Raw genomic sequence first — 72089 nt, forward strand, 5'->3', positions numbered from 1 at the left:
ATTTACACTTAGAAGATGATAAAATACCATGATTTCTCTGATATGTAAAAGGGAGAGTAAAGCTCTAGTATGTATAACTTTTTTACTTCTAGACAGGGGTAATAACATTGAAGTAGTTAGTGGTGTGTGTGTTTGTGGAGCAGGAAGAGTTGTGGAAAATTTGTGAATTTCTAGAGGTATGTGAGTGATTTTTCTGTTTACCAAAACAAGAAAAATTTGTTTTAAAAAGTTTTGATAAACATCAATATCCAGGGTGTAATTACCTTACAGGGGTTAACTTGCAACTCACTGATGATTATTATCCTATTGGCCATTTATTTTATTTGAAAATACACGGGAGTCCAACTGGGCTAAGGTTCCAAGGTAAGGCATGTGAATCTCAGCCTGCCCACACAGAATAGAACTATTCATGTGTGAGCCTTTGGAAAAATTATTCAACAGACATAAAAGTGATCTGGAAGTTCTCTCCCCTCTGCTTTCCCTTATTATTCACTTCACCCCTCACCTCAGATGCCTAGCTCCCGAAACCTCCCCGCTCCAGTCAGGCAATGGGCTTGAATAAATTCTCCTAAAACTTTTCATTTCTTTCTAGTAAGCCTTAATAGGTGCTTGTGGTCATAGGACTTTGGAGGCCACATTTCTCAAATGGGAGATCAATATCTCCAGGTTTTCTACAATCTCGACATAAATCCTGTGGGAGAGTTGGTTTTCAGGGGTCCCCCCTGCCTCTGGTCATAGTGAATTTCAAGTATTAAAAGAAATCAAGGCTAACACATATGATGAAATTAGATCTTCAATATATCCATAAGATTTATTATAGATGACTTCAAACAGATTGCTTGATGAAATAGTATGTTTCCTGCTATAAATCAAGACAGTATGGGATGGTTCATTACCGAGTTTCTTCATTTTGTTTTATTTTATATTTTTTGTTTGTTTGTTGAAAACTGCTAAGAAACAGATGTTAACTTTTTCTGAACTCTGAATTATATTCAAGATCTCTTAAAAAGCTTTTGAAATTCAAAAGAACAAATCATTTTTAAAGGTAACAACGTAAGCGGCTTTTTGATAAACAGGTATGAAATTTTTTTGCAGAAAAGGCAGACATCACAATTTTGGACCCCAATTTGCCACTGCACTACCACCTTTTGCTTAATCATCAAACTTCCACCCTCCCCGAGTGTGAAATTAGTGGGAATTGATGATAACAAGTCCAGAGTCATGCACACTCCACATGCTCATGGAATTACCTTGCACTTTAAGGAAAGGCAACTGAGAGAAAAGACATCATTTTATAATTGAAGAAAGAGAGCTTCAGATTTTATACTTGGACCTGAGAACTCAGTCTCTCCTCTGATCAGTTAAATGTATCTCACTTTAAAAATCAATCCCAGGCCCTGGCTGGTTGGCTCAGCGGTAGAGCATCGGCCTGGCGTGCGGGGGACCCGGGTTCGATTCCCGGCCAGGGCACATAGGAGAAGCGCCCATTTGCTTCTCCACCCCCACCCCCTCCTTCCTCTCTGTCTCTCTCTTCCCCTCCCGCAGCCAAGGCTCCATTGGAGCAAAGATGGCCCGGGCGCTGGGGATGGCTCCTTGGCCTCTGCCCCAGGCGCTAGAGTGGCTCTGGTGGCGGCAGAGCAACGCCCCGGAGGGGCAGAGCATCGCCCCCTGGTGGGAAGAGCGTCGCCCCTGGTGAGCGTGCCGGGTGGATCCCGGTCGGGCGGATCCCGGTCGGGCGCATGCGGGGGTCTGACTGTCTCTCCCTGTTTCCAGCTTCAGAAAAATACAAAAAAAAAAAAAAATTAATTCCAAAGATTTATTCCTCCCCTTTACTGACATATATTTATATGCTGATTCATTTTCTATATGATCATTTAAAAATATCAAATTGCTGATGGGATTATTGGCATTAAACTCTGAAGTGCGTACTCACACAGGGCAATAGTGGCAGACGTAGAAGTACTTTAGACTCTCTTGATTGGGACAATAGGCGATTCCACACCCAACGAGGTATGATGAATACCAAACAGCCTACAAATCCATAAGGTAATATATAAAGAATACAGAAAGAAAAGGGGAAATATTGAAGAACAAATATCAAAGAAAGTCTTGAAAAAATGTTACTACTATAGTTTGTAGACATATATCAATATTTTATGAAAATACTTAAATTATTGAAACAAAGTCACAAACTATAAACATATTAAATTTTTACATACATTCACTATTTTATTCATTTATAATGTTGGAAAAGAGACCAAATGCACTTCCTAACCAAGAATTTTACAGCCCATGAAATAAAAATGACAGCTCTAGGTGAAGTACTAGCCCGTGCCAGGACTGTATTGTACCTAGTCAGGCTCTCTCCCCTAAATGAAACACTGGACTTGGTCGCAATTTGGAGATGCTTTCTCTAATAAAGTTATGTGAAGAAGTATTTTCACTTGTTCCCTTTACCTGGGTATAATGTCCAACCACTGCACTGGAAGTCTTTGGTCCTACACCATAGATAAAATTATGTCTCTCATTATACCAGCTTTCGATTGCATCTGACCATGCAGTAGGGTCACTTGACATGTAGAGATTCTCACCACATCTTGTACCTATGAAGGATTAGAGCACGAAGAAAGCTAAAAAACTGCAATGGCAAAAGGAATCAACTAGACAAACACCAGGTTCTTGCCTTTCACGGTGCCTATACTTGCTAACTGTTGATTAGCACATAAAGAAGGTGGTTCCATTCCTTATCAACTTGAAAGCTATAGAGAAGAGAGGTCTGCCTAGCACAGTGAGGCTGGCCTGCCTAGCACAGTGAGGCTGGCCTCAACAGGTAAAGCTTGAATAAGCTGAGAAGACCTTATTCTTTAAAATTCTTCCTCCTTCTGCATTGACAAAGATGGATTCTTTTTCATGCTAAATTCTTCTTGTGTGTAATGTCTCGTGTTCTCTCAACTTCATACTGTAAGGTTGCAAGGGGTGTTGATCAACTTTTATTCATGTCTCTCCTATTCTTGCCCACCTTACCAGATATATTTCAAATGTAGGATTTATGTGAAATGTTTATGAATATGCTTTTCTGTAAACTTTTGAGAAAGAAAAAAAGAAAGCATTATAGGTAGTCTTAAAAGCCCAAACAAGAAACAAGAAGAATGACAATTTTCAAAACTTCGATCTTCCTTTAATAAATCAGGTTGTCACAAGGCCAAGTCCTCCCCAGAGACTAAGGCAAGAAGGACCTAGACGGGAGTGACAACAGCAAGATGGTGGAGTAGGAAGCCTGGACTTTCCTGCCCTCAACAAACCCACTGATCCAACAACAGTTCTTGAACAGATTGCCCCTGTGAGAAGTCTGAAAACTAACTGAAAGGCTCTTATATCCTGGCAGAATATGAAACCAGGCTCATTGGAGCCTGTGGGGGATTGAAACACTTGCTGGGAGCCCTACTCTCGGCATAGTGCCATGTGATCAGCAAGAGGCCCTCCCACCCTCCAGTTTCTCCCACAGGAGGCAATGATTTGGTTCGGGTGTCCAGCATCCCAAGTTTTCCAAAGAGGCTCTCCAGAGGGCTGATTTCTGTTTTTCTGGTCTAGCAGCTCTGAGTGTTAGGCCAGCTACCTGAATGGGAATGGATATGAGGGATTGGGCAGTAGAAACTGCTACTGTGTCCCCTTGGTTCAGCACAGAGCAAGAAAATGAAAAATCTCAGCTCTCAGCTTCCCCTTTGGGTATACGGTTACCAAGAGTTGATCAATGCATTTAGTGTTCCACTTTTGCCAGGGTTACCCAAAGAACTGGCCTCTTTCTTGTCAGTTTTGGAGCTGTGATAAGTTTGGCATAGTCTTGCCCTCCGGCGAAGAAGAGGGAAGACAGTTTGGTTTGGTAGATTCCACAGATCTGCTTCCTAGTTTAGCAGAGATCAAGCAGACAAAAATCACAGCTGCTTGTTTCGTTCTGGGGAGGAAGAAAGGTGTTCTGGGCGTCCAATGCCTCAAATTTCCAGAGGCTGCCCAAAGATTGACTTCTGATTTGCCTGTTTGAGAAGCTAACACGACTTATCACTAGACCTGAAGCTAATGAAAACAGAGACAAGGATTTCGACTGGCAGTTGCCACTGTTTCCCTTTTTGGTCCAGGACAAAGTGAGCCAACAACAACAAACAAAACAAAACAAAACAAAAAAAACAAAAAAACTTAGCTCTTAGCCTCTCCCTGGGGAGGGAAAAAATAGTCCAAAGATTTCAATATTTCTGGGTGCTGCTTAAGAAACTAAGGGTCTTTTCTGACTATCATGGACTAGAATAGACATTTCCTCAAAGATGATATAAAAATGGCCAAACAGGGATATGGAAAGGTGCTCAGCACCACTAATCATCAGGGAAATGCAAATCAAACCACAATGAGATATTGCCTTACATCTACCAGAATGTGTTATTGAAATAAAAAAGTAACTGTGAGGTTGTAGAGAAAGTGAAATTCTTTTCCACTATTAGAATGCAAAATGGTGTAGCTACCATGGAAAATAGTATGGAGGCTCCTCAAAATATTAAAAGTAGAGCTACTAAATGATCCAGCAATTCTGCTTCTGAATAGTTATCCAAAGGAATTGAAAGAAGGATCTTAAAGAGACATTAGCACTCTGATGTTCATTATAATACTATTTACAACAGTCAAGATGTGGAAGCAACTAAATGTCTGTGGATAGATGAATGGAAAAGAAAATGTGGTTTTTATGTATACACAATGGACTACTATTCATCCTTTAAAAAAGAAGACATTTGACAACATGGGACAACATGGATGAACCTTGAGGACATTTTGCTAAGTTAAATAAGCCAGTCATAGAAAGATGGCTACTGAATGTCTCCACTTAAATGAAGTGTTTAAAATACTCAAATTTACAGACTCAAAGAGTGAAAAGGTGGTTTCCAGGACTGGTAGAAAGGGAAAATGGGGAGTTCTAAGTAATGGGCATAAAGTTTGAAATGCATGATGAGCAAGTTCTAGAGGTCTTCTGTACAACATCGTACCTGCAGTCAATAACAGTGTACTACTTAGAACTTTTTAAGCGGGTGGATCACACATTAATTGTTCTTAAATAATACAAATAATTTAAACAAAAGTACCTTGTAACCTATAAAAGTACCCCTACTTTTTTAAGCTCTCACTTAATATTTACATTTTGGTGGTTTAGAGTATAAAGTATTTAGGATATCCCCTTTAATAAGAAAGGAAAGAAATTAAGACTATAATAGTAGACTTGGAACTTTAAAATTATTTGTTTCAATCTTCTACTGAGTGGTCATCTCTCTTCATAATTGCATTATAATATGAGTATCAACAGTATAAACAATAATAGTCCTACTGAAATGACAGGTAAATTATTCATTAGGTTCAAACTGGTCCTGCCTATATGTATATCATGCTTGATAATGTATATAAATATTGTATTTAAAGTTTATGCATACAAATGTTTTTCTTTTCATAGTTTTTTGATCCTTGATAAAATATGTCCCGTATGTTTTTTTAATTTAATATTATTCTATGGATTATAGGGCACACAGTACATACAATATACTTGACTGTTATCAAGCATTCCTTAAATGATTCTACATACCCAAAATATTCATCCTGACTAAAAATAGTTTAGTATTTTTAAAGAAAAGAATCAGAAACAATTCCACATATTTAAATATATTTTATGAACACAAAATAAATAGATTTCAAAACAGCAATACAACACAATATCACAAAAAGGCAGTGGATTAGAAACCAGAAAGCCTGATTATATACATATATTTCAATATACGACAGTACTTTAGGTGTGTTCTTGGGTAAGTCATTCCTTCCACATCCTAGTTTCCAAATCTTTAAAATTTAGAAAACGGTGATACCTGACCTTTACTCATGAGCTGATTGAGAGAAATAAATTAAATACTGCTTGAGAAATAATTTGCATAACATATACAATCAACAAGCACAAAATGGTACTTGTCATACTTATCTCTGTATATTTGATTTCAAAAAGACAAGTGTAAGCAACATTAAGTCACAATCTTGATGCGACAGCCTAGAATGGTCCATTCTATTTGATTTGTCTACTGTTGTTTTATTTCTTTATTTACTCAACAAATATTTACTAATTTACATACTGGTCTTTCGGTCCTCTGCATTACTATGTTCTAGAGTGCACTTGTTTGCCCATTTTTGGGCATTTTCCATGGCCTCTTTGCTCCATTCCTAAATGTCATAAAAGAAAAAATACTCTTAAAAGTTCAACTCTAACAAGGCATATGCATTATAATCTGATTGATAGATTAATCTGCACTACCTCAAAACTTCTGTAGATATATTATCTATTTTTCACTGGTCTTATAAAAATCTTTTGAAACTGCTGGATAGATCAGTTGGTTGGAGCATCGTTCCAAAACACCAAGGTTGTAGGCTCAGTCCCCAGTTAGGACACATACAAGAGTCAACCAGCGAAGGCATGGGTAAGTGGAAAAATAGGTTAATGTTTTTCTTTCTCTCTCTTTCTCTTTCTCCCTTCCTCTCTTTCTAAAATCAATACATAATTTTTTTAAAAAAAGTCTTCTATCTTTTGTTTGGTGTGTCATTACATGCTACAGTGCTGGTTTTCCAAAAAAAACAGTTCACATGTGATGTGTCTATGGAGAAAAATGTCTAATACAACAATATCTGACTAGTTATGATCACACAGCAGCTACACCTGAGATTTTCAGTAATTTGGTGCTATTCTAAATACTGATCAACATGTGACATATCTTAACTATATTTCAATAGTAAAAAGCTAGCCTAGATTATTCCCAATTCTATTTTATTAGCCCATTGTGTTCATGTGGAGATATCTAGCTTTCAGGAACTATGCCCTGGACAGTGGGCTATTTACCCAAAATGGCACTCAACCTGAAAGAAAAGAAATTTATTTTAGACTAGGAAAGTTAGTGAAGAAAAAAATGTAACAACTTTACATGTGATGTCTGAAGATTTGAACTCTGATTATGCCTTCCCAACTTTATAGCCCTATAATCATTTTTTTTTTTTTTTGTATTTTTCTGAAGCTGGAAACGGGGAGGCAGTCAGACAGACTCCCGCATATGCCTGACTGGGATCCACCTGTCATGCCCACCAGGGGGCAATGCTCTGCCCATCTGGGGCATTGCTCTGTTGCAACCAGAGCCATTCTAGTGCCTGAGGCAGAGGCCATCGAGCCATCCTGAGCACCTGGGCCAACTTTGCTCCAATGGAGCCTTGGCTGCGGGAGGGGAAGAGAGAGACAGAGAGGAAGGAGAGGGGGAGGGGTGGAGAAGCAGATGGGTGCTTCTCCTGTGTGTCCTGGCTGGGAATCAAACCCGGGACTCCTGCACGCCAGGCTGATGCTCTACCACTGAGCCAACCAGCCAGGGCGGTAGCTCTATAATCTTGACAAGCTATTTAACCGTTATAAAGTAAAATCCAGAATTTCTTTTTTGCCCATAACACAGCTCAAATGAAACAACAAAACGGAGGCAGAACGTTATAAGCCACAAAGTTCTTAATGGATTCCAGTTACTGACTGCCTGCTCTCCCCACCGCTTGGTCCCACCACTTTCCTTATATTACTTCCTCTTACCATCTTTAGCATGTTACTGGCAGGTGGAGAGACTGATTTCCTTAGTTCATTGTGTTTATTTACAATATCATTTTGGACTTTTGTTTGAGGGGTTAACAAAGCAGTAAAGGCTGGATCCTAAAGAGAAATAGAATTAGAAATTTTGTGGTTTTTTTTCTTTTAACATTTTTTAATTTCTTTTTTAACATATAAAAGTGACTAAGTTTATTCAAGGAAGGAAAGATAACTTTAAAGAGTGTTTAGTTCAAGCCAATATTAGTTGTTAAGCATCGCCGAGGAAACTCAGCCAAAGCTATGACAAACTGGAAAGAAGTCATTTGAAGCTTTGAGAATGAAAACATAGTATATGGTATGACAAATTTAAAAAAATCATTTAAGGCCACAAATACTTATTTCTAGCTTCCAGGCAACTCTTAATCTGGCATGTGAATGATACTATCTTCTAACCACAAAGGTGCACAATAGGAACATTAAGACATAATCACTCACATTTGATCATGCTGCAGCAGGGGGAATAGGGTGGGGGGGGGGTTCAAGGTTCATCCTAGACTTTGAGAAAACTGACCAGTCATGGTACAATGTCTGTGTTTACAGACAGAATGTATTCAGAACATAACAGGGAAAAGGTGTTTAGGCTTAGTCAAAGGGCATTCAAAATTCTAGAAAATTCATTCTACCTATTGTGGTTATGAAGTCACTCAAAAGACAATTTATTTGCAGTATTAAACAAATCGCCAAGGTAGTTTGGAAGGAGCAAAGCCATGCAATTAATGGACTATTGTCGACTTTTCCTTTAATAACAGAAATATAATCAAGGTAGCAAAGCAGATGCTGATATTTTTGGTTTATCTTTGTGTGTGGGAGTGTTAGGGTCTAAGTCTGATTGTAGTGTAAGGTGTGTGAATTGTTTCATAAAGCTACACAATTTAATGGCCTAAATTTACAATGATCTAAAATATTATACATATTTCATTATGTATTCAATATAAAAAACCATTAACGCAACATTTCCCTTTATTTTATTGTACTCAGTCTTTGAAAGCTGGTATGTATTTTATACTTAAAATTCATCTTATTTTGGACCAGCCATATTTCAAGTATTTAGTGGCCACATGTGACTAGTGGCTACTATACTGGACAGCGCAGCCTTAGACTGTCATCTAGATAATTGCGTCAGGTGCCCTGAGGGATCAGTTAGTACTCTGTGATGTACCAGACACTCTTGACCTTTCCACTGCCACATAGTTGCCTGGCTAGCTCTGGAAGGATCCTCCCGTCTACCATTACCTTTCCTTCTGCAGGTAAAGGTGACAACAGCACAGCAGCCAGAAACAGCACCACTGGGAGTAAAGCCATCACTGGGGAGGAAGCCAAAGAAAGCAAAGGTCTGCACTGAAACATGTGGTACGTGAGGTAGGAGGAGAAAACCACTGTAATGACCACAGTCATCCCAAAGCAAGTGTGACTCCCAAACCCATAATGTGAGAAGACAAGACTGTCATACAGTGCCAGTAGAATCAGAGTGGAACCAACTTTGTCTCTGATAGGGACAATAAAATATAAAAACTACAGAGCCTGGCTGATGCCCTTGAAGTAGATATAATGCATATAAATTGCCATACTTTCACATTTTTCTATGAAATATAGTTCTAGTTCCATTGCTTCAAAGTCCTAAGCATGGAAATTATTTATTTAGAACACATTTAGAATGAAATGTAAAGAATCTATTCAAGTTTCAGTTTGATATAGTGGGTAAAATTTATTGGATATCAATCTTTCAATAAACATTTAACCATAAAGTTTTGAAGATCACGGATGAATTAGATATATCATTTTACCATGGGAAAAATAAAAGTGATTTTAAAATGTTCACATTAAAATAAATGAGTGATCACTTACTGTTGGTTCTCACAGCAGGATAAAGTATCTGCTTTACCTGCCAGATAAAGAAGGTTACAGCACAACAAATATTACATCTGTTTCTACTGTAGTAAATTCTGATTGTGCAACTGAATCTAAGTCAATAAATTTCTGAAACAAAAATTTTTTTACACCAATAGCTTCAAATTTTATTGCCAGTTTTCTGACATTGGTTACCACATAGCTTTTAATCTGAGTAAAGCACACCCTTCCACCCTAACAGTCTTTTCTTAGACACACTAAAATTCGGACACTGCCTTTTTGGCCCAGTATTTTTATAATAATAATTCTGGACATTTTAATCATTGCAAAAGTAACCAGGATTCTACCTTATAGCTGAATTTCTATGGCTCAGCTTTCTGTAACATTTACTTCTTAGTTAACAACTTTCTATAGCTTATTGGCTAAAAACATAGTTTTTAAGAACATCAGTGCTGGGAAACCTTCTTGGAGATTCAGTTTCCTCTTCTGTAAAATGTAGATTATCTTATCTTAGGTTTGCCCTGGAGACTGAAAGGAATAATATACATAAAACACCTAATACAGTGCCTGGCAGAGAATACTCAGTCAATAGAAATTACTTACAATGTGTTGTAGTTTTTTCAGCTTATGTGCGGTAGTTTTTGAGCTTATAAGATCTATAAATACGTGTTGTTTGACTAAAATGTTAATTTTAGAAGTGTCTATAAGAGCTTTATTTATAACTTCAGGCGTCGTAGAAAAAAATCAATATATTCAAAGGTTCTAATGTATAAGGCTAGTTGTAACGGAGCCCTCTTAGTTAACTGCCTAACTTTGGGAAAATGATCATACACCTGGCTGCCTTGTCCTCATCAGCTCATTGACTGACATACACATGAGCCTGAAGATTTTTTTTAACTTAATCATTCAACAGGTTTGCATTAGAAGCCCTTGATGTCATAATTCAATAGATCAGAATGCCACATACCCCTCCTGACACTCTCCCGCACTCAAGTCACCCTACTTATAATCATCTTTGTTGCATCAGTGAAAGCAATAACATTTTCAGTGAAAGGGCATTTACAAAAAAAAAAAAAAAAAAGAGTTGTATTTAATTTCTTTAAACCCACACTCATACATAGTTGAAATGTTGGCTGCCATATTTCCCCCTCATTACTTACTTAGTAATTGAAAAGTACTGTCCCCTTGGTTGCAGATGTTTTAAAACCAGGATGGCATGGTTTTGCTGGGGTGTCTACAGGAAGAACCTGGTGTGGGGTTCCATAATGCTGGAATAGGGAAAAAGAAGATATTTAAAATAAAGATGTGAAGAATAGATAGGTAGAATCAATAATCTCTGTAACAAACTCAAAACTTGACACAACTGTTTAGTATTGTTCTCTAGTATTTTATTAATCTAGTCTCACCATTTCATTCAAATACCATCAAAGAATTGGGTTAGTTGACTTCCTTGGAATATCACATGTTTTAAAGACTCGTAACTCTTTAAGTAGGCCTCTAACCTATTTGGTCTTTAGAAAATAAATTCTGGAAGTAGTCACCTACAGAGTAAGCATTAACAACATAGACTTGGGTTGCACCTGAATTTCTCTTTTTAACATGTCCTGAAAGCCAGTAGATGACATAAAGTCCAGAAGATTCAACAGCCACAACTCTAATTGTTTGCAATAACAGACAGTTTCAAACAACTGCATTCAAAACATAAGAAGCTAACGTTCTCAATTTGACCTCATGAAAGGTCAGATGTAGAAACGACTTCAGGGTTCTGCTATGACTCAGAGCTTTTCGTGTGAACAGAACGATTTCTCTTTTAAGATAAGTGAAAAGTTTCAATAGGGTAAACAGAGGCGCGCTGGAAGTCGTTGGTAGGTGAGCAGTTAGCAACACAGGGTAACAGTCTACCCAGCGCGGACAATGAAAGTTGCACACCAGCGCACCACCAGGAACACGTAGGCTCAGAAGACCCCTCACCTCACCGCTCTTTCTCTCCCCTCTTAACCCCGCCTCCCCAGCCCTGGTCATTTCCAGTTTCCCAGCCTGCTCTACTTCTTACCCTGCTTCCCGAGCCCCGTCTTCCTGCTTCGGGGCTGGAGCTAGAGACCAACTGAAGCTGGCCCCTCCTACAACACTCAGAAACCCCTAGCCAGCCACGTGCACGTGATGTCATGGCCCTTTGTGACGTCAGCAACGTCTACAGCTAACCTTCTCCCCTCAGCTTCCCCAGCCCCCTCTAGGGCCGCATGGGAGTAAATCCTAGCCTTGTCCTTTGTGAGAATAAGGGCTGCTTTTCTCTCCTTACCATCACTTTTTGAGGACAGTCGATGTCTGCTCACACTCCTGACCAGTACGAGGAGGATGGAGCTATATCAGCCTGTGAAATGCCCAGGAGGTGGCTGAAATGGTGGTGTCCCTTCACAGACAATATCTCCTAGTAAACGCGGGTCAGAATTTAAAGAGCACATTGGAAAGGTAGAGAGAAACTGAAATTTTCAGCGCAATACCAGCGTAGTGCAAACGGTGAGCTCAGGATTTCCCACATAAAGTTGGCATTTCGCAGGTTTGCTCTTAAGCACTTCGTACCCTTGTCTCTCTTTGTTCTTTTCCACAACCGGTTTGTGGTCCGGAAATTCTAGGAGAATAACAGGAACCATTTTCTTAGGAAAAAAGCCCAGAATTCCTGATCCATGGCTGCTGGCTTCAAGTTCAGCACATGTATCCGGTGTTAGTTGAAGGCGCGTTACCTCTCTTCACGGAGAGAAGATGAATAATGGATGTATTTTATTCTCTGCTCAGTTCTTTTCAAGATCTAAAGGAATGAGTTCATTTATTACTTAGTGCATGGGTTGGGTCCAAAGATGTTAAAGCAACGATTAACATGTGTCACACTCTAGTTCTCTGTACCCAGTGAAAAGAGGCTTGACATTTCTTTTCAACCCTTTGAAACTAACAAAGCACAACTGTAACCATCACTGCCTTGTTTCCACTGTGTTATGGCCATTTTCCCTTTGCAAGGTTAAAATTCCAAGTGACAGATGCACAGACATTTTACTTAGCCTCTACTATTTCAATTCAGTTACAACTGACCAAAAAAGACCTTGGGTTTATTAGTTTATTCGTTTATTTTAAAAATGAGAGGCAAGGAGGCAGAGAAATAGACTCCTGCATGCCCCAGGGGTGAGAGGATTTACCTGGCAACACCGTCTGGGGCTGATGCTCTTCCTACCTGGGCCACTGCTACATTGCCCAGCAACCGAGCTATTTTAGCACTTGAGGTGAGTCCAGGGAGCCATCTTCAGTGCTGGGGCCAACTTGCTGAAACCATTTCAGGCATAGCTGCAGAAAGGGGGAAAGAAAGAGGAGGGGGAGACGTGAAGAAGCAGATGGTCGCTTTTCCTGTGTGCCCGGAGTGGGAATCAAACTCATGACTTCCACATGCCTGGCTAATGCTCTACCGCTGAGCCAACTGGCCAGGGACGACCTTGGAATTTAGAAGTCATCTTATATTGCTTTACTCTTTTGGTTACGTTAAATCGAAGTTCACTCCTGACAGTTGGCTTTTCTAAATGTTTATAACACAAAATAACACAAAAATAAACTGCATCTCCAGATCTCTTTCTCACTTCTGTATTTCTGTTTTCACCGTGTCTTGCTTAGATTATTATTTTAACATTTCAAATACTTATATCCACAAAGTTGCTCACCTTTCAGGCATAAAATTGTATGGTACATTTGTTCTCTTCCTAGAACCAAACAATTGGTTGTTAGCCTTTAATTTTCTCTAGTTGACTGTGGATATCCTATCTTTCATTCTTGGAGGCACCATACCTCCAAGATTATTACTTATTCCAATGGACAATGTCAGAGTGAGAGTAACTTGCGTATTTTAGTGATAGATATTATCAATGAACATGCACAGGAGTGGACAAAAGTAACCCTACAGTTCTTTGTATGGAAAATAATACAATGATTAATAAATAATAACACACAAAATAAACTGTTTTTGCATAGTCACAGATGTAAATATACTTTCGCTCACCCTCCTTACTTGAGACTATTGTTATCGTTCCAAAGTTTAGCACAGTCCTAGTTTTATAGGTAGCAGTTTGTAAACATTAGTTCAGTGAATAAATATTGGTCTGGCTTAAATTCTTAGGGCATGCAGAGAAAAGAGCATGTCATCTCTTTCTTATAAAATGAACAGTCCAGTGGGAAAGATAAATATATACATATGAACATTACCAGGTAGTGCAGTTTAGTGCTAAATAGTTGAAACAGGAAATATACACAGATATTTATAGATGTGGGAAGTTTTGTGAGTTGTTATCTGGATAAAAGTGCAACGGTAGGATGATATTTGAATCTCTTTTTAAAAGTGTATATGATTTGATCAGAAAGGGAAAGAAACATTTTGTATACTTGGTTGGAAGAGCTGGAACAAATCAGTGTATTCGTAAAAAGGTAGTTAAGTCAGAATGACAGGCTGTAGAAAATATGGGAGAAACATGGCATGGAAGCCTAAGGAAATTTGCTTCCTTGTATGACATGGGGAAGTAATTTCACTAATGTTTAGGGAAATCACAGAACAGGTACTTGATAGCACTGTGCAGGGTGATTTGCCAAGCTGAGAAATTGGTGACGAGAAAAATAAGACTGTGGTGACAATTTCTTATATTAATCTTAAGAGTAGTAGAAAATGGACAAAAGGTAGGGATGTGAAGAGATTACAAAACAAAACCAAAAGAAGAAGCAGTGTTGATTAATTTGGTATGAAGGGCTAAACCAGAATAAAGGAAAGCTCGTAGTTTTAGCATTTACAAGTGTTGGAAAGCACATGGAAAGCATATCTTCATTATTGGCAGGAATGGGGCCAGTACCTCTAAATACACATGCAAAATCTGAGGTTGGCGGTGTGCTGAACTTAAAAGAGCAGTGTTCTTGATGCTTGAGAGTTGGAAGAACTGGGTTCTTGTGTGGATTCTGATGAGAAGTCCACTGTAGTTCTTGTCCTTTTGCTATATTTGTAAGATGCTCCACATTCTGCCATGTAATCTTATGACCCTGTTAAACTTGCATATTAGTTCTAGTATATTTTTTATAGATTCATTTCAATTTTCTACAAGACAGGTGATTTTGGCCCTGGCCGGTTGTCTCAGTGATAGAGCAGCCACCTGGTGTGTGGGAGTCCTAGGTTCGATTCCTGGTCAGGGCACACAGGAGAAGCAATCATCTGCTTATCCACTCTCCATCCTCCCTCCTCCTGCTCCTCCCACAGCCATAGCTCAAATGGTTCTGGGCGCTGAGAATGGCTCCATGGCCTTGCCTCAGGCGCTAAAATAGTTTGGTTGCTGAACAGTAGAGCAGCAGCCCAGAGGGGCATAGCATCACCTGGTAGGGGGTTTGCTGAGTGGATCCTGGTGAGGGCGCATGCAGGAGTCTGTCTCTGCCTCCCTGTCTCTCACTTAATAATAATAATAAAAAGACAGGTGATTTTAATCTGCAAGTAAAGACAGTTTCTGTCTTGTTAATCTATATGCCTTTAATTTATTTTTCTTTATTTTATTGCTGTAAACTTAAATTGTGAACAAAGTACTACAAATTGACATCCTCTCTGTATTCTTGATAGTGTCATCTAGATTGAAAAAATACTACATTGATATAGTCACCGATAAGTATTATAAAGAGAGCATTCAATCAACCACTAACTGTAATGTTAGCTGGGGGATTTTGTTAGATGTTCCTTATTGTTATGAGGAAGTTACCTTCTATTTCTAGTTCTGAAAATTGTTTTCATGAAAGGTGCTACATTTTTGTCAAGTGAATTTATTGCATATTTTTTCTCATCTGTGCCTTGACCATAGGGCTACAACAGATCTAGTAACCTCTTGCTCAAGCCAGCGATCTTGGGTCCAAGCTGGTGAGCTTTGCTCAAACCATTTGAGACCGTGCTCAAGCTGGCGACCTCGGGGTCTCAAACCTGGGTCCTCCACACCCCAGTCTGATTCTCTATCCATTGCGCCACCGCTTGGTCAGATTTTTTGCATTTTTTTATTATTGTGTCTTTATTTTATTAATATGGTATATCACATAAATTAAATTTGAATGTTGAAACAACCTTTGATTTCAGAAAAAAACATTATTTTGTCATGGTGTATAATGTTTTCTATATGTTGCATCTATATTCATGAGGAATAATAGCCTGTAGTTTTCTTTTTTGTGATGTCTTTGGTTTTGACATAAGGTAATACTAGCCTGAGTTGGGAAATAGTTATTTTCTTTTTTTTTCATGATATAAAGAAAAGGATCTTGGAATTAATTATAGGCTATACTTTATATATATCTAAATGTATATACACACATTTGTAATCTAGCGTAGCTTAACTTAATCTCTCTTTTAGTCAAGAGTCTCTTAACTAACTTTTTTGCTTTGTTTTGACCACTTATAAATTATATCTTGTTTCTTATTTATAATAATGTCACAATTTTTTACTTGCCCTAGAGGACACCATGTGAATAGGTTTCTGCCTAAGTCTGTGACCATTTTTTTAAATAATTATTTTTGTGTGTGTGACAGAGGCAGAGAGAATGATAGATAGGGACAGACAGATAGGAAGGGAGAGAGATGAAAAGCATCAGTTCTTCATTGCAGCACCTTAGTTGTTCATTGATTGCTTTCTCACATGTGCCTTGACCAGGGGGCTACAACAGACCAAGTGACCCCTTACTCAAGCCAACAATCTTGGCAACCTTGGCCTTAAACTGGTCAGCCTTGCTCAAACCAGATGAGCCCATGCTCAAGCCGGCGACCTCGGGATTTCGAACCTGGTTTCTTCGTGTCCCAGTTCGATACTCTATCCACTGCGCCACTGCCTGGTCAGGCTTAAATAATCTTTGCCTTGCTTAGTGTACCCCAGCCATTCTGGGCTTCTTGTCTTTGTTTTTCTTTTCTTTCTTTTCTCTTTTCTTTTCTTCTTTCTTTCTTTCTTTCTTTCTTTCTTTCTTTCTTTCTTTCTTTCTTTCTTTCTTTCGAGAGACAGACAGACAGGAAGGGAGAGAAATGAGAAGCATTACCTCGTAGCTGCTTCACTTTAGTTGTTCATTGATTACTCTCATATGTGTCTTGACTGGGAGGGCTCAAGCTGAGCAGTGAATTTTTGCTCAAGCCAGTGACCTTAGGCTTCAAGCCAGTGACTTTTGGGCTCAGGTTGATGATCCCGTGCTCAATCGAGCCGGAGACCTCAGGGTTTCAAACCAGGAACCTCAGTGTTCAGGTTGATGTTCTATCCACTGTGCCACCACCAGTCAGGCACTTCTCACCTTTCCTTAACTATACCAAGTTTATTCTTACCTAAACAATTTTGTATTAACTATTCTCTTTGCCTAAAATTTTCTTGATTATTCATTGTTATTAGTTGTTTTCTCACTTCTATTGTGTCTCTAATTTAACGTCATAACCTCAGAGAGCACTTACCTAGCTTATTTATACTAACTTTTTCCCCAACCAGCCCATTCTCATCCTCCATTCTCTTGCTCATTTTTGTTTACAGAACTTATCACTTTCTATATTATGATTTATTTGCAAATATATAGTTTTCTTTCTCTGACCTAATGGTATATGAACTTCTGAAATTTAGAACTTGGTCAGTTGTTAATCACTATTTTCACTATTTTAATCACTATTTTCAAAGGACCTAAAAACCCTTCTATAGAAGACTGGTTAAAGAAGATGTGGCACATATACACTATGGAATACTACTCAGCCATAAGAAAAGATGACATCGGATCATTTACAACAAAATGGTGAGATCTTGATAACATTATTTGGAGTGAAATAAGTAAATCAGAAAAAACCAAGAACTACATGATTCCATACATTGGTGGGACATAAGAACGAGATGAAGAGACATGGACAAGAGTATGGTGGTTACTGGGGGTAGGGGGAGAGGGAGGGCATGGGAGGGAAGAAGGGAGAGGGGAAGGGGAGGGGGAGGGGCACAAAGAAAACTAGATAGAGGGTGACGGAGGACAATCTAACTTTGGGTGATGGGTATGCAACATAATTGAATGACAAGATAACCTGAACATGTTTTTTTTTTGAATATATGTACCTTGATTTATTGATGTCACCCCATTAACATTAATAAAAAATTAAAAAAAATAAAAGTAAATAAAATAAAAAAGGGACCTAATTAAATACCTGAGCCATAATTGTTTCAAATAAACATATATTGAATGAAGGGGTGAATTATTACACATTGTGATGATTATTATGAAAAGAAGTATACGGAGCTATAAGAGAGAATGGTGAGGAGATGTTCTTCAGATTATTTAGACAAAGTAGTATCTTGGACAAAATGACATTTAATGTGAAGGAGCTAATGTAGCAAAGAATTAAGTGATGACTCTTCCAGACAGAACTAATAGCAAACACAAATGCTCTGAGTTAAGAAAAATCTCAAGAAACTTGTGAGAGAATGTGATAAGATCATTGAATTAAAAGGATAAGAAATAAGGGAGAGTGCAATGAAGTGAGATCAGATAAGAAATTATAGAAAAGATGATTTAGTTTCCCTATCAGTTTGAGTGTAAATATTATCCTCAGACTTGAGAGGTCTATGGAAAAGTTTTGAAAGTAGACTAATTAGGAAATCTGTCACTTTAGAGATTAAGAAAGATGCTGCAAAATACGGAGCTGCATTGGTAGACTTGGACCTGTCCCTGCTTTGCTTTGGCCTCATGACTCATATCCTTGAAATGCTTAGTGACACTTGACACTGGCTAAGCATGTGAGTTTTATTTGATAATACAAACATTGGTATCATATGAAAGCTCCTGAAAAAGACAAAATCAACCATTTAGCAGTGGAATAGAGGAATTCACACTTGAGAAGCAGGACAGTCTGAGAAAGAATAACCGGATAATCTAAAGAACAAGTATAAGAGTCATGGATCCACCCACTACCCCAAAAAATAGATTTACTTGTTGTTTTTTTTTAATGCATTTTTTATTTTGTAGTCCTTAGATTTACAGAATGTTACTAAGATAGTACAGAGAATTTCCATATGCTTTGTATCTAGTTTCTGTGTCCTATGATGTTATCATCTGATATTACCCTGGTACATTTAGACAGACTAAGAAATCAACATTACTATTAAAAACACCATAGACTCTATTTAGATGTCACCCATTTTCCCATTAATGACCTTTTTCTGTTCCAGGATCTAACCCAAAATATCACATTGTTTTTAGTTCTAGTGTTTTTTTAGTCTCCTCTGGTCTGTAATAGTTTTTCCAGATGTCCTTATTGCTCATGATTTTAACAGTTTAGAGGAATGTTGGTCAGGGTATTTTGTAGAATATCCATCAATTTAAATTTGGCTAATTTTTTATCTCAGACAGGACAAGATCTGGGTTATAAGTTTTTAGAAAGAATATCCTCAAAGAGAAATGCCCTTCTAATCACATCAAATGAACACATGAACAGGTACATGAGTCCCCATGACTTAGTACAGGTGATGGTAACTTTGATCACTTGGTTAAGAAGTCATTTGCCAGATTCCTCTACTGTGAATTTAATACTGTTCCTTTTCCATACTTTACTCTTTAGAAATGAGTCACTAAGCTCAGCTAAGATTCAAAAGAGAGGGGACTAGGTTCTACCTCCTGGAGGAAAAAGTATTCATGAATATAATTTTTTTTTCCCCCTAAGGAAGATTTGTCTAAAAGAGAAGAGGTTTAAGAAGTAAAGTATGGTCACATTCTACAGTACAATTTATGCAGATGAAGAATTTTGGCAAAATGAAGGTTGAGATTACCTTAGGAATACAGTTCTTAATTTAATTATAAGGGTGGAAGCTGGATGAGTGAGAAGAAAGGTGAATGGCACTGGCGGAATTAGAGACCACATATGTGAACACTTCTTTGGATAAAAGTGATTTCTGTAAGTAAAAAGCAGATCCCAGAGAAAAAGAATCAAATTTTTGCTATCTGGAATCAAATTTATAGCTAGCATGTCTACGACCTCCTTGCTAATTAATGTCAAATGTAGGTAGTAGATGTGGTTCTCCTCCAGTCTGCCATGTTCAATCTATATTGGGCATTTAATAAATTTTGCCTGAACAATTGCAGGAAGCCTTGCAACTGTTCTTGATGAGGGACTCTTCACAGCCGAATTTGTCCTTCAAATCTTTACAGTTACTATACATATCTTCATAGTCGCAAGAATTGGCTGGAATAAAAACAAATACATTGGTCACTTCATTATCATTCTCCACAGCAATAACACAAACAATACATTTCATGAGCATGAGCAGGAAGGAATAGAGCCAACAACTCAGCATCATTTATTACACTCTGATGGCCATTTCCTATCTTGAGGAACACATAAGTTTCCTTAGTTAAATTCATAAATTAAGGCATCATTTCTTTTAAAATTTTAGTTTTTCCAAATGTTTCTAAAATAATTGACTGACTTCCCTCCCTCAGAAAACAGGGTAAAACGAATTTAAATGACTCTGTGCTATTCAAAACCATAGCCACTAGCCATGAGGTTGTTTAAATTTAAACTTAAATTAATTAAATAACTGAAATTTCAGCTCCTCAATGATACTAGTTACAATTCAAATCTAAGGGCTACTTTACAGAAGAACAGTGTAAATATCAAAGATTTCTGTCATTGCAGAAAGTTATATTGTACACTTTTGCCACAAAACCCTAATGCCACCAGACTTTCTTTCAGGAAGAAGAAGTCATTATGCGAAGATGTGAATGTAATATGTAAAAACAGAAAGGAATTTCAATATTATTATTAGACATTTCCACTTGTATGTCCCTCAGTGGCCACAAACTCAACAAATCTCAAACTAAATTCATCATCCTACTATAAGGTTGACATTTATTTGACATTCCTCCTCAACTCCCAACTTTATTCACCCCATCACCAAGGAGTGGCACTCCCCACTACCAAATAATTCAAACCAGGAACTAAGAAAGAACCCGAACTCATTCCCTTCAACTTTTTATCAGCTCTTCACAAACACAGGTAGTAAACACTGGCTATTCCACTTTCTCCTCGTCTCTCATAAACTGTCTGTTTCTCTTCATTCATTTCACCCTAATACAGTAAAGAAATCCATCTGTTTTTGAATCCATGTTTTTCAGTAGCCTCTTAGCTGGCTTCTGTTCAATTGTTTCTTCATATACTGCTAGGAGCTCTTTATAAAACACAGTCCTGATCTCATCACTCTTCTGTCTAAAACCTTTCAGTTGGCTACTCATTGTTAATAGGATAAACTCCAAACTCCTTAACAGATAGTATTCAGCAGAGGTATGGCTATTTTCTTCTTTAGTTAATTTATAGCTTTTATATCACCAATATCTTAAGTTACAGCTATATAGTTCACTTAGAAAAAATGCTACAATTCAGTCAAGTGAATGCATTTGAGAGGTAAAAATTTCAGTTAATGGGTCAACTGTATTGCCCACAATAATCCTAATAACATATCCTAACTAAAAAAAAAAAAAAAAAAACCAACCCTTTGTACCTCAATCCCTAACACTAAAAATGAGATATTATGTGACATGAATTTTACTCGTTTTTGCTAAAATAGTTTTACAGCTTTTTTTTTAGCTCATAATACCATATGCAGATTTAACAAACATTTTAAAAGTCCATAAAAGTTACTAGCAAGTGAAATGCAAATGATTGTTAAATTAAACTTGATGGCTCTAACTACACCATGAACACAGTGAGGAATTTAGTATGATGAACTCATTGGCATGTAAAGCAGTAGTCCCCACCCTTTTTTGGGCCACGCACCGGTTTAATGTCAGAAACTATTTTCACGGACTGGCCTTTTGAGTGGGATGGATAAATGTATCACGTGACCAAGACAAGCATCAAGAGTGAGTCTTAGATGGATGTAACAGAGGGAATCTGGTCATTTTTTAAAAATAAAATATCGTTCAGACTTAAATATAAATAAAACGGAAATAATATAAGTTATTTATTCTTTCTCTGAGGACCAGTACCAAGTGGCCCATGGACCAGTACTAGTTCACGGCCTAGGGGTTGGGGACCACTGATGTAAAGGATTGTATTTGATGAGCCTGTGAAAAGTGAGCCATACTATGTGGCTTCACACCTTTTAATGTACATATTTTCTAATTAATGTGCCACCTTTTCTATAATAGTATAACTTTGATGAAGAGAAAAATACATATTTAATTACAATAAATTATTTTTATAGAAACATTTTCATACATGCCAACATGCAGTGGATTCAAGATAGTTACAAATAAACATTGATGGTAGATGTTTCTTTAAGTTCCATATGGTAACAGGCTTTCATCACAAATAATATTTATACATATATACTGAATGGTTCAAGATTCTAGCTTAAACACAGCTCTGTTGAGTAATTTTATTGTTCTTTTTTGCATGATGGCATTGCTTCAGTTGGCTCTATTCAGAAGATTTTCTAATTTTTCCAAGAAATATCAGGTCATTTGATTATACTAGTAAATGACTTACTGCACAGTCCATTGTCACAGTGATCAGGGCAGCTGGCACAAGGTGTTCCGTGTAGGTAGGGGATAGACAGACTGCTTCTAAGATTACCACTGAAATTTGAAATACAACATGTCAAAAATTTTATTTTTTAGTTTAGTTTATGCTCCAAACGTAGCTTCCAACACCATTTATATCTGATTATTTAGTCAATGTTTTTAATCACGTCAACTGGAAAGCTAGCATTTCCAATGAGTACTCAGATAACATTGCAATGTAAGATAATAATTCACACAGACACTCACTTCCTTGACCATAATCTTGCAATCTGAGCAACTAAAATGGAAGAAATAGGGTCTAAAGTTTTGAGAGTATATTTTAATGTGGCAAAACTCTCTATCCCTCCGTAGACTTGGTCAAATTGCTAAGTCGGTGCCTTCTAGGTGTTGGCTAGGGTTCAATCATATCCCACAGAGAGAAAAGCCAGGGGGACAGAAGATTGAGATGGAAAATACTTAAGGTTAAAAGTAAATTTATATTTTGAAAGAAAACAATGATACAAGCTGGATAAAATAAAGCTCTGACAGAATTTTTGGCCTCTAAATACAAAGTGGTCATATTTTCAAGTACTTTTTGGGAGGTATGTATATCAAGAAAGATTTTGAATGTCTAGAGGTTTGTGTGTGTATATTTTTATAGTTACCCAAAAAAGGAATGTTAGAAAAAAAGGTTTCATGAACACTAATCTCCAGAGTGTAGTGGTCTTACAATGACTACCCTGTACTTCATGGATGATTATTATCTTATTGGCTATCATTTCCTGGAAATACAATAGAATCTATATTTCAAAAGAACTAAGTGGTTCAAAGACCCAAGGTAATGTATCTGACTGTCAGTCTCCCCGCAAAGAATACAGTGATATGTCTGTGAGCCCTTGGAAAAATTGTGAAATAGATATAAAAGTACTTTAAAAGTTCTCTCACTCCTGTTCTTCTTATTATTCATTCCAGCTCTTACGACAGATACCTGATTACAGATGCCTCCCTGTTCATATCAGGCGGTGAGTTTGGGTGCATTCTCTTAAGATCCTTCAATTATTTCTACTGAACCTTTAGTGGTACTGACAAGAAAATGACTTGAACAATCATACTTCTCAAACTGGAACCCAACTTCCAGTTGGCTTATCTACAGTGTCAAAATAAAGCATGTAGGAAGCTTGTTTGGGGGAAAAACTGTCTCTCTGGTAGCAAGGAATTTCTAGCATTAAAATTTGCCTATGTATTGTAAATATATTATCAATATATGCATAGAAATTTTTGTGGATAATTCAAGCATATTACTTGATGAAGAGGTCTATTACCTGCTATAAATTCAGATTTTATTGGATGGTTCCTTCAAAGATTTTTGTGTTAAATTTTAAGTAGCAGAGACTTATGATGTTACCCTTTATTTATTTATTTTTTTACACAGCATAAATTTTAATGTCTCCCCTTTGGGAGAGGGAGGTTAAAATACCCACTTTTGGAGACACCCCAAAGGTGGTCTGAAATATTGGTACAGAAAGGATTCAGACCAATCTCTTGCTGACTTAGGATGCCAAAAGGCACATAAAGTTGGTTCAGCTACTCTGGGCTGTGGAAGAAGGTGACAGGGAGATGGTCTAGAACAGATGGGCAGAGCACAAGGGTGGGCTCAAGTTCTTGTGGACAGAGGTAGTTGGTCCTATATCAGAGATTTCCTGAAAGCCCTTTGAGGCCCAAGATTTAATCAATTCTTAATGGAATCACTAACATTTCATTACCATTTGCTACCTCACCCTCACCTTTTTCCTTACCATCAAGCTTTCACTTTCTAGAATGTAAATTTAATAAAAACTCACAGTACCAAATCTAGAGAACCACATACAACATATACCCACAGAGTAATCCTGAGCCTCAGGAAAAGCAACTGAGGGAGAAGACAAGTCATTTTAACTACGAAGGAAGACAGACAGCATCAGAATAGTATTATAGTTGAAACTGTGAAGTTAGTTTTCTTTTTGAGAAGCTGATTGTGTCTCACATTCAGAAAACCTGTTTGAAGCTTTATCTCTCCCCTTCACTGAACTATGCTTTTTCAGTCTGGGTTGTCTATTACGTGATCATTTCAAAATATTCAACTCCCGATGGCATCACTGACAACAAATTTGAAAGTATGTACTTACGCAGGGCAATACTGGCAAACATAGAAGTAGTTTAGAGTTTCATGATTGGGACAATGGGCAACTCCACATCCAACTTCGAAAGACGAGTACCAAACAACCTACATGCCCAGAAGATATGAGATACAAGATTACATGAAAGAAAGAAACATCAAAAAATAAATAACAGATAATAAAAAGCTCAAAAGAGTGTTCCTATGTGTTATGATATCCTATGTCTTATGGAAATATTCAAATTATTGAATTAAAATAAAAATCTTTAAAAATATGACATTTTCATGTCTATTCACTACTTTATCCATTATTCAACATATACAGAGTATGTTTCCCTACCAAGAGCTTGCAGGCTTTTGACAAATGACAGCTCACAGATGAAATACTCACAAGATGGCAAGACTCTTCCTTTCCTTCTTGAGATCTTCCCCCAGACAGAACATTGAAATCAGTCAAAATTTGGAGAAGTTTTTTTTTTTGTTTTGTTTAGGACATTTATGGCAAAAGGATTATTTTTCATTTGTTTCCCTTACCTGGGTATAATGTCCAGTCATTGAATTAGCACGTTTTGGTCCTACACCATAGACAAAATCCTCAGTCTCATCGTACCACTTTTGGATTGCATATGACCATTCAACAGGATCACTTGACTCAAAGAGGTTCTCGCCACAACTCCTTTCACCTAAGAAAAAATAGAGCATTCATGAAGAAAGCAATAAAGCATGGAAATGGTTGAGATATATATATATATATATATATATATATATATATATATATATATGCTCTCTCTCTCAATATATATATCGAGCTATATGTGTGTATATCATATATATACATATATACACACATATACCTCGATATATATATTGAGAGAGAGAGTGTGATAGAGATGTCCATCCATCCATCCATCCATCCATCCATCCATCCATCCATCTTGAGTCCTTGTTCTTCAAACACTGTGCCTATAGTTGCCGAATGCTGATTAATACCTACAGATTTCCTTACCAGCTATAGGTTGAACAGAAACCAGATATGCCAAACACATTGAGGCTGGTCTCAACATTCAACATTTTGAGTAACTGAAGTCCTCTTTCTTTAATATCTACTCCCCCTAGAGCCATTCATTTACCTATTAAATTCTTCATGCGTGTATGTTTCATGTGCTCTCAGCTGTGTACTGATAGCTTGCTAAAAGCAGAAAGCAACTCACACTAGCTCTCCTACTGTCATCCACACTCACTAGAAAATTTTTTTTTCAGGGAAGATAGTGAGACAGACTCCCACATATGCCCCCACTAGGATCCACCCAGCAACCTCTGTCTGGGATTTACTCTCAGACCAACTGAGCTATGCCCAGCACCCAGGGGCAATATTTGAAACAATTAAACCACACAAAGAGAAGGGGCAGAGGGAGAGGAGAGAAGCAGATGGTGTCTTCTCATGTGTGCCCTGACTGCAGGTGGAACCCAGGGTGTCTGCATGTTCTACCCTATCCACTGAACCAGCCAGTCAGGGCTGTCCTCTATTCTTTAAAATAGAGAAAAAAGACAATATATGACCTTTTTTACTCATGAGATGCTTAATATGTACCAATGTGATATTGTATGAGAGTTTTTGTAAAAGATCAAACAATAAGCCCAAAGTGATGCTTCTCAGAGTTTTCGCTCACATAGAGGTACTGTACTTTAACTTGAAAGAGGCAGCAACAGAAGTGATATTTATTCACAAAGCTTTCTAAAGCAACATAAAAATAATGGCCCCATATTATCTTACTTGTTTATCTACTCAATAAATATTAATTCGCATACCAATTGTTCGTTCCTGTTTATCACTGTGAGAGTAAGTGCACTTGTCTGCCCACTTTTGGGCATTTTCTGCTGCCTTGCTGTCCCATTTCTGAAACAAAGAAGGAAAAAAAGATAAGCACTTAATAATTCAAACCACAAAGGAGCAAAGCTTTATAATGAGATTGGTAGGTTGATTCACATTATTCTAAATTTTCTGTACATACATATTGGTTATCCTTATAATCAAACACATATTTTTTTTATTTATTGATTTAGAGAGGAAGGAAGAGAGAAACATCGATATGTTGTTACATTTATTTATATATTCATTAGTTGATTCTTTTATTTATTGATTGATTGGATACATAGAGAAAGAAACATTGATTTATTGCTGTACTTATTTATGCATTCATTGGTTTATTCTTTTATTGCCCTGAACCGGTGATTAAACCTTCAACCTTAGCATATCCGGGATGATGCTCTTGCCACATGAGCCAACCAGCCAAGGTCAAAGCATACTTTTTGATGTGCCTTTTCCTGCTCCATAAGAAATGTAGATAATATGGCTTCCCTAAGTAACTGTTAAATCTAAGATAGTTAATAGTCGTATGTATGATAGCACAGCAGGAACACCTGAAGACTTTTAACAGTAGTCCTACTCTAAATATTGACAAACATGTGATGTATTGAAAGTATATCTTCTCATAGTACCGAGCTGGCATACTTCATTCTTAGTTTCTTTATTTTTTTCCCCACTGAATGCATTTGGGAGATATGTGGCTTTTAGTATTGGGCCCAGAATGGTCTGTTATTTACCCTAAAGGGAAAAGGCCTTCTTGATTCTAGATTAGGAGAGATAATGATCAGAAAAACATATAAACCCCTCATGGCAGAGGTCAGGAAACTTTTTGGCTGAAAGAGCCATGAATGCCACAGATTTTAAAATGTAATTCTTGAAAACCATGCAAAGACCCATGTACGTTACGCATTATCCAATAAAAATTTGGTGTTGTCCCGGAGGACAGCTGTGATTGGCTCCAACTACCCGCAACCATGAACATGAGCGGTAGGAAGTGAATGGATTGTAATACATGAGAATGTTTTATATTTTTTAAGTTATTATTATTTTTTTATTAAAGATTTGTCTGCGAGCTAGATGCAGCCAACCAAAGAGCCACATCTGGCTCGTGAGCCATAGGTTCCCGAACCCTACCTTAAGGGATGTCCAAAGATTTGGTTTTAATTCTGCTGCCACCACTTAAATAGCCTTGTAAAATGGACAAGTTACTTAGCATTATAAAGCATAATTAAGAATTTCTTCCTTGTCCCATGAACCTAACAAAGCTTAAGTTTTGGGCCCTTCACTTGCATAAGCCCTTCCAAGATTGTGCTAGGAGATCTCAGAGTATGCATGGTCATTTTTTTTTTTTAATTTGCAGTGGAAAGATAGTTTCATACTCTCTTCCTTAAAGAGGGTTCCTTTAAGTTTCAAGACAGAAAAACTTGAGTTTCCCTTATTAACAACTTATCCCCAAGGGAAGGTCCAGGGTGTAAGGTGAGACCCACACGGAGTGGACATTAACAGTAAAGATGAAGTTGGTGATAATATTGTAGGTCATCTGACTGCATGGAGAAGGACTGGTCAGAAGAGCTGCCAATAGCCAGAGAACTTTTTGGAAAATTGTTTCAGATCAAAACGAACAGAAAAGGCCCAGTAACACTGTCTAAAAGTCAGTTTATTCAGGTCAGAGGCACACGCTAACTTCAAGGCCAGGGTTCATGAATGGGCCTCACGGGTCTATGGGTACCCTGATGTTGTATGCAAAGTGTATATATACATTTTTTTTTCTGGGAAGATAAATTCTAGTCACAAAGATAGGAAACTCTAAAATAGACCTGCCAGTGAATCAATTCTCACAGATATTAACCTAACAAATAGAACATATAATGGTAGGGTGATACACAATTTAGAAGCAAAAATAGTATGTGGAATGAAAAAAAAAGTATTTCTGCCTTGTTAATAGCAAAGCTCTAACGAAATACAGAACTGCTTAAGTCACAAAGTTGTTCTTGTTTTGTTTTGTTTGTTTTGTTTTTTAAGCAATAGGGGCAAGGCAGACAGGGACAGACAGACAGGAAGGGAGAGAGATGAGAAGCATCAGTTCTTTGCTGCAGTACATTCATTGTTCATTGATTGCTTTCTCATATGTGCCTTGACCAGGGGGCTCCAGTTGAGCCAGAGACCTCTTGCTCAAGCTAGCGACCTTTGGGCTCAAGCCAGTGACCCCATGCTCAAGCTGGGGAGCCCTTGCTCAAGCCAGATGAGCCCGAGCTCAAACAAGTGACCTCAGAGTTTTGAACCTGGGTCCTCAGCATCCTAGGTCGATGCTCTATCCCCTACTCAATTGCCTGGTCAGGCACAAAGTTCTTAAGAGATCTTATTTACTCAGAGCCTGTGCTTATCATAGCAGGCTCATACCACTTTCCCTACGCTACTCCCTCTTACCATCTTCAGCATGTTACTGGCAGTTGGAAGGACTGATCGTCTTAGTTCATTGTGTTTATTTACAATCTCTTCTTGGACTTCCTTTTGTGTGGGTGTTAAAACCTCAAAATCTGCATCCTAAAAGAAAGCCAAAACAGAATTATTGAGTAAAAAATTAATTCAAGAGATCAAAGATTATTTTAAGAAGTTTTTAGTTCAAAATAATATTAATTGTTAAGCATTGCCAATGAATCTGAACTAAACTTATCAATTTTAAACAAGAAAGACATAGTGTTAAATTTTGAGAGTGTAGATGCAATTCATATCATGACAATTAAAAATACCCAACGCCACAAATATCACTTTCTAATATTAAGAGATGTCTTAATGGTGATTTTTCTTCTAGATATTTGAGTAATAACATAATGACAAAGTTACAAGATAGAAAACAGTAAGATCCTCATTCACAATCAGGCTGTAGCAAGAGAGTGATGAGAGTAGGGACAGGTGACTCTTCTAGACTTTAAGAGGAACTTTGATATCTCTATTGTATAGGCCCAGTACAAGTGCATTCAGCACCCTAATAAACGGTTTTACTTATTATGTAGTAAACTTTATGGAATTACTCAAAAGATAGCTTTAGAATATTAAACAAATCTCCAAGGCAATTTGGAAGAAGCAAAGCCATCCAATTAAAAGACCATTGCTGACTCTGTTCATTTTAGCAACAGAAATATGATTAAGGTATTATATCAGATGCTTGTATTTTTGGTATATCCTTTTGTGTGTGGGGGGGGGAAGGGATGTCTAGGCCAAGAGGTAGCATAGTAGGGTGTATAGTTGTTCCATAAGGTTTGCACAATCTGATGAGCAAAATTTACCCAAGAGTGTGATGTTATATGAGCATGTGGAAGATTATGAATTATAAGTCTAAACAGATAACACCCTTTATGATTTTCCCTGACACCTTAGAACAGGGGTTGGGAACCTATGGCTCATGAGCCAGATATAGCTCTTTTGATGGCTGCATCTGGCTCGCAGACAAATCTTTTATAAAAAATAATAATAACTCTAAAAATATAAAACATTCTCATGTATTACAATCCATTCACTTCCTACCATTCATGTTCATGGTTGCGGGTGGCTGGAGCCAATCCCAGCTGTCCTCCGGGACAACACAGAACTTTTATTGGATAATGCGTAACATACACGGGTCGTTGTATGGCTCTTATGGAATTACATTTAAAAACATGTGGAGTTCATGGCTCTGTCAGCCAAAAAAGTTCCCGACCCCTGCCTTAGAATAAGTTATTCTCTACACCCACAAATAGTTTTTTTAAAGTTCCCCAAATATTGAACGTAGGTGTGACTATATTCTATTGCCACTATTGACTTATGTGTCAATTTCTCCCACCTGCTTGTATGCTCCTAAGGACAGGGACCAAGAATGAATGCTAAAATACCCACAGATCTGGCACATTTCTGGCTACTAATTCTTTAGTTGGAGAGGATGCACACATGAAACATTAGTAGTGGCCAATCAAAGCATAAAATAATGTCTCTGGGTATGTCCCATTAACCCATAAAAACCTTCTTAAAATAAGTTCATTTCAAAGCATATCAAAATTGGCCCCTGAGAAAGGAGAAGTAATTATTTCTTGCTTCCTATCCCATTTTTATTTGTATATAAAAATTCTACCAAAGAAGACATGTCTCTGTTTCCTTTTTAATGAGTATTAATAAAACTTTTATTGAGTTATGAGAAATATAAAAAGTATTGAGAACAAAATGGATAAAATATGATATCATTCTATTCTTAAAGAATTTATATTGGATAAGCAATGTGACATCAATAGTTATAATATCACACAATAAATACAATGATAGGCAGGGTCTATTGGATACAGAAGAAAGAGGGATCAATTTTTCTTGAATGAGGTTAAGAAAGGTTCTACAAAAGATGGTCTAGATTGGGGTTTTGAGAGATGAATAGTGTTTTTTAGGCATCTTAGGAAGGCACAGAAAACCATACCGGGCAGATAGAATGTAGAATATCTGATCAGCAAGCATTTAGTAGTGCAAAATACCTGATGATATCTCCTTTTTTAATATTTTATAATTGTAAACCAGGAGATGGATGAGAAAGGTAATGGGATCGGGGTCATAAAAGGACATCTTTAGGAAAGGAATTGAGAAGACAGAAAGGGCTCTTAAAGCCCTTAGTGATGGATATATTGTCTTCAAATTAAAAATTTGATTAATAATGACTGCATTTCAGGATGTCAAATGAGGTTTGCACCAACAGACCAATTAAAAAGGATACCTAATAATGCTGTTGGATTATTAAAGTTAAACAACATATTAGAAATAATTAGAGCATCTTATGTCACACAAAATAATTGTAAAAAATATGAAAAAATCCAAATGCCTAATATTTCTAGTAAATTATTTTAAATAAAAATAGATATAATTATTCTCACACAGTAACTATGAAAATTAAATGTGACATATGTGAAGAAAGTTTGCTAATTTGAGATTATATAAAGATATAGTTAATTTTTGATGAGGATCACATTGAAATGGATTAAATATAAATTCAGAAAAGATCTTGGGATAGAAAGAACTTTGCTATCTTTTAAACCCATAGATCAATGCTATCAACATAAAAATAATTAAAGCATCAAATCTAATTTTAATTTTTGGTGGCCACTTTAAAAAAGAAAAAATGCTATTTATAATACATTTTTAAAACATACTCAAAATATACTGTTCACAAAAATTAGGGGATATTTTATTGCTTTATATTCATTTTGAAATATTCCCTAATTTTTGTGAGCAGTGTATATGCTTCCATCATACAATCCATATTAAAATTATTGAGCTGTTTTACCTCCCTTTTGTTTTCCTTTTTATTAAGTGAGAGGTTGGGAGGCAGGGAGGCAGGGAGGCAGAGAGACAGACTCCTGCATTTGCCCTGACAGCGATCCACCAGGCAAACCCCTTACAGGGCCATGTGCTGCCATCTGGGGTATTGTTCCATTGCTTGGCAACCAAGCTATTTCAGCACCTGAAGCAAGGCCATAGATAGAACCATCCTCAGCACCAGGGCCAACTTACTCTAACCACTGAAGCCTTGACTGAGGGAGAGGCAAAGAGAGAGAGAGAGAATGAGAGAGAGAAAAGGGGGAAAGAAAAGGGTAGAGAAGCAGATGGTTGCTTCTCCTGTGTGCCCTAACAGGGAATCCAACCAGGGATTGTGTCAACTGGCCAAGGCCTTATCTCTCTTTTTTTTTTTAACAAAGTCTTTGAAGTCTGCTCTGTATTATATTTACGTGGGTCTCAGTTTTGACTGTCCATATTTCCAGTGTTCAATACCTCCATGTGTGTAAGGGCTACCATGCTTTGTGACGCATCAGATGCTCTAGCCCTTTTTACTTTTGAAAACTGATCTAGTTGCTTGCTGTCCTTCAAGGTTGCTTGAATTGTTCTGAAAATATGTTTAACCTCAATCATACCTGTCCATTTGCAAGAAAAAATGGAAGCAACACGGCAGCCAGAAACACCGGGAACAATGCCATTGCTGTGAAAACAAAACAAAGGGAACAAAGACCTGCATTGAAATTTAAGTGCATGAAGTGTGGAGGAAACAGGGTGAGGGGGTGGGAGAAGAAACAAGGTAATGATATCAATTATCCCCAATTCACTAATAAAATAACAAGAGGTTTGTCAACAGGGTGCCAGTAAGATGATAATGGATTCAGCACCACAAAGCAAGCTTCTAATAGAGACGATAGAGAACAAACAGATGTTCTTGGCTCTTGAAGTAGTACATCTGTAAATGTTAAGGCTACACTACCCAACTCCACCCAAGTTCTACAGTTTTGTCTATGTAGCAACTCTTTCGAATTCTAGGAAAGGCTTCTATACATTGCCCATGTAGGAGTAATAATAGCTCCCAACTATTACTATTGCAGGGAGAGTATTGCACTAGTCCATGTTGGTTTCCTTAACCCTGCTTATTTTTATAAATATCCCGTTGTTCACATCTTTTCAATTTACCACTTACCACGTGCCATTTCTTTCTTCTGGCTCACATACTTTTCATTCCTAAACCCTAAATAAATCCATTAAGAAGGAGTAATTTTTTAAAAAAATGCTTTCAACCACTCTCTTTAGCTTTCTCTAGGTATTGTCATTCATTCTCATTCAAGCCTTTCTTTTTATTACAATGTGTCAAATTCCAAAAGTAGTACACTCTTCTTTGGATCTAAAAACAGAAAACCATAGAGATATCCCAATCTGTGTTAATACCTTTCATGACTCCTTTGCCTCACTAATTCACCTTCCTGGAATTATGAAGAAAGACTCTGTACTGGAAAACTTTAGGCATACATTGTTTATCACATTAATATTTACAAGGATAAAACTATTAAGTTTTTAAAGATACCACTAAATACTACCTGGGAGATCCTTAGCTTTCTGTTATGGATGAATGGATGAAAGTATGTGCCCTCCCCAAATTCATATGATGCAGTGCTGACCTCCTGTGAGGCTGTGTTTGTGTTTAACAAATAACTAAGGTTAAATGTGGACATAAAGATGGGCCACGATTAAGATAAGGTAACAGGAAAAAATGTATTTCATAGTGTTGTTGATGATCTTCACGTGTAGGAAGATCTGGAAATAAGTTCTAATTAGGATTCTCTGGGAAAGCAGTGACAGAAACAGGACCTCATCCCCAACTCCCCCAACATTAATGCTCAGACAAAAAAATCAGGCAGAGAACCAATAAGAATTAACAGAAATACAAAGAATGAATTTATCTTCATGTGATAAAACATTTTTCTCTTCCTTCTCCATAATGAGTCTATATTACTGTAATTACAGTAATTAGGAAAAAAGGAAAATCTTTATTACAAAGAGATTATTAACTCTTAGAAATGGCTGTGTTGTCAAACTTGTTATCTTAGTTACTTTTTTGCAACTTGGTGTAGCTAATAGGTTAGGCATTATGATGTCCAAGATAAGAAGGTATCAAAGAGACCTGATCATCTCATTGCTAATTAGTGCATAGCTGAGATAGAACACACATTTTCTTTTAACTTCAATATTTATTTCCCATTTAACTCTGCTATACTTTTTAGGGCCATGAGGCATCAAAATAAAATGGAATATTCTGCTTTGAAAAAAATAGTCATACGTTGCTATAAATCTTTTGACAGCTAATAGATAGCTGGTAGATTATTCAACATGCTTGAGAAAAATTAGAAAAAAATTAACACAATGTAACAAGTAAGTCAAATCTTGACCTTTACATATTTAAAATAAACCTCCTAAACTTTGAGAGCTCCACTAATATTTTCTTAGGATGTCCATTTTGAGTTGAAAACATAACCCATTAGGATAACTTTCATTTATGTTACTTTGTTGAGCTAATGAAGGACTTTGTTGGCATTTTACTCAGTTACTTTTATCCATTGAATAACTAAATGGGGAAGGGGGAGTATTGAAATGGCTATCACAAACTGATAACATATTCCTGGAAGGTTCTATAATGAATATTGATTATACAGGGGTTTCTATAATGTTTTTAAAACCTAAGCTCTTCTATACAATTAAAGTTTCACTCATAACAATAGGAAAAGGTTGATTATATTCATATTGCAGTTTTTAGGTGGAACAGAGGAAGAGGTGAAGAACAGAATAAAAAAAACAATAAAAATTTGAAGACAAAAAGTGAAAAAGATGAAAAGAAAAATAAGCGTATTTCTGTATAAAACAAACACCAAAATGGAATGTCAAAAGAGTTATTTTTATTTCTTTGAGATACCTGGTTCCCTACTGGATCAGACCCAAACTTTGACACCTGTGTTGCGATAAAGGAGAGAGAGCAACACAAGTGTTAAGAGCCCGGGTTTTTGTTATTGTTGACATTGGTGCTCTTTTCCCTGGCTCATCTTTATCTATATGAAATTGATCATCTTCACTTGCCAAATTAAAATATGGTGGCATAGGGTCACCTCATAGGGTTTTTGTGAGATTTAAAGATTTAAATAATAGTAAAGAATTTGAAAGCATTAAGAAATCACCATATACACACAAGTCCTAGCATTAACATTACTATTGTTGTTATCATTTGGGATGCTTGCTCCTTTGCTGGGAGTGTTGGCAACATAAATCTCAAGGATAGCATTTGCTGAAGGTAGCCACCTGGTCCAAGGCCATGCTCCCTTCCCAGGACACCCTCATCCTATGTCTGTCAGATATGTGGTGTGAAGGCCTGACCTCTTCAACTACAGACACCTCTGAAACACGATCCCAGCCTCAGAACCACTCTGAAGTAGTTTATCAGCTCAAGCTTTCATTGAAACTATGTCACTGCCAGATTTCTTACCTTTGCCCAATCTTGCTTTCTTGTCCTCCCTTCCCACAGAATTAATCTCAAGTGCTTTTCTCAATGATCCTCCTGCATCTCAATTTTCTGAATGTTGCCGGAGGAACCCAGCCCATAACATCACTCATTAGATAATCTTTATTCCATAAATCCAGTGAGAATAGACTCCCTATTTATATTTTTATTGTCCTTTCTTTTAATCATATGCCCTTTATGCTTTTGATCGTGTTAACCTTCAAACCTGGATTCTAGCCACATCTTTCAAGAACATTTCAAATTATGCCCCTCCAAAGAAACTCACAGGATGACTCCAAAAAAACACTGATATTGTCTCTGGATAGGAGAATCTGAAGCCCACCCAGTAAAAGTTTTCTAATTATGTGCAAGATCTAACTTCTCTCAATTTCTTCATGTACATTTGACTTTTTTTCATGACTAGACTGTGCATTTGCAAAAGCCAGAATACCATCGTCATATTCTTTTCAATGCCTGGGGCTAAATTGTACTTGCTCAGGGGTGGAGCTGCAGAAGCTTGCAAGGTCTCCAGAGGACTCTTTTAGGCTCATGTATTGGGCATGCCCATCCCCCTCGCTATGACCTCAAGGTGGAAAAACAAAAACATATTATTTTTTTTTTTTTGCCAGTTAATGATAATCAGATACTAATCTTTCCTTTAACAGACATTCAAGTTTTACACACTCTATCTGGGATAGCGTGCTAGACATTGCTGAATATGATCAACTGAACAAGATATGATTCCTACCCACCCTCAGAGCCTTCACATACCATTAAGGGAGCCCATCATTCAAGCACCCAGCCTGTGAGCAACTTGGACTTTCCCATGTGTGCAGAAGTGGAGGCTAAAGTTTATTTTCTTTTGCCCTGACCCTTCGTGATGCTTTTGCAGAGGGATGAGGAGAATCAGCACAACAGAGAGGTCTGGAAGCATTAAAGATGATGAAAATATGATCTAGCATCAGTTGGAAGACCAAAGCATTCAGGTCCACTCCCCCCCTCTGCCCCAAGTGCTATTAGAATACAGTTTATTTTATTTTCATTGAGTAAGTGCCATGGAAAGCTTTAGAAAGAATTGGGTAAATAACTGTCTTTTCTGGTCAACTACTTGCATGTTTACAATTTCCAAATGTGTGGTTACATATTTCCTCTGCTAATTACTGAGGGACAAACTTTATTTATATTCTTTCAAAATCATTTCCCTTGAAAAAGTTGTTTAGTTACATGCAAGCTATATGTTTTTCCACTTCTGCTATTTGTAATTTTTCTTTTTCAAAGAGACTAGTGATTTTTCTTAAGTGTGACTAGAAACAAACTAAGTCCAGAGACTTCAGAGATGCACAGTTTCAAGTGTTGATGGCTAACAACTATCTAACTACAGACAGCAGAGAACCAGCTACGTCTGTCTGAAGCATAAATGTAAATGACAAAATTAAACTGCAACACACTGCTCCTTCCTTACGTGGATGTTAGGATCACCACGATGCTTGAAACATTCATTTGAAAAATTAAAAAAAAATGTTTTTCTCTAATGACAATCACTAGTTACTAACTAATAAAAACATATTTACAAAAATTATATTGGCATACTATGCCTTAATAGTTCATTTTATGGACATGCTGATTTTGAAATGATAAACTAAGAAGAATTGCTTCACTCCTAAGAGGAGAATTCATAAAAGGGTAAATTTAAAAAGAAAAGGTTTTAGTCTTCAATTGCAGTCTGGATGTCAAACCAAGCAGACATCTGGTTATTATGCCAACGTAAACTCTGAGGGAATGAGAGAGCCGAAGGGACTCATGGCTCCTATGAAAGTACCAAAAATGCTTATGAGAAAATCTCAGAAGAATTAAGTCCTTTATGAGCTCTAGTCTGTGTGAATGTGTGTGGTGAGTGTTAAGTAGAAGAAGGTGTTGCATCCAGGGGTATAGCTGACCTGATCATGTAGTTTCAGTAATGACTTGTAGTTCTTGCCTCATGACAACCATTGCTTCTCCTTTATTACAAAATTCTGCATCAACAAAGCCAGTCACCTGTCCTAGTGCCATATGACTGCAAGATAGCATCATGGAAACATAAAAAATTCCATCTAGTGTAAAGAATTTATGAAAATAAGATATATGGACTACATTGCTATTATAGTTATACCACTACTTTTTTATGCCACCTAGGATTGTGTGAGTATAAATTAGTGTGACTACATTTTCCCAAAGATATTTCTCCCAAAATAGTAACCTGAGGAGTGGCTGTCAATAGAAATGATTCAGGGATTGATTTCCCAAACAAATGAGGATAGTAGTACATAATATATAGGCTCATTTCATAAATGAAATTCAAACATCCTAATAAAATATTAACTCACTAATTTAAAAAACACATTTCAATATTATAATCAAGTAAAGTTTATATCAGGACATTGGAATACTTTAAAACTTGAAAAATTCATTGATCAAATTCATCACATGAATGGGCTAAAAAAATCATGTGGCAAAAATACATTACAAAATTCAATCCCTAGTTTATAGCTTAAAAAAAGAATAAAGATGTTTAGAGGATATTATTAATTTGGCAATGGTATTATTACTTATATATCTACAGCAAATATTGTAGTTACTGGAGAAACTAGATACATTACGTTTAATATTGACTACAAGAAAATAATGAATAATGTCAATGCTATTTTTCAATGTCAAAGTGGAGAGGTCCTGATCAAAGCTATAACAAAAGAAAGAATATATATTCATTAGTCTTGTAAGGGAAGAGATAATATTGTTATTATTTTCAAATGATATGGTCACCTATCTAGCAAATGCATCATAATCAACAAATTTGTTACATATGATATCAACCTAGCCTGACCAGTGGAGGCATATAGATTGAGCATTGACCTGGAACACAGAGGTACACATTTCAAACCCACTGGCTAGAGCAGGGGTCCCTAAACTTTTTACACAGGGGGCCAGTTCACTGTCCCTCAGACCGTTGGAGGGCCGGGCTATAAAATAAAAACTATGAACAAATCCCTATGCAAATTGCACATATCTTATTTTAAAGTAAAAAAACAAAACAGGAACAAATACAATATTTAAAATAAAGAACAAGTAAATTTAAATCAACAAACTGACCAGTATTTCAATGGAAACTATGGGCCTGCTTTTGGCTAATGAGATGGTCAATGTCCGGTTCCATATTTGTCACTGCTAGCCATAACAAGTGATATAATGTGCTTCTGGAGCCATGACGTGTGCGTCCGGCGTCACTGGAAGTAGTACTGTACATGAGCAATGCCGCACTTTGCGCTGCCACCATATTCAGTACTAGAGGTGCATCCTGTGCTCCTCTCACTGACCAATGAAAGAGGTGCACCTTCTGGAAGTAAGGCGGGGGCCGGATAAATGGCCTCAGGGGGCCGCATGCGGCCCACAGGCCGTAGTTTGGGGACCCCTGGGCTAGAGTGTGGGCTTGTTGGCTTAAGGAAGGATTTAACAGCTTGATCACGGGGGTGCTGGCTTCAGTGCAGGATCATTGACATGATCCCAAGGTCTCTGGCTTGAGCCTAGAGGTCTCTGGATTGAAGTCCAAGGTCACTAGCTCAAACTCAAGGTTGCTGGCTTGAGCAATTGGTCACTTGCTCAGCTTGAGTCCCCCAGTCAAGGCATGTATGAGAAGGAATCAATAAATAAGTAAAATAAAGCACTCCAATTGATTGATGCTTCTCATCTCTCTCCCTTACAGTCTCTCTCTCTCTCTCTTTCTCTCTCTCTCTCTCTCTCTATATATATATTATATATATTATATATATATATAATATCAACCTACAAAGATACTATTGCCGTAAACAAGCAACATTCAATTAGAAAATAAATTTAAAGGAATATATTACTCATAATAGAAATGAAAACTATAAAGAATCTAAGAAATAAACGAATAATAAAAAATATCCTTTTTGGAGAAGACTTTAAAACCCTTGTAAAAGACAAAAGATCTGCATAAATTGAGAGGTTTCCATGCTCATAAATGGTGTGTTAATATAATAAAGATATCAATTTGAATTAAACTAATAAGAATATTCTTTATAACTTCAATAAAATTCTGATTGGCGTATGAATAAGTAAACTTTTAATAACAAGAATTAACTTAGGTATCTTTTAAATTTAGTTATTAAGATAGATTTCAAACTTAAGTTGATAATTTTTTTTCTCCTGTTTTTAAAGAGAGGGAGAGAGAGAGAGGGATAAGAGGAGTGGAAAACATCAGCTGGTAGTAGTTGCTTGTCGTATGTGCCGTGACTGGGCAAGCCCAGGGTATCGAACAGGTGACTTCAGCATTCCAGTTTGACACTTGATCCACTGCGCCACCACAGTGAATATTATTATAGGAATAGACAAATGGACCAAAAGAGACAAATAGAAAATTGTAGAGACAGACCAAATATGGTAGCATAAAAATCGATTTAAGAGGAAGAGCAGGTTATCTAGCATATGGTGTTAGAAAAATTAGCTCACTGTATGGAGAAAAATAAAATACAGACCCTTTTTAAGCATTACCTATAGGGTGAGTGGAGAGGGATTAAATTCATAAATAGATTTTTTTGAACTTTACATGCAGTGTTTTATGGCCACCGGCTTTGCCTTAAGTGAGTCACACGTGACAATGCCATGGTGATGCTGTGTATGTGAGAAGCACTGTAGGCTTCTTTCTGGGCTCATTTAAAACTCACAACAATCTATGGTATTAGATGATGTTACTCAGCACCCCTGTTTACAGGGGCAGTCCCAGGATCTGAGATTAAATAATAAAATGCCTTAAACTTGGAAGAAGAAAAGGGAGGAAATCCCAGATACTTAGACCTCAAAGTCTGCGCTCCTGGAAAAAGGAAATAGAAATATTTTAAACAATACAGACCAGAGAAGAGACCATTAAAAGTATTCACACGTGTGTGTATTGTGTGCATTATAGATGTAAACACCTTTATACTAATCACTGCACAGAGAATTATTTGATGCAACATTTTGAAAGTGTCATTGTAATACTTATTCTTCATTCTGATCACGTTCTTTCATCTTACCACCTCTGTGAGATGGAGAGCAGATTAGACACTACACAAAGTTTGCAAAATTTGTAAACTGTATCATGTAGGCCATCCATAAAGATTTCTAAATGAAAATAATCATCTTGACTGTTCCTGAAAAGCATTTTTTTTTCCTTTTCAAGGATGAGTACCTCCCCTTAGCTTGAATTTACTAGTCATTGTGGAATTCTTAGCAGTGTCTGATTTACACATTGCTTGAGGCTTCTGATGCTCTTCCTCCTGATTTACTTCCTTGAACCTGAGCTCAAGTCCATGGCCTCAAATGACTTCATGACACATCATTAGAGAGCAGCTGAGGGCTTGAAAGATGTCATCTCTTTAATACCCTTTGATTCTCCTCCAGAGAGTTAGTCATCCAGGCAGATGTTGATTTTGTGTTTTAACTAGAGTAAGAGGTAACTCCAGACCTCCTTTAGCAGTAATTTAAGAGTCTCCTAAGCTCCCTGGCTAACATTCAGCCACGAAGGAGAAAATCATTAATAAAATATTTTCAAAGTAAAATCTTTCTTCTATGAGGTAAGTAATTCCTTTCATGTTATTGTGAGGTAGCACTGTGTCTTTCAGGACCTGTTTTTCCAGGATCACATCTTATGACAAGGAATCTAAAGTTCTATGTGTAAATTGCTTCCTTATATATAATATACTAAAGATATATCATATTTAAATTATTTATACAAATATAGCTAAGTAGATTGACTTTTGATTGGAAAACTTCTAAAAGTCTCTTTTTTTTTTTAGTTGAATGCATTTCATGGGGAAAATTGTATCTTATATTGATAAGCTTTAACAGAATATTTTTTATCAAATGTCAGTACTTAAATTTAGTTTTGATGGATTTAAAACTATTAATAATAGCTTCCCATCCTTATTTTAATAATGTCTGTATTAACACATGTCCATGTATATAAATACTAGTAAAGTTATTAATATATGGAAATATGCACATACATATAAGCATAGTTTTAAATTTTTTTTCTATTACATAAAGTTTTGGTATAATTGTTTCCAAAAGTCATTGATATGGGAATGAGTTATATTGTTTATTGTAGAAGAAACGGTTAAAAAATTTATTTAGTTGTTAAATTTGTTAAAAATACTTTTGGATTTTTAAAGTTATATGTTACTTTCTTAGATTAAAAAGAGCATAATAACTTAAGGTTATTACTCTCAATAAAAGTTATCAGTAGAGTTTTGAAAATCATGGGTTTCTTTACTACATATCATTTGACCATTAACAAGACATAAATATATTGACTTAATAAAACGTTCACCTTAAAATGAAGGAGTTATCACTTACTGTGTTCTCAGAGCAAGGTAAGGTGTCTGCTGTATCTGTAAGAAGGAGGAGAATGGAAAGAGAGAAGGGTAGAAAGGTATATATATACATTACACCTATTTCCTGTCTTTAGCAAACACTGTTGATGCAAGTAGATCTAAGTCAACAAAGTCTAAAACAGGATTTATTATACCAGTAGTCTCAAATTTCATTGCTGGGTGTCTGACTGCATTTTGGCAGTAGCTTGTGATTCTCTTCATAGCTTTTAAAAATAAGCAGCTATTTTAAATTGAGCTATTGTACATTTAATCTTTGGAACTCATATATTGTTTTAATTTATCTACAGTTTTGCCTTTCAGTATTTTGATAATTCTTACCCAAATTATTCTCATTACGACGTTAGCGATTTCAAGATTAGTTTTGTATGACTAAAGCTAAGCTTTCCATTTTCATGAACTATGGAGAATATAATATATTTACAGAGATCTGAAATTCATTAGTATTCTGTTGGACCTTATTGTTTTGAAGAATAATTTAATATTTTGTCTTAGTAAATGTAAGGGCACAGTGCCTTTCAGAATATAATGGCAAAAGACCTCATAACTTTGTATTTCTAAGTTTTAATTCTAAGTATTAAAATTTATATTCTGGATGTATGGAATTCAACATAAAATCCATATACATTATATCCTAAATTATTATTTAGTTCTGTTCATCTATAAAAGGCTTTATTTAAATATTGTAGATTTGCTTCCATATCTCAAAAATAAAAGAAGTGGATTAATGATTTCAGGACTGCTCTACGTCTAAAGGGTAATGATTTTAAATGTTGTGTTTTTATAGATGAAGTATAAATTAGTAAATCACAAGTAGCACACACATAACACTTTCAGGCATTTCTGGGTGCTCATGTCAGCATCTTTATTGCAACCATGTGGTGTGCAATTTAATAATTTATGTTCAATTAAGGTTTATACTAGCTTCACTGAGTTAGGTGGCAAAAAATGTACTAGAGCAGACCAATGCCTGTGATATGATATCAATGCAATTTAATCATAGCTAATTTAATTATAAGTTAAATTGAGTATTACTCTAAATGTTCTTTATAAAAGAGTTTAAACTCTAAATAGATTTTACCATAAATTTTTAAAAATGCTCCAGCCATTTGGCTGTCAAGTCTCTAGTTAATCTTTAAAATGCATTTCCCTCCATTGTTTGTGATGAGGGGGTTCTCAATAAGCTGAACCCAGTCACTAGAATAAAATCACCTAGGAGTCACCATCTATGCAACTGTGTTTCTGTGAGGGGGATGTGTTTTCATGGGCAAGACCTGATCCAGACCCATTATTGTTAAGAGCCTGGGATTCACAGTCTGATGGGTAAAGATTAAATTTCTGTACCAATATGTATTGAAATACTATTTTTCTGCTCATGAGTTTTTATCCCTACAAATAGGAACAATATTAGCTTCTTTCTTCTTTCTTGTGAGGTAGTATATGTAAGTTGCCTGGCATGTAGTAAGTGTTAGTTTCCTTCCATTTTATGTGCTTCTTTTCTTGTGTCTGAACAAATCTACTCCTAACACTTATAAGCTATGAGATTGCACTTGAATTTCATGAGAGATGGTATGACTAAGTAGTTCTATAAGAGAAGTGAATGGAAAGAGTATAAAAAGGAAAAATATATTTTTGATTTATTAACACGAGATTTTCTCTAATTTTATATACATAGTTATGACTAAATGATCATTGCATGTACCATCCTATCTATATAGGATGCAAATATTATATTTTGCTTGTCAAATATTATCACTCTACTATTAAGGTAAACAAGTATGAAAATATGTGACCCCTTAAGGTTACAAAATGCCACACACTTATTAGACTGACAGACTTACCTTAATCTTTCAAAATTGTTGTTTGAAACCACCTTTGTTCCTTCACCTCTTATAATTAATTTGTCTTTTTCTGTGTATACATTTAGCATGGTCATTGATGGTCTATCATGACCCATTTCTCCCAATTTTATCAGTAAGTATCTTCCAGGTTATTTTTATTTGTATACCCAGAGTTTATGTTGAAAGGGGAAATTATTTACTCTTATGTACATATTTAATCAATTCTAACTGATCTAATGAAACTTGTAATTGAATATCTCAGTGGCCATTGTTATTAGTCAATACATCCAGTTTAGGGAATGTTGTTTTTCTTACTATTTAAAATTAATCTTCTATTTTTTTTTTAAGTGAAGAGGCAGGATAGAGAGACAGACTCCTTCATGTGCCCTGACCGGATCCATCTGGCAACCCCCATCTGGGGCTGATGCTCAGAGAAGTGGGAGAGAGAGAAGGGAAGAAAAACATATTGTTGCTTCTCATGTGTGCCGTGACCGGGGATCAAACCTGGCACATCAATCCGGGCAGGTGCTCTATTCACTGACACAACCTGCCAGAGCCTAATCTTCTATTCCTGGTGTTTAACCAGTATAGTCTAACAAGATTTACTATGAGTTGAATAAAATACAGGTTCCCTCATTCCCTAACCAATCTTCCTCTCATCTTCAAAACATTTATAACTGGATGCTGACTTTTTGGCTTTCCTATGTCGACCTCCTAAAACTAACTAGTTACTGCAAAGGTAAATAGTATCCCTGCCTTATAGCTGACCAGGTTTTTATGACTTTTCCTTCCCAGTCACTCACTACCTATAGTTTACTGATTAAGAGTACAGTCTTTGGAAATTGTCAGGCCTGGGAAATCCTTTCCAATCTCCAGGTTTCTCTTCTGTAAAATATCCATTTCTTATCATAGGTTTGCTTTGATGAATGATGACATATTATACATAAAATCCTTAAAACAAAGCCTTGCATATGATGTTCAGTAGATGGAACTACATTTTTATTACCCTCAGCAAAACCTTGTATTTTTTGAGTACCTAAAAGGTTTCCATAAGTGCATTTTGTTTTACACAATTGCTAATACAGAAATTTTTATAAAACCTTCATATATGTATGTATCTTCATATATATATAAAATCATTATATGTATATATCATGGGAAAGAATTAGTATAATCTAAGCAGCAAATGTTCAAGATCCAGTTTTATTAAGAAATAATCTGGGTGAATTTAGTAAAATTGTCATCTTTGGTCTTCTTTATCCTTGCAAAGAATTGAGGATTATAGATCTAGGTGCATTTTAAAATTAGCATTAATTTCACTAGGACCTCATAAATAAATAGTATGTTTATAAATGAAATGTCTTGTTGAATTATTCTTTAATATGTTAATTTAATTTAGTGACATTAATTTCCAGAAAAAGGATAATTTATGTGCCAATTTGTATTGTTCTGTCATTTGTATTGTTTCCTCGGCCCCTATGGTTAATCCCACAATTACTTCTTTTTAAAGCAGGGGTTGGGAAACTTTCTGGCTGAAAGAGCCATGAACACCACATATTTTAAAATGTAAATCCGTGAGAGCCATACAACCACCCATGTACGTTAGGCATTATCCAATAAAAATTTGGTGTTGCCCCGGAGGACAGCTGTGACTGGCTCCAGTTACCCGAAACCATGTACATGAGCGGTAGGAAATCAATGGATTGTAATACATGAGAATGTTTTATATTTTTAGTGTTATTATTTTTTTTATAAAAGATTTGTCTGCGAGCCAGAAGCAGCCATCAAAAGAGCCACATCTGGCTTGGAGCCATAGGTTCCTGACCCCTGTTTTTAAAGTAAAGTATATTTAACACATAATGTATAAATTTAAGGTATACAATATGTTAACTTGATGCATTTATATATTGTAATATGATTGCCATTATAGTAATAATTAGTATATGTTAAATAATATTTTCTTTTTCATGGTTATGATTAAATTCCAGTTTCTTAGCAAGTTTGATGGTTTATAGAATAATATTGGTGTCCATATTCATTACACTGTACATTAGATCTCTAGGGCTATTGACTACTCGTTAGAAATTTTATCCTTAAACAACATCTGTCCTGCTCCCTTTCCTCATTCCCTGGTATCCACCATTTCACTCTCCATTTTTAAGAATTTGGGCTTCTTAGACTCCTGTAAGTGATAGCTGAAAAATTATGACATTGCCTACATTTACTTAATTTAAATACATTCATTCATTTCAATGTACTTTTAGCCAAAAGAACCACCATATACCTTAGCTTATAATTTAAAATAATTCAATTTATATGTTTATTTGGTATAATCAGTCTGTGACAATTTCTATTTTGAATAACATTTATATTAGTTAGAAATTGCCTTGATGTAATTTACTCTGTATAGGACTAAGCGTGACATCATCATTTTATACATTGTAAGAATTAGAGTTATGCTTATGCTCAAAGCTTTAGATTGAGGTTTTAAATTCTGGGCACTGAATGATTGGTAAAAATAATGGACTCTTAGGAATCAAAGCATCTGAAGGTCAATACTCAACTGAAGTCCTAATTATTGACAAATAAAAATTAATGTTATCATCTTCTTATAAATTTAGACGTGTGATGAGACTGTTGCCAAAATCTGTGTATGGATATTGTATAATTGTATTTGGATACTATACAAACAAATTATGTGTATAGATTAAAATGTTCATTATTGCTGAAAACTATGAGGAAGAAAGATATATCTTTTGGTACTTGAGGAAAAAGTTTACAAGTTGAGAATCTTGTGAGCAGTTAAAAGATGAGTGGCATAATTTGTAATGACATATTTTACCTTTGGCAAATAAACAGAGCAGTGTTTACTCATGAAGGAAGCAAAAGAAATAAAAAATTAAGGTTTTTAAATCCACTTCTTGGTGATGTTTTTCTAAAAATCTTGGTAATAACTTCCCATGAAGATAACTGTACCTGAACATCCAACTTTCATCATTATTATTATTATTACTAAAATTTTTAATTTATTGTGTTAACATGGATTCAAGTGTCGCACTCAATATAACACCCCCATTCCCCAACAAAGTATCTTTCATTGCACTCCTTTTGAGCTCCTCCCCCTGACTCTCTCTCCCCCACCCCTCTGGGATTTTTTGTCTTGTTATCTGTATGTATAATATATATTACATATATATAATTTCACTAGTCCTTCACCTTTTTTGATCCTGTACCCTCATCCCACTTTCCTCTGACAGCTGTCCCTCTCCTCTCCATGACCCCACCTCTGTCTCTATTCCATTCTTCAGTTCACTGTGTTCATTAGATTTCATATATAAATAAGTGAGATCATATAATATTTGTCTTTCCCTGCCCGACTTACTGCACTTAGCATAATAATCTCCAGGTCCATCGCAAAAGGTAAGATTTCCTTCTTTTCCATGGCTTCATGGTATTCCATGTGTATATGTACCACTGTTTTTTATCTACTCATCCACAGTTGGACACTTGGGCTGTTTCCAGATCTTGGCTATTGTAAACAAGGTTGCAATAAACATAAGGGTTCTTATCTTATTTTGAATTAGTGTTTTGGGATTCTTAGGATATATTCCTAAAAGTGAAATATGGACAGCCAGCTTTGTACAGGTGTTTCTATTAATGCTATTCTCTCTAAAGCCATGCTTAAATTTATTAATGCAGTCTTTGATTAATGTTACCTAACAAAAAAATGCTGAGTATACTTGAGCTTGAAAAAGCATTGTATGCTAGAAGTGTTGAGAATATTTTACAACTAATTATAATTACTTTCTGTTCTCACTCCTTTTTTCTTTCTCATTCAACATTTCAACACATTTGTCATGAAAAAAGTTAGTTTTTTTCTTCTAACTTTTGTATTTGTAGCATGAGTTTTATTCCTACCTACTTAATTATTTATAAATTGAAATTTTTATAGTTAACAGTAGTATCTTTTGTGTAATTCCATGTGCTCAATCATTTATTGATGATCAAAGCACTTGTTATTTACATTCAAATGATACTTTTTCTTTGGGTCATCTACCATACTAATGACAAAAGCTTGTATGGTGAATAATCTGCTCCTTTATTTTCACTAAAAGTCACAATAATATTTGCTACCAAATATTTTAAAAGGAAAAAAAAACTAAAAGTTAAATTGATACAATTATTAATTTATTTCATTTGGCAATTTTATGTCAGAAGATTGAATTAACTACAAATACTATTTTAGAATATATTTCTATATAAACTTCTGAATCAGCTTTTCTTTCCAGTAGAGAGAGGAAACTGTTGGGTTGTTTATTGAGACAGGTTTTTTTTTTTTTTTTTTTTTTCATTTTTCTGAAGCTGGAAACGGGGAGAGACAGTCAGACAGACTCCCGCATGCGCCCGACCGGGATCCACCCGGCACGCCCACCAGGGGGCGATGCTCTGCCCATCCTGGGCGTCGCCATGTTGCGACCAGAGCCACTCTAGCGCCTGAGGCAGAGGCCACAGAGCCATCCCCAGCGCCCGGACCATCTTTGCTCCAATGGAGCCTTGGCTGCGGGAGGGGAAGAGAGAGACAGAGAGGAAAGCGCGGCGGAGGGGTGGAGAAGCAAATGGGCGCTTCTCCTATGTGCCCTGGCCGGGAATCGAACCCGGGTCCTCCACACGCTAGGCCGACACTCTACCGCTGGGGTTGTTTATTGAGATCATATTAGAAGAGTAAATTAGCTTTGAAAACATTGACACTTTTATGCTATTGAGTTTTCCTATACAAGACCATGTTTTATCTTTTCATTTTTAAAATTCTGCTGAATTATTAAGATCATTTAAGAGTATTTAAAATTTTTCCTCAAGTGAGCTTTGAATGCATCTGGCTTAATTTGTTCTCATGTTTTACCCTTTTAGTTGTCATTGTAAATGGTACCCTTTCTTTCCATGTACCATTTTAAAAACCTATGATAACACATCTAGTCAGTTTTTGTAACCAAGGCAATAAACTATGTTGTATAGGCAGTCTCTGGATTACAAACAAGATAGGTTTTATGGGTTTGAAAATGTTTACATATTTTTATGCACAAGAAGGTAAAAATAAATACTATGTTAAGACAAACATCTAAGATGCATTTAATAGGTAATCGTACCTGTTCCAACATACATACAAATTCAACTTAAGAACAAGCCTATAAATCCTATACCATTCATAATTCAAAGACTGTTTGTAATCCATAAAGATAGTGGAGAAATGTCTCTACTCAAATTACAGAATGTGGATGAATTTCTTCCCTCAGAACCACCTCAAATTTGTCTTGCTTAGGTTTGTGACTACCAGTTATTAAATACTAATGAAACTGCATTAGTTTCCAGTGACTGCTGCAGTAAATTACCACAGACTATTGGGCTAAAAACAACAGAGATTTATTCCCTTATGATTCTGGAAGCCAGTAGTCCAAGGTCAGTGTCACTTGCTGGACATCAAGGTGTCCTTTCCTCAGAAGCTTTTGGGGAGAATCTGTTCCTTTACTCTTTCAGCTTTTGGTGGCTGCCAACATTCACTTATTTGTGGCTACATAATTGCAATCTTTGATTCCTTAGCATACACAGGAGATACATTGCCTTCTTCCCTCCTAACTGTATTCCCCGCCCTTCCTAAGGACATTTGTAATAACAGTGAGGGCCCACTCAGTCTTAATTTTCTCATCTCAAGATCCATAACTTAAGCACATCTGCAAAAACCTTTTTATTTTCTTTTTTCCTGCAAATATGCTAACATCTACCGGTTGCAAGGATCAGAACATAAAATCTTCTCTGGAGGGAAGTAGGCATGTCCTTTTTAGCCTACACAGTCGTCAATTACAAACTTCTCATCTTAAAAAATCCAGGTAATATCTGATTTTGCCTTTTCCTCTATTGAGAAGTTGAAAAAAGAATTGATTATAGGCTTCTTGTGACAATTTAATGTAATGCCAAAGGAAAATTTCAGAACCACATCTCTAGTTATGCAGATATTATAAGTTTGATCTGAATAAAGCCATTGTGGTTCTGGACTATAGATCAGTAGACCTCCTTCCTCTCTCATGAATCACTTGGCACTAGTATAAAACAGGGTACAATCTAAACTAAATCTAAACCAATTATACTTTGTATAGTCAAACAATGTAAATAAATTGGAAAACATTTGTGCAAAAAGAATAACAAGATTAAAAAAATACTTAATGAAATCCATAGACATACTCAAAGTAGTTAAAAGTTTAAAACTGGAATAGAAAGATAAATTCTAAGGTACAGCTATGAAAAAAATGAATGAAATTTAATAGCAATAGTTAGGTATACATATGTCAGGAAAAGCAAATGGAATTATTGTAAAGTTCTTCATGTTCATCAACACATAAAGCAATTTTTTTTCTTTTCTGAACAAGAGAAAAGATTATGTACAAAAACTAAAATGTCAGTTTACACTGGAATTCAGATGGCTTGCTTAATCCCTGGCATAATTTTTTTAGAAAATGAATTATTACAATATTTAAACAAATAAGTACATTTTAATCCCATAGACAGATCCCAATGTAAGCAAATTACACAGGTTCTGTTTATACCAACTTGGTTAAGACTGGATAGAATTTTAGAGCAAGGGAGTGACAAACTTTGTTAGGATATTTTTTTTATTGAAAACAGTTGTGAAAGGCTAAATTGTTTCCTTGGATGAGGAGCAGATACATCTCAGAGAAGACTGTATTCTTTAAAGCTCATTTAATTCCTTTCAATTCTTCATTTCCATGATTTCTTTTGCTTCTTAAGGCACAAATTACACTTCACCTCCTAGTTGCTCAACTTTATTGTTTGTGCTTCACCTCCCTAATGCTTTCATTTTGAAATTTGATTGGGATTTACTAAGTCCAAAAAGAACATTGCTTATCTATATATGTATATCTATTATCTATCTATCTATCTATCTATCTATCTATCTATCTATCTATCTATCATCTGTTTATCTATCATCTGTTTATCTATCTATCATCTGTTTATCTATCTATCTATCATCTATCTATCTATCTTTAAATACGCACACGTTACCAGAACACTTGCTTTTTAAAAATGACATAATGTTGTTCTGTTAATAGACATTATTATAATAATATCATCAAGATAGACATCAGTAGGAATCCAGTGATATAATTATTGCTATTAATTTATGGGACTTCAAGCTACTAGAATTTCTCTTGCTCTGGTTAGAAAAATGCTCTTAATACATAAAGACATGTTGCAAACAGAAACCATATAATGGTCTAATTCTAACATAGTGACTTCTTCCTTTATCTTAGAAGATGTTGAGGATGACAGCAATAGACAATATGAATACCAAAGAAGGTTTTATTTGTGTAAAGAAAGAGGAAGAAAGTGAAGGGTAGAAAAAAATAGCTAGCCCATCCTCTATCCCCTTCACTATTGATGAATGCATCCATAGGTAATAAAAATCAAATAGTCCATAAATACTTTCATGATTATACATTTCTAATTTCAAAGTAAACTTTTTTTATAATGAGATTTCAATAGTATGCAGAAAAACAAAGTGGGCCTCTATAGTATCTGATATATTAACTTATTAATGTTTAATGTTCTTTATGTTTAAAACTCCCTTAAGAGAGAGCAGAACTGTTCATCATGCTATTGGGAATAAACTAGTATAGCATAGAGGGCAGAGATATATTGAGGAGCGAGTGGGTCAAATTTTTGGATTTAAATTTTTATTTATTTATTTATTTATTTATTTTACAGGGACACAGAGAGAGTCAGATAAAGGGATAGATAGGGACAGACAGACAAGAACGGAGAGAGATGAGAAGCATCAATCATCAGTTTTTTGTTGCAACACCTTAGTTGTTCATTGATTGCTTTCTCATATATGCCATGACCGCAGGCCTTCAGCAGACTGAGTACCCCCCCCCCTCGAGCCAGTGACCATGGGTCCATGCTAGTAAACTTTTTTGCTCAAGCCAGATGAGCCCACGCTCAAGGTGGCTATCCTGGGGTCTCAAACCTGGGTCCTTCCGCATCCCAGTCCGACGCTCTATCCACTGCGCCACCGCCTGGTCAGGCAAATTTTTGGATTTAAATTTATGCCTGTCTTGTGATTTTTTTTTTTTTCATTTTTCTGAAGCTGGAAACAGGGAGAGACAGTCAGACAGACTCCCGCATGCGCCCGACCGGGATCCACCCGGCACGCCTACCATGGGGCGACACTCTGCCTACCAGGGGGCGATACTCTGCCCATCCTGGGCGTCGCCATGTTGCGACCAGAGCCACTCTAGCACCTGAGGCAGAGGCCACAGAGCCTCTTTGCTCCAATGGAGCCTCGGCTGCGGGAGGGGAAGAGAGAGACAGAGAGGAAGGCGCGGTGGAGGGGTGGAGAAGCAAATGGGCGCTTCTCCTGTGTGCCCTGGCCGGGAATCAAACCAGGGTCCTCCGCACGCTAGGCCGACGCTCTACCGCTGAGCCAACCGGCCAGGGTTGTCTTGTGATTTTTGACTAAATCACTTATCTTTTAATAATCTTACAGGTTGTTAGCAGATTAAGAAAAAAAGATGTTTGAAAGCAGGTATTTCATAAAAATATAATTTCAAATCAGAAAATGTAAACACCTCTGGGAATTTCAAGTAAACAATACAAATAATTAATTTTTTTTCTCAAAACAAGAAGGGAAGCATCAAAGTAAACCCTACAGAGAGTAATCATTTGTCTAGAGGTAATTTATTTATATTAAAATGGGACATCCAGACAGGAGAGCCTTTGTTTTTTTCTGTTCATTCTGCCTGAAAGGCCCCAATCCATCCCATCTTATTTTTCTTAGTTGCTATTAAATCATAGCCATTCTAATTGGAACCCTTTGTTAGAACAGAGAGCTTTAGGCCCTGGCAGGTTGGCTCAGCAGTAGAGCGTCGGCCTGGCGTGCGGGGGTACCCGGGTTCGATTCCCGGCCAGGGCACACAGGAGAAGCCCCCCCCCCTTCCTCTCTGTCTCTCTCTTCCCCTCCCACAGCCAAGGCTCCATTGGAGCAAAGATGGCCCGGGCACTGGGGATGGCTCCTTGGCCTCTGCCCCAGGCGCTAGAGTGGCTCTGGTTGCGGCAGAGCGACGCCCCAGAGGGGCAGAGCATCGCCCCCTGGTGGGCAGAGCATCGCCCCTGGTGGGCGTGCCGGGTGGATCCCGTTGGGCGCATGCGGGAGTCTGTCTGACTGTCTCTCCCCGTTTCTAGCTTCAGAAAGATACCAAAAAAAAAATAAATAAATAAAAGATCACCCCCAAGAACAGAGAGCTTTAGATGGCAATAAGTGTTTCCAGGCTCTGGCTGGATAGCTTGGTTGGAAAGAGCACCCTCCCCCCGTGCAAGGGTGGCGGGTTCCATTCCCAACCAGGGCACTTTACGTGAATAGATCGATGTTTCTGTCCATCTGTCCTCTCCCTTTCACTCTTTGTAAAACCAATACATAAATTAAAGAAAAAAAAAGCAGTTTCTAGCGTTTCTCTGATTTTATTTAAAACTCTGAGACTGCTGCTCTAGCACTAGTGCCTCCTCCTCCATGATTCAGTCAAGCACACTTACATTCCTCTTCTCCCTGTTCCTCCCAACGGCTCCAGTGCATTTGGTCGCTGCGTATAGAGTTTATGCATCCAGAACAGTAACTAATTATAGCCATGGGGATTTCTGTCACAACAATTACATGAAAACAATTTTCAATAATTTCCCAAAGGGAACTTCCTTTTCTAGCCAATTTCTTCAAGTTAACTGAAAAAATGGCATGTGGAAGTGCCTGCAATTCACACACTGTCCATTAAATTTTTTTATCTCTTAGAATTTCCTTCATTCCATCACATCACTGTTTCCGTTGCCCATTATTTATCTTCCCAGGCTGCGAGGAGATAATGACTATAATGCCCTTGAGGTTTTCTATGTAGATTATATAGTTGGTCAGATCATAGCAGTTTCCCCAGGTTAGTTGATCAACTCTAGGTCATTTTTCCTCAGTACACACACACACACACACACACACACACACACACACACACATATGTGTGTGCAATAAAAGCAATACATGATTTAGTGAGCGCCTATTATATGCATAATTTTTTCTCTCTTTTGTGAAGAGAAGAATAAATGGTATATAATTTATTTAGTTATATTAATATTAGGCTTTTAATGATACGATGAAAATCAGCAAGGGTAGTTATTTTAAAAAACACGGGTATTTATATTGTTTTATGTTGTGTTATTTTGTTTCTTCCTAAATTACTGAATTAGAATTTCTGGAAGTGAAGCACAGATTTCAGCACTTTCAATCAGCTTTCTAAGTGATTCTTACATTTCAAGAACACTTTCAAAAGCCATGCCTGTGTGGAGTGACTTAACAAGTTCTTTAAAGCTGGTTAGAGTAAACTTTAATTTGTGATCCTTTGAAAGTAAAAGAGGACACTATCAAAAATTATTGCTAAGGATAACGTGTGTACCAGGGGCCTCCCAGAAAAATGGAGAAACACTATTAATTTAGTAAAAGCTGAATGCTGAGACACAGGTTTTAAATAGGAAGTTCAGGACAGACTACAAGTTTTAGATGTATCCTAGATTGTTGGCTCCCTGTGATTCCTACTCACATCTAATTAGAACTGCAGATAATTCCTCCAGGTGATTGCTAAAGTCAGCTCACCTTTCCAATTCCCAGCATCACTGTCCTAGATCGAGCCTTCAACAAGTGCTGGCCGTATATCCACTCTTGCTCTCTCCATTTTTGTCTTTTCTTTCTCTCTTTCTTTCTTTCTTTCTTTCTTTCTTTCTTTCTTTCTTTCTTTCTTTCTTTCTCTCTTTCTCTCTTTCTCTCTTTCTTTCTTTCTTTCTTCCTCTTTCTTTTTTTTTGACAGAGACAGAGAGAGACAGAGAGACGGACAGACAAGACGGGAGAGAGATGAGAAGCATCAATACTTCATTGCAGCATCTTAATTGTTTGTTAATTGCTTGTTCATTGATTACTTGCTCATATGTGCCTTGACTGGGGGGCTACAGCAGAGCCAGTGACCCCTTGCTCAATAGCAAGTGACCTTGGGCTTCAAGCCAGTGACCCTTGGGCTAAAGCCAGCAACCATAAGGTCATGTCTATGATCCCACGCTCAAGCCAGCAACCTCATTCTCATACTAGTAAGCCTATGCTCAAGCCAGATGAGCCCATGCTCAAGCCAGCAAGCTTGGGGTTTTCATTCTGGGTCCTCCATGTCTCAGGCAAATGCTCTATCCACTGCACCACTGCCTGGTCAGGCTCTTCCATTCTTTCTTTCCAACTGATGACAGAGTAATGATGCACAAATTCCTGTTTTCTTATCATGCTTGAAATTTGTAAATGTTTGTGCATAAACTATAATAATGAACCAAAGAAACGAAGAATAAATATATACCATAATAATATTGATATGCATAATAAACAGAGGCAAATTTAACAGCGGGTGCACTGTGCACACACCCTGTACCTCAACTTCTGAAAGGTCCCACAAAACCCCAACTTTACACTTTTTTTAATGTAAGGGGCCCAATATTTTCTGTATTCAGTGCCTCAGCCGACCTTAATCCACCTCTGATGACAAATTATATAATGGGGAAAGAACAGTGTTCTTACGTAGGCAGTGGGCACTGGGAGCTGAAAACACCAGTTGGCAAACTGCTCTTCCCTTTCGGATAGTCTGCCCACTGCAGAATGTTGGCCCTTGCCTTCAGGCCCTGCATGGACAGTTCTACAATCTGACAATAAGCAAAGCCCAGCCTGGCATGGCTTTATCCTCCTGTAAATGTTCTAACAGTTCAGTACCTGTGCTGTACTATTGATATTTGGAGAATGTTTTTTCACATCCACCCTTAGAAAAAACAACTTCCTTTTCGTGGTACATGAGATTCCTTCTGATTTGGCTGTTCTGTACCTCATCCGTTCCGTGGTCCAAGTCCTCCCACGGTACACTTCACTGCTCTGAAAACGGACATCTCCTCCTTCTTCCTGCATTTGCACCTGTTTCCTATACCACTCTCTCTCCCTAACTTCCTTCTACCTAAACTCCTACTTTCATTGTTTGCATCTGAGCTTAATATAATTTTTTCATGATGGTCTTCCTTAGCCCCTGTAGGCAGATCTGAATACGTTCTTATGCTCCCATTTCATTTTGGACATATGTCTAACTTAGTAATTTTTAAATGTGGCTTTTTAAAAAAATACATGTTCATTTTCCTTCTTAACAGCTCTATTCCTGGACCCTGGCTTTTCTTGTATATTTATCCGTGATCCTTAGCACTTTTCTTGCATATAGTATATGTTAATATTAAATAATGGGGAAAGAATGCTTATTTGAAAGAGTTTACACATGAAAAAAATGTTGGTTAAAATTAGTCAGAGGGGTTTCATGAATGTGATACATTTTGAACTGCACTTTGAAGGAGGAAAAGACATGGTGGAATGGAGACAAGATAGATTTACATTCCCAATGAGACCAAGGGCAGAAGTCAAGCACGAGAAGAGAAATGAGCACATGGGTGAGTGGAGAATGGCAATAACGGGTTAGTGAATGAATGATAGAGAAGGAAGAGAATTATTTCAATTCATACATTTGATATAGTTTGAGGAGTTTAGAGCTGCGTTACCGAACCAGTAGATCCAAACATTTTTTAGCTCCTCATAATAGCCTTGGGTTTATAACAATTGGCAGCTTATTCTTCTCTGGGGGTTGATTCCAGCTCCACACAATGTTACCGTCTGTGTTCCAGAAAGGTGTAAATCAATGGTATTAACCGATCTCCCTGTGCTTGTCTTTTCCAAGCTCATCCTGTTCTTCTCTCAAAGGTCAGCTGATAGTTGTTTGGGCCTGCTGGCTCATTGTCCCTTAAGAAGGTGGCTCTTTGTCAAATGTAAATTCCCTTTAAATAAAGGCTCCCAGGAATAAAGAAATCTATTATTTGGTGATTTATGTGAATGTGGCTACACCTGGCCTGGCTCCTTGATCTTTGGCATGTGACCTTTTTATGTTTGTTTTAATAATTCACTAGTGTTCAAAGGTCATCTGTGACTCAATAGAAGCCAGTCCTTATGGTTTAAAGCTGTATTTCTTACCCCTCATTCAGGAAAATCCCTCATCTGCTTTTAATATGCAGCTTGTGCAATTATCTACTAATAGTTTTCCTCTTCTAAGGTTAATCATTGTCCCTAGAATACTCAGCCACAGTGAAAGCAGTCCTACCTTCAGCCGGCTCAATAAATTCTAGCCTGGGATTTTGTTACTTCCTTTTGGTTTCAGAAAATTTAAAGTAACCTATTTTCATTTCATTGTCATCTTAAGCAAAGGTAAAAGTTTGGACAGCATTGGGATCCCTGGCTGGGAATGGAAAGCAAATAATAATGACAGGATTTGTGATTATGATCCCTTTACGTGGTGTCAGGTCATGTTGTTTGCTCACCTGATATTGGTCTTGGCAACTTTCTTTCTCCGATGGGGTAGAGAAATGTTTCTTCTGCCTACTGGGAAATTTTTTAGATAGAATTACCATGTGCTGTCCTCTAGTTTTCAAATTCTTCCTTTGTCTTGAGTTGGGTCTTCAAGTTATTTATCCACATGTTTCTACTGCCTCAAGTGTACTCTCCAACCTAGAAAAACATTTGAAAGGAGGATACTACTTTTGCTTTTTGCCGTTAAGTGGAGGTGCCACAAGGGAGCTGTGCCCTGGTAGAGCAGGGGCACCATCTGCTTTATTTTATTGTCATTGTATTTTAAATTTTTAATTACAGTTGACATACAATTTTATATGAGTTTCAAGTGTACAGCATAGTGATTAGACATTTATATAACTTATAAAGTAATCCTCTTGATAGGTCTAGTATCCATCTGACACCATGCATACTTAATTCAATATTATTATTTTATTGATTTTTTTTTTAGAGAGAGAGAAAGGAAGACAGAAAGAGAGAGAGGAACTTCAATTCGTTGTTCCACCTATTCATGTATTCATTGGTTGATTCTTCTATGTGCCCCGACCAGAGATGGAACCAGAAACCTCAAAGTGTCAGGATGATGCTCTAACCAACTGAGCTACCCTGCCAGGGCCTCAATTCAATTTATTAATATATTCCCAACCCTGTAATTTGTAAGAAGGATATTAATTTCATATGCATGGCTCTCAAGATTAGTTCTGAGCCAATTTTCAACTCACCCATTGCTCTTCATTTTCTTGCTTACTCTGTTTTTCTAACATTTCTTTCTACCAACTGCAAACTCAGAAAGGTTTTCTTTTACCAAGAGTACCTTGTGCTCCTAATAAAAATCCCATTCCTCCCTCTATATTGATGAAAGTCCCAGCTATACAGGATTTTCTAACACTTCTAAACAAAAGCTTATTCCCACGGTGGGGACTTTGTACTTTCTTGACTCTCTGCCTAGCTTGCTCTATTCTATACCTCCGCCCTCAGAGTTTCATGGCTACCTTCCTTATACCTTTCAGATTGTAGCTTAAATATTATACTTTTAGAAAGGCCTTTCCTGACTCCCCTAGACAGTGCTGCACGTACAGGTTTAACACAAATTTGTTGAATACATGACTGGATGAATCTGTTCATACACATGGGATGGACGAGGAGATGGAGAGATGCTGAAAATACTGGGAGTGTCTGGATGAGATGAGAGGGCCAGCAGTAGATACTGGCTACCCACATTGGTTTAGCATTTTACAGTTCACAAAAGAATTTCACATATACCACTTGAAGTTTTGAACTCTTATAGAAATTTATTACTACTTTATTTCACAGGAATGGAGGCTTAGAAAAGTTAAATAATATTTCAAGTTCCTAAAGCTAATACCTAAGAGAGGTTGAAAGTTAAAATTTCATTTTCACCTTCAAATTTAACATTTTGTCTTTTATAACATGTTAAGAGTACCCTGACTTAATTTTAAGATTTGTGAGAGTAGAGATTCTAGGTAAAATATCATCAATATTAGGGAAATGACAGTCACCACAAGCTGAGCACTTCTATGGATATTCACATACCTTTCCTGTCACAGAAAAATATCTTATGTGCTGGCTGCAGCTTAGCCTCTTTCTAGTTGTAGCACTAACTGATAATTCTGTGTTTTCTCTTCTATCAAGGAGGTTAAATATATTATATATTCCAGAAGATGGTTGTGAGAATTAAAGCAGTTTATAGATGTAAAGCCTAAGAACATTGCCTATCACAGATTAATGCTTAATACATGAAAAGTGCTGTCATGATTATTTAGAAAGATGCTGTTATTAGCATTATTTTAATTATTAGTATTGTTTTATTTTTAATTGATTGATTTTAAAGAAACAGAGAGAGAAAGGGAGAGGGAGAGAGAGAGAACCACTCATGTATTGTTCCATTTAGTTGTGCATTCATTGGTTGCTTCTCATATGGGTCCTGAATCGAACCCACACAACCTTGATTTCAGGGAGGACACGCTAACCAACTGAGCTAACTGGTCACGGACAGTATGATTTTACACGTTTACTAAAGACCTACCCTCCTCTCAAAAGAACACTAAAGGCATAAACTATATGACTGTTTTATTTGTAATTAATTTTTAAATATCATTAATTGCATGGAAGGAGGGTTCTTTTTTATTTTTAATCTTAGACCTTTGATTGAATGTGACTTGATCCTTGACACTTTTTTTTGAGGATTTAGCCAATCCAAATAGGAATTCCTATAATGGATGTGTCTAATTGAACCTGGATTTGATCTGCACCTGTATGTTATGAAAGAACAAGGCCTCACTGTGAAATGCATCAGAACTTAAGTAGAGCCAAAATATTTTAATGGGTAAAAGGACATTAAATATGATCTGTAATTTAAACCAATTCTTAAACACAGAGACTAGAAATTCTAGAAATTTCCTGTGCTTGGAATTATCTGATAGAGTAAGGATTTTTTAACTTTTCATACTTTGTTTTAATTGCAATATGTTTGCTTTTTTTTCTTCATTTTGCTCCAAAGTAGATCTTGTTCATGGATTTTACTAAAATGCAAATTATATTTTGAATATGGAGATCACTGGCCAGCAGACAGAGAGTCTACTGGCACATGTCAATGTTGTACCCAGTAGAAAGAACACTTCTATGACTTGGCTCCAGAAACAAAGTAATTGCTAGGATTCCTAATATAGAGAGAAGAGCATCAATTACATTCTCCTTGGAGACTTTACACTCAGAAACTTCCTCACCCTGACCTGTGCTGACTGCAGAAAGAAACAGCAATGCCTCCCTACAAAATCTCAGCAATGCTTCGTCTCCATCATAGAGTGGTTCTCAACCCTTTTCATACCTAACGCTTCCTTTTCATCATAAAATATTTTAAACTCCTTTTTTATTATTCTGAAAAAAAATCAGAAATTTATATATCTAAGGCTTACGCTAGAGCATGCAAAAGTCTGGGAAAATACTGTCTTCTGGGACCCCTTTCTATGCAAAACATATTACTCACCTCAAATCAACATGCAAATGGCATTCTGAGGGTCCAATATCATTTGATCCTGTAAGAACAAACACCAGATCAACCAGCAGGAGCAATCCACTCATAGGTGAAAGGTCTTGCTGTAGAACTTGAGGCATTCCACAGACTCAATTGTGATGCTTTTGGAGGCATCTAGACTCCACATATGGGGTAAAGAGTTGGAAAGCAGACCGCAGGAGAACAGGGACTGAGACCCACACTGGTAGGATTGAGGTACATCTCTGGGGTGCTTCGATAATATTTTCAAGGAAACTACTCGAAAGCTCCTTGAGTTTTCAGTATGGGCGCAAGGAACCTGCTTGCCCATATCTCAGAATACCTTATGTCTACACATATATGTCTACATTTATTTAGTATCATAAAGAAATGATACTAAACACAGCCAAGTATAATGTATTAGAGAAATAAAGTGACAGAAGTTAATAATAAATTTCATATATTTCAGTATAAAAATTTTGGTACATAACTATGCCAGAAGACATAATAAAATTATTCAATTCTTAAAGACTCTTTTAGAAAGTACTTTTGTATTTAAAAGAATAAGAATGTCATAAGTCAGAAGCTATTTGCACAAGAGGTACAGGAAAATGAAAACAGACATGGACAAACACCAAAAATAGGATTAGGTTAGTTAATTAGGGACCAGACATATTTGTATAAGATAAGAGAAAGAGGGAAATAAGCTTAAATGAAGTTGAGGTAAATGAAAGACTGTCTGATTGAATAAATAAGGAAGTAAGATTTTCTTGTGAATGAGCTAAATGTTATCTATAAAAGCACTATTGAAATAATTTCTTGGGCTATAATATGGGTATTAGGGGCCACTGTGCTTTGGAATGAAAAATTTTAAGTCCCCTTACTATGTCTGGACCTACTGGAGTCTGCAGTGCCATCCAGGAAAGGTACTCCAACCTAGATCAGTACTCACGTGGGCCCCAGAACTCAGCTTGTTCTCCAAGTCTCTACATAAAGAGTGGTATTTATGATAAAGCACTCTAGTTACCTATATCTCTTACCATGAAATCCCAACACCTGCTGAATCACACTTCCTGTCTCTGGTTTTTAAAATAACCTTGGAGACTATATTTCTGAAGAGGTGATGGGGACTACAGGACAGGTTGGGAAAATAAATGGTGATCCAAGAGGAATCACTATAGAGTATTCGCGTGGTACACTGCTTAAGACAGTATCCAAACAAGACTGAATATGGTCCCTGACTCCTGAAAGACTGCCTGGAGTATTGTGTAACAAAGAAGTTGGAAGGGGATGATGATTTCAAAGAAAAGGTAATATGGTTCAAAGTTACAAACATCTCTCAGTTTTCTTGCTCAGTCTGTCTCCATGTTGACAGTAGAATAGATTCAGTAAAGAAAAGCCCAGCTCAAAGTTTGTCTACTAAACCAGTTCATATTTTGCTTTTAAACCATAAGTTTTCCTGGGAATGATTTAATGGTAGCATGTTAGTATCATTATGATTGTGCATTTGAAAAAGAATATTAATTACTTTTATAATCAGAAAAAAAGTATTTCAGCTGCATAATTTGTTTTTACCCTAATGAAAATATCTTAAGACCCAGTGGAAGAGCACAAAAGAGAAATGAAAACGTTTTTGTATTTGGAATATGATAATCTTCATGACATTGTCTATTCTACATATTGGATAAGAAACTTCTGTGGGGAAATAAATGAAATAAACTGTAGGTTGTGTATAGCAATCTAAAGATGTGGACAAATAATGTCCGGATTTGTTTTTCTATTTAAGACAAATATGGCCTTAGTCTCATTTTTGTTCTACTTGTTGAGGTTATCTGACAGCCTGAGGCTTTTTAATTCTTTGGACCACCATCATTAATTATTGACCATGCATGACAGTTTTGTATTCTTACAAAAATTTAATTTCATAAACCGTTGTTGTTGTTTTATGTGTTAGTAAATCTGGAGTGATTTCACAGGTGTCCTAGGTAGATATGTCCGCTCTTACCTGCTGGTGTTACTTCTGCAGATTACAGCATAGTGCAAAAGCAGGTTTACAGCTGTACTTACATAAAACACAGTTGATTCTTATATTACTATTTATTAATCATTGTGTTATTTTCCATACAAACAACTGTAAAGCTAATTTTGCCCCACCCTCTATTTTATTTCCATTGAGATAGAGCTAAGGAGGGTGTATACATTATAATTGTAAAAAAAAAAAAGCTGCATTTCTGCAGACAGAATATTAGTCCAAAAGATGGAACTGACATTACATCATCTAGTTCATTCTGGCCTTGAGCATATAAGACAAACTATACAGAGAGAAGGCAAAAAGGTACAAATAGCATTACCTTGCTTAACATAACCATGTTTTAAGATCTGGCTAACACTGGTCCTGCAAAATCATGGTGTAAATATTTAAGCTGTGTGGTTGATTCAGGAAGGAACACAGCATTTTCTTTAGTTAGTTCTACTTGGATTCTACTAATAAAATGTAATCTATTTCCATACATAAGAAATAGGATGAAATATCACTAACATCAATGACTTTATATGATGTGGTACTGTAATTATAGTGTAATGGGTGTATATATCAAGAGTTTGGAATATAAACTACATTAGAAGCAATTGTTTATATTATTATATATGTTTATATTATTATACTAACTGTTTATATTATTAGAAGCTTTTTAAGAATGGTTTCAAAACACCACTTGGTACTTCCAAGATATTCCAACTCAAATATTGAAGAATTCATATTAAATGGTCTGACTTCACTGTTAGTCATACCATTCATTTCCCAGATGAGAGTGTTGTTTTCATTGACATCTTTGCTCCATCTGCAGTATCCCTATATATTCAATAAAATTCGGTTCACTTCTCAACTTAATGATTCTCCCTAAGTTAGGTAAAGGTAAATATGCCTTTCTTTTTAGAATATTTTATGCAAAACAAGAATTCAGGATCACATGCCTTCAAGCAATTTTTGTTCTAGTTGGCAAGGTTTTTTGGCTAAATCTCGCTTTCAGATTTGAAATTCTCACTTATCTTAAACCTCTAGTCAAGTCTGTATTAGCACTAGAGTTCTCTCCTACCTAGGAAACTGCAATCATCATCAGGTTCTCAGGATCACAGGAGAGTACTCTTAGAGGAAAATGTTATTTACATTGGGCATATTTAGCACTCTTCAAAAAAAATTAACAGTTGTTTATGTCACTTTACGGAATAATTCTAATGCCTTGGGACACATTCACCTTCTCCTGTGAGAAGAATTATGCTTTTTCTCTGATTACTACTTTTATGCCAATTCTACTAAGAGTACTTTGTCCAATTTTTTGCTTTGCTATGATTTGAGAGAAGAACACAGTTTTATTTTTTTTAGTTAATTCTTCCTGAAAGTGTTCTATAGATTTGCAATCTCCTCACTAAGCACTAAATCTAAGACTATTTTGTTTGCTAAATAGTTTTTTTCTCTGTCATCTCAGTCATTTCTACATCTAAATCCTTAAAACTAAGTAAGTGGTATGTGAATATTCACTGATACACATCGTAGTATAATCACATGTATGAAATTCATAGCGGTGTTTTCCCAACTGCAGTAAATGTCACCGGGCTACAGGAATAGTTATTTTTTTTTAATAATAATTTTATTTTTTTAATGGGGTGACATCAATAAATCAGGATACATATATTCAAAGATAACAAGTCCAGGTTATCTTGTCTTTCAATTATGTTGCATAGCCATCACCCAAAGTCAGATTGTCCTCTGTCATCTTCTATCTAGTTTTCTTTGTGCCCCTCCCCCTCCCCCTTTCCCTCTCCCTTTCCCCTCTTCCCCTGTAACCACCACACTCTTATCAATGTCTCTTAGTTTCACTTTTATGTCCCACCTACGTATGGAATAATGCAGTTCCTGGTTTTTTCTGATTTACTTATTTCACTTCGTATAATGTTATCAAGATCCCACCATTTTGCTGTAAATGATCCGATGTCATCATTTCTTATGGCTGAGTAGTATTCCATAGTGTATATGTGCCACATCTTCTTTATCCAGTCATCTATTGATGGGCTTTTTGGTTGTTTCCATGTCCTGGCCACTGTGAACAATGCTGCAATGAACATGGGGCTGCATGTGTCTTTACATATCAATGTTTCTGAGTTTTTGGGGTATATACCCAATAGAGGGATTGCTGGGTCATAAGGTAGTTCTATTTTCAGTTTTTTGAGGAACCACCATACTTTCTTCCATAATGGTTGCACTACTTTACATTACTGGAATAGTTTTGAGGGAAATGTGGCCCAGGTCAATGAAAGTAATCCTTGAATTCCATGTTTCTACTCTTTCTTAAAAATGACCTTTAGCCTGACCTGTGGTGGCGCAGTGGATAAAGCGTCGACCTGGAAATGCTGAGGTCGCCAGTTCGAAACCCTGGGCTTGCTTGGTCAAGGCACATATGGGAGTTGATGCTTCCAGCTCCTCCCCCCTTCTCTCTCTCTCTGTCTCTCCTCTCTCTCTCTCTCTCTCTCTCTGTCTCTCCCTTTCCTCTCTAAAAATGAATAAATAAAATAAATAAATAAATTAAAAAAAAAAAAACATTAAAAAAAAAAAATGACCTTTAGGAGTATGTATCTACAGTACATACTCTTTCAGGAGGAAGAACGTTGTGGGCACTCTCTCTTACTTGTTTATGTCTAATTGTTGTTTTGCATGGTTTCCGTGAGGAAGAGGGAAAAGTTATATATTTATTATCTTTGATTAAAGGAAACACATATAGAGGTATTGTTTTATATTTTCCTGAATATTCATACTCAAATATTAAATATGTAAATATTGTAGAAAAAGTCTATGTTTTTAAGAAACTTGGGCAAAGTTTCTTGCTCACAATTGTGTGGGCCTATAAAAAAGTTCTTAAGCCAAAGGGGCCTAGTTTGTGACATTTTAAGACAAAAACACATTTTCCAAAGATCATGGAAGCTTCTATCCTCAAAAATTATGCAGTGGTGGGCAAAAGTAGGTTTACAGCGGTTTGTATGGAAAAAGACATGCCGATTATGATTACAATAGCTTTATTAACTCTGCTTTGCTCACTACTGTAAACCTACTTTTGCTCACCACTGTAAGGTGCCAGCGGTGGTGTGTTTTATTTTCTCCCAGAATAAAAAATAAAATCTTTCTTTCAATAGATCCATATAAACAAAAATGATCAATTATTACCAAAACCAGTAGCAAATTACTGGACAACAAAAGTATGCATACCTAAGAATACAGCTTCTTAATTATTTCTTTCATAACGTCTCTGAAATACTTTAGGAGTCATTGTCTTAGCCTACCTGAAGTAAGAAAGGATCCCCTTGGACTGTGCTTCCCAGTGGTTAGAGCACAGATTGTGAAGAGACTTCATTACTCGATTCCGGACAAGCTGTTCGTTCTCGCTCTGCTTAAGGTTTTTATTTATAAAATGGGATAATTATACCTTGTGGCATAGTTCTAAGGAGTAAATAACATACCATTGCAAAGTACTTCCTCTATGGGTTAAAACACATGCTGAGTAAATAAAATCTATTCCTAACCCACGTGAAAAGGAAGAGCAGTTATACTTTATTATTTATTGATTTATTGGTAAAAACTTGCTGAGCACCTACAATGAACCAGACAATTTCTTATGCACTGCAGGTGCCAAAATGAATAAGACATCCTCCTCCTCTTCAACAAGTGCAGTGTGGAATGTATGCCAAACTAGTAAAACATTAAGTAAGTATACAGCAAAATATCATTTAAGCAAATACCTGCTGAACAAAACTTGTCCTTGTTCTTTCCATGGTCACAAAATAATGAAAGCTGCGCATATACCTCCAAGGTAGCATGTAAAAGACAAAAAAATACAAGAATGTGTATGTCAAAACATCATTCGTGAAGCCCTGGTCAGGTAGCTAACTTGGTTGGAGCGTTGTTCCAACAGGCAGAGAGGTTGCAAGTTCGATCCTCAGTAAAGGCATTTACAAGAATCAACCAATGATGGCCATGAATGAGTGCAGCAACAAATAGATGTTTCTGTTTCTCTCTCTCTCTCTCCCTCTCTCTCAGTCTCTGTCCCTTCCTTCCTCTCTCTCTAAAAACCAATTAAAAAGAAACCATCAGTAGCAACACTTCAACCCATTTCATTATTAAGGCACAGGATGCCTCTAACCACTGAGTAAATGATTACAGCTCCGGAGACTGCTTCGGTGTATATCATAGCACATCCAACTCAAACTCTGCGGAGGACAGGGAGAGACGGTGGGTGAATAAGGCGCTTGGCTCATTTTAGGGTCCCTGCCTGTATTTGTTTCACATATATAATTAATGTAAATACTTCTTTTATTCAAGGGAATTTTAATCTTGTGAAACTGCTCTTAACCCTAAAAGCAGTAGTTTAGATAAGCCATTCTTCTACTCTTCATAATGTAAGTGCTTACATATTCAGAACTTTCCGCCAAACACTTAAGAAAGATTGTCTTTTAGGTTTTTACACACACACACACACACACACACACACAACTAATATATCTGAATAGCATTTCCATCTGTACACAAGAAATTAAGAATGTATATGTCTTCCATCTGGTGAAATATGCAGAATATTTATGACAAGTGTCTTGTGAGTTTCAATAATGACTTCTCACTGGCTATTTAGGAATTCCACATTCTGTCTTTCTCTAAAACTGATTATCCTGCACCATGGACTGGGTGGCTTTCTTTTCTGTAGCACACTATGTTTAATGAAGTATCATTTCCTTTGCCAAGAGAAGAAACTTAACTGATTTTGAGAATGAAGTTATTTTTTGTAACCTCATACATTGTTACAGTTCTGCTCTCCCTGTGCTGCTAACAAGGAAGGAACTTCCTGGTGGTGACAATGAAGTTCCTGTAAATAAGCCCAGTGGACATTGTTACATCAATTTGTTGTTCCACTTATTTCTGCATTCACTGGTTGATTCTTGTATGTACCCTGACTGGGGATCAAACTCACAACCTTGGCCTATCGCAATGATACTCTAACCAACTGAGCTACTAAACTAAGGCTCGATTTGTCTTTGAATATCATGTACCTTAAACTTTCAATTTATAAAGCACAGCATCATTTAAAATAAAAAACCCTCCTATGTGCTAAATACTGTACTAGGCCCTGGAGTAGATAATTGAAAAGAAGTAGTCTTTGGTCTTCAAAAGCTGGAGAAGATGGATATGTAGGAAGCTTATATTAAAAAAGTATCTGCCCTAGATGGATAGCTTGGTTGATTTTAGAACACCATCCCAAAGGGCAGAGAGGTTGCTGGTTTGATCCCTGGTCAGGGCCCATACAGGAACAGATCAGTGCTCCTGTTTCCTTCTCTCTCCCTCCCTTCCTCTCCTTCTAAAATCAATACAGTAAACATAAAACAGAACAAAGTATTCTAAAAGTATGCTCCGTTTATCTGGATGTGTGCGTTGGGCAAGGGGAAGCTGAGGTAAGGCTTCCTGCAGGGGTAATTCTGGGTCGTTCTAGGCAAGTCTGCTTTCTTCTTCATTGTAGATATTTTTCCTAATTGAAAAGATCATCTGAGCACCAATTTAAACTGTGTAAGTGTATACAATAAAAAGTAAGTAGTTTGCTCACTCTAATATTTTGCTACCTGCACAAGAAAACAAATCATAGCTTTAAACAAAAAACCAAAAACGAACAAGCAAAAAAACAAAACAAAGAGTTGAATGTACAGGTACTTTTCTGAATTGTCAATATTCTCCTTTAGACAGGAGCATTGATTGGACTCACCTTCCTTTTATAAGGTAAAAAGAGTAATTGAATCACTACATTTTATTCTATCTATTTTTTTTAAGTTTTCAAATACTATAGTTTTGGGGAAATTTGCTTTCACCTGTAAGAATTAAGAGTAAAATTTCAAAAAGACTATAGAGTAGGATAGCAAAAATTATAAGGTTTTTTTTATCTTTATTTGTCTAAAATTTAGACCTTTTGGTCATGGGTCTAAATGACTAAGTTCCTGGACCATTTTTTCCATAATTTTCAGGAGTAGGATAGAAAGGTAGCCAATAGTCTCAAGTGTATCACTCCATGTTGCAGAGCCACGTGATTCAGGAACAGAAAGGAATCTCAGAGAACATATATGTAATATATCATTTTTCAAATTAAGGTGGCCAGAGAATGAAATCATTTGCCTCAGTGGGAACAACCATATATTGACATGACTGTTGCCTGAACTAATTCTTATGTCCTTTTCAAATTATTTTATATTTATACCTGTGGTTATCAAATTCAGCTGAAATAGGAACACTGGAGAGTTGGTTAACACACAGGTTCCTGGAGGCACCCCCAGAGTTTGTGATTCAGCAGATAGTGGGCAGGGCCTTATGATCTGCATTTCCAACAACTTATGCCAGTTGCTTGCTACTACCTCAATTATGTATGTTTTCATATTTATATAAAAACCCTAACATTTAGGCAGAACCTAACTAGGACAGTTGACAGAAACAGTCTCAAACAAACACCTGTTTGCTTACCTCCAGAAAAACATGAGGTTACTCAGAGAAAATGAAGAATTGTCATTAGACAGTATAGTTCTTTGTCTCAGTATTGAGATTTGGCATCAAAGGGCATCATATTCTCCTTACTCCTTCCTTTCTTTGGTGATAAACAGTACAGAATCACAGAAAGGCATTTTAGAATAGGATGCATTTGACTCAATGCTATTTTTAATGTTTAGGAGAAAAACTGTCATTCTTTTTTTTTTTAATTTGTTATTATACACAGAGTACATTTTTATGAATGATGAGGGACCACTGATGTATCCTCTTAATAGCGAAGGTCTCCTGAATACAAACCTTACTCCCTTTTTCATGACTGGCTGCATGCACAGTGTGGTTATGAGATATATTCCATCTGACTCACCTGAGCTATTATTGCCTACTGCCTCTTACTAGCTGTACACAGGGGGCGGAGGTGGGGTATGGGTCTAAAGCAATTTATCAGAATTTTATGTGTGGCCTTTGAAAGAAACATAGAAATTAAAATGTAAAATTCATTTGCAAAGCATATCATGTAGTGATTTAAATTTGTACTACAGCCTTTGGAAATCTTAATAGCAATGTAATGTAAGAAGCAATGGAAAGTGTTTAGATTGCTACTCTATTTAGTTGTGCAAACGTAACTGTAATTCTGGCTTTTATGTAATTGATTTTGTAAGCAATTGGTCAAATTCACTGTTCCTCAATTTACCTATCTGTGACTCAATCTAGTTTCATAGAAACCCAGGAAAGATACTTGAAATCTATTACTACAATAAATTCAAGCTGCTTTAGAAATATTAGTGAAAATACATCACCATAATTTGCTAATACCCTGTAAACTCTGTTATTAATCACATATTTTCCTTCCCTGCTCTTTCAATGTACTTTAAGTTATATTTTGCTTTTCTAAAGTAAAATAATAATTATTTTATCTAAACTAAAAATATGAACAATGAAAATAAAAATAAAAAACAAGCCAGCTATTTTTATATTTTTACTGAAAAAAAATTGGCCTATGGTTTTAATCAAGACAAAATCAGTATGACTATTTGGATATAGTGATTTATTTCCATATGAGATTTCTCATATAGCCCATGTCATCAAGAAAATATCTGGGAAAATCATGGGATTCCAACTCAAATTTAAGGTGCAAGTTCAGTCTGGCATTACAGAAATAAAATATTAAAAAATAATAACTCTAAAGCTAAGTTATATGTTGTACTGACAATTGTTAACCCCTGAGAGGAATAATCCTATAGGTGGTCCTGTCTGGTTAGTGTGAAGGGTTGGAGCATTCTCCTGAAATGCCGGAGCTGTGGGTTCCATTCCTGGTCAGGGCACATACAGGAAGCAACCAGTGGATGCACAACTAAGTGGAACAACAAATGAATGCATCTCTCTCTCTCTCTCTCTCTCTCTCTCACACACCTCTTCTTTGTCTCTTAAAAAACAATCAATAATAATAACAATAATAGTAATAATTCTGTGTGTAAAATTTACAGTGCATTGGTTTCTTTGGAAGAAGAAATACTTTTAGTGGACTTAACATCTATTGTTTTATTTCCCTAATAGTAATGGTTTCCATAATAGAATATCTGGGGGGAAAAAAGTTAAGAAATCAAAAATATTGTATATATTTGAATTTAATTAAATATAAAAACAAAACTAGATTTTTTAGTTCCTGTCCACCAGGTAAGGGGCTTAGAAATTGCCACTGTGTCTTAGCAACAATGCAAAGCTGAACAAACTGAAACACACACACAGCTCTTCTTAGAGCTTTCAGAGAAGTGAAGCCACAGGGCAAACTGCTGCCCCCAAAATCAGAGAGACAGAAAGGCACACACTGAGAATCACAGCTCACCAGAGCAGAGCCCACCAACGAACGCTCCCCAGAAGCCAGTACCAGGTTAGGCAAACGAGAACTGAGATTGAAAATGTGCTGGAAACTCATTGTAGACTAGCCTGAGACATGAAAAACCCAGGGAACCCAGTCCCTGGGACGCCCCCATAATCCCTTCTGTGAGTATCCAGGGGCTCTCAGTAAACAATGAAGAAAAATCCCCTCAGGCTTCTAGCTACAGGTTGGGGGAAATTCACCAGTTTGAAACACGACAGAACATTATGATCCACTTAACAAAGTCTGACTTTAAGAGACACAAGGCATCCTGTTCAGCGAGTCTTCAGGTGGTTCTCAAGGGTGGTTGTTCTACAGTTAGGTTGTAATTTTGATGTGCTTGTGGAGGCCAGTACAGTGTTTACCCACTCTGTCATCTCAACCTGAAGTCAGTGTCAACGTAAAAAATGTCCGTAAGAATTTTTATAAGTTTATTTGAGCCAAACTAACAATAATTGCTGGGAAGTAAAATCTCAAGGGATTGAGAAAACGCTCTGGAAAATGGCAGTTTTACTGCTTATTTTATACATCAGAATCAAAGACATAAGGGGGTTCTTGAAAGCCATTGGTGGTAGATTAGAGGTCGGGGAAAACAGAGTGGGGAAGTCTCTGGGATCGGATTAAAAGAAGGAACAGACACTTACACAGGTGGGTATAAAATAGGTGACAGTTAACAATTGCCATAATAATAACAATGAATGGGTTTGCAGTCTCTGCTCCGGTGGTGGCTGTGCTTTTCATAGAGAAGCCCAGAAGTTTGAAGTTTGGCTTCAGCAATACGAGCTTTTAATTGTAATGAATAGGAAATTATGTAAGAGTTAGGACATAGTTCATCTATTTGCTCTTCTTTCTTAATGGCTCCCTGCCCTTTACTTTGAAACGCAGTGGAAAGTTTACCTTTGCAGGAATGTCAGGGAGAGCTTACATGGAGAGGGGCTTGAAGGTCAGAAGAGTATAAATTGCAATAGTTGTTTGCAAAAGCCCTAGCCACAGGATTTACTGTGAAAAGTTAAAGCTGTGAATTAATTGGAAACTTAGTACACCAATCTTAAATCTTTATTTTGTATCTTAAGAAAATTGGGGAGTGTTTTTTGCAGACAATTCCTGGAGACAGATGGTCTCAGAGGTGTCAGGTCTTGGCTGTTTCTGGGAGACATCTGATTCCAGCAGTTTTAAAGATTTACCAAGGACAGCAGGTAGGTAGGACCATGCCAATTGGGCTTGTGTCAACATCAGAAGAACTTGTGGGGAAGACATTCCTGCAACTGAACCCCTACCTCTTGCATGTTGTTATTTGACTAAATGCGTGGACCTCGCCCCTATCAAAACAGTCAACACCAGGCAAGTGTGAAGGCCATTTTTTGGACCAAGCCCACTGTCTTCTCAAGTTGCTGCAATTTGAATTAAAGATGCTCTTATACCTACTGGGCCCATCTCTCATGAATTGGCAGAAAAGGCAATGGGCAACACGAATCCCGGCTTGTTCTGGAAACATTTTGAGGGGTCTGGAAAAAGGAAATTACTCTGATTTTCCAAAAGTATGTTATCTGAAATGCAAAAAGACAATAGGCAGGCTCAGGGAAGGTAAAGATTGACCTTTTTTAAGGAAAAAATACTGCTGTAAGACATGACTACCCTCCATGAACTGGTTTACTTAGAAAGTTCCAATTTCAGACCATCCTGTGTGATTACTCTAGGTCTCTGCGTTTATTAGACCACCATGCAGGCCTCCCCTGAGCTTGTCGGGTTTAACAAGTGGCTCCCTTTTCATCCACATCAGTGTGGAAGAAACTAAGATGCACATTACTAATTAAAAGAAGCCAGTCTAAAAAGGCTGTGTACTATATGGTTCCACCTATATAATTTCCTGAAAAGGCAAAACTGTGGCGACAGAAAAATAGTTTCCTTGTTGCCAGGAGTTAGGGAGGAAGATGGGGCGGAGGTAGCATAGAGGA

At 36.7% G+C, this 72089-nt stretch overlaps 2 protein-coding genes across 2 annotated transcripts in view; both read right to left on the minus strand.

Annotated features, from left to right (window-relative positions):
- Positions 1-8988, minus strand: part of LOC136319835 (cysteine-rich secretory protein 2-like) — a 12202-nt gene extending 3214 nt beyond the window's left edge. The window contains exons 1-5 of the mRNA XM_066252966.1: positions 8918-8988; positions 7631-7747; positions 6150-6237; positions 2458-2603; positions 1934-2031 (exon numbers count right to left, since the gene is read on the minus strand). Of these exons, the coding sequence (XP_066109063.1) occupies positions 1934-2031; positions 2458-2603; positions 6150-6237; positions 7631-7747; positions 8918-8986 (518 nt within the window). The 5' untranslated portion in view covers positions 8987-8988. The remainder of the gene's footprint in view (positions 1-1933; positions 2032-2457; positions 2604-6149; positions 6238-7630; positions 7748-8917) is intronic.
- Positions 8989-18308: 9320 nt separating this feature from the next.
- LOC136319836 (cysteine-rich secretory protein 3-like) lies at positions 18309-41362 on the minus strand. Its single transcript, XM_066252967.1, has 8 exons — positions 41303-41362; positions 32019-32083; positions 28525-28641; positions 26040-26127; positions 24765-24913; positions 24241-24338; positions 22062-22150; positions 18309-19757 (listed from the first exon to the last, which is right to left on the minus strand). The coding sequence occupies exons 2-8, from the start codon at positions 32079-32081 to the stop codon at positions 19630-19632; spliced, it is 732 nt and encodes a 243-aa protein (XP_066109064.1). The 5' UTR covers positions 32082-32083; positions 41303-41362; the 3' UTR covers positions 18309-19629.
- Positions 41363-72089: the final 30727 nt, after the last annotated feature.

This window comes from Saccopteryx bilineata, chromosome 1, assembly GCF_036850765.1.
Source record: "Saccopteryx bilineata isolate mSacBil1 chromosome 1, mSacBil1_pri_phased_curated, whole genome shotgun sequence".
Lineage (NCBI taxonomy): Eukaryota > Metazoa > Chordata > Mammalia > Chiroptera > Emballonuridae > Saccopteryx > Saccopteryx bilineata.

Bases quoted from the DNA above. Each gene is read 5' to 3' on its own strand.
- LOC136319836 (XM_066252967.1), bottom strand. From the start codon at position 32,081: ATGGCATTGTTCCCGGTGTTTCTGGCTGCCGTGTTGCTTCCATTTTTT. The intron at 28,642-32,018 runs GTATGATTGAGG...GCTTTCTTTTAG, and splicing joins TTTTTCTTGCAAATGGACAG to GATGCAGATTTTGAGGTTTT. The intron at 26,128-28,524 runs GTAAGAGGGAGT...TCTTTGTTTCAG, and splicing joins CCAGTAACATGCTGAAGATG to AAATGGGACAGCAAGGCAGC.